General features: G+C 41.2%; 1 protein-coding gene across 2 annotated transcripts; it reads right to left on the bottom strand.

Annotated features, from left to right (window-relative positions):
* Positions 1–26,084: 26,084 nt before the first annotated feature.
* Gemin8 (gem nuclear organelle associated protein 8) lies at positions 26,085–41,548 on the bottom strand. Of its 2 annotated transcripts, none has more exons than XM_048336492.1 (5): positions 41,397–41,548; positions 40,433–40,482; positions 34,568–34,604; positions 33,246–33,696; positions 26,085–26,896 (listed from the first exon to the last, which is right to left on the bottom strand). In XM_048336492.1, exons 2-5 carry the CDS (start codon positions 40,462–40,464, stop codon positions 26,643–26,645), a joined length of 774 nt encoding a protein of 257 aa, XP_048192449.1. In that variant the 5' UTR covers positions 40,465–40,482; positions 41,397–41,548; the 3' UTR covers positions 26,085–26,642. The 2 variants fall into 2 exon arrangements, with proteins under 2 accessions (XP_048192449.1, XP_048192450.1); XM_048336493.1 differs by lacking the exon at positions 41,397–41,548 and adding an exon at positions 41,196–41,381.
* Positions 41,549–62,744: the final 21,196 nt, after the last annotated feature.

Here is a 62,744-nt window from a genome sequence, read left to right as displayed (position 1 = left end):
TTGTGTTCTCTCTCTTCCTCTTTCATCTCTCCCCCTCCCTCCTCTCCCATCTTCCTCTCTCACTCTCAGCAAGGTGCTGTCCTTCTTGGAGCTACTCTAATTATGATTGAGAACGACTTTGTGGAATTAGCTGGGGATGCTTGAAGAACTGGATTCAAACTTACCTACCAATCCAAGTGCTGGTGGCTCATGACTATAATCCTAGCTTCTCAGGAGCCTGAGATCTGAGGATTATGGTTCAAAGCCAACCCAGGTAGGAAAGTCCATGAGACTCTCATCCCCAATAAATTACAAAAAACAAAAAAAAGCCATAAGTGGATCTGTAGTTCAAGTGGCTGAGCAAAAGCAGCTCAGGGACAGTGCCCAGGCCAGGAGTTTAAGCCCCAACACTGGCAAAGAAACAATGAAACAAAGACCCCAAAACCCTTGCAGGGAACCTGGATTTTAAGCCATTTTCCGGAGCCACTGTTACTCAGTGGGTTTAAGTTTAAACCCACAGCAGCAGCAGCACTCGAGATTTCTACCTGCTTGGTAGAAATGTACTGTGTCAGCCTTATCCAGGACATCCTGACTTAAAAACACGAGGCTTGACCAGGCTCCCAGGAATTCTGAGGCATGATAACACTGAGCTGGATGTATTAAGGTAGTGTGGTAGATTACTAAAATGGTTGTAGCAAATTACCTCAAGATTAGTAGTTTAAAATAACAGAAATGTCTTCTCTACAGTTTGAGAGGTCATTCTGAAATGAGTGTCATCAAGATAAACTCAAGGTGTCAGCAGAACTGTTTTATTTCCCTTGAAGTTCCAGAAAAGAATCTTTTTCTTTTGGTTTCTCATACCTGTTTCTCATTCCTTGTCTTGGGGCCCTTGTTACCATGCTTGATCAACCTAGATAATCAATGATACCATTCCCATCTCTCAGTTACCCTTGCAAAGTCTCTTTGGCCAAAAAAGTAACATGTTCACATGCTTTGAGATTAGGGAAAACTCACTGGAGAAGGTGGGGGACATTATTCCACTTTCTATGGGAAATATCTGAAAGGCTGTAATATGTAATTGGTTTTCCTGAGAGCCAATGGACAATGTTCACAGAAGGCCTTGCTAGTTCTCATGTTGTTAACCCTTGCGGCTCCAAAGGTTAATGAGAAGAATCCTGAGGGTTCTGTTGAATGAGCAATGTGTTCTTGGCACCTCTAGATTGTTCCAGTGATTTCTCAGATAATACCTAGAATGATAAGTCAGCTAACTAGGGCCCCAGGAAGACAAGTAGTTTGTTCAAAGGTGGCATCGTTACAATGTAAGGAAAAACAGTGGGAGGTAGCTACTCTGACTTTACAAGGCAAGCACTTTACCTCTAGGCCATATTCCCAGCCCCTGCTACTGTGACTCTAAAAACACAAACAGCTTTACTGTGGTCCCTCAATGGTTCATTTCCATTCTGATTGGAGCAGTGCTTCTCAAGTTTCAGTGGCCCCTGGAATCACGAGGAAGTTTAACTAAAACCTTAGGCTTTCAACAGGTCTGAACAGTGCTCAGAAATCTGCCTTCTTACAAGCTGGGGTGAGGAGGGAAAATGGGGGATGTTGCCAGTCTGTGGAGCATGCTTTGACTAGACACCTCACTATCAGGTTCATATGAAAACTATGTTGACGTTTGGATTGTAGTCAATTGGCCTAACTCTGGCCAGTACATGTTTGTTGAAGTGAGTTGAATTGTGACCTCTGAGAATGGGAACTACTGCTGGGTGGGCTCCCACTATGGCCTGGGCTTGTGGTTTGCCACAGTTCTCAGGGCTACTGGCAGAAGATAGGAACAGCCGGCCCGGGGGCCGTAGCTTCTGTTATCATACTACTTGGCTCCTCTTCATTGCCTCTTCTCTTCCTGTGTCTCTGCTTTCTATTTCTGCCTTTTTCCTTTATACGAAAAAACCTCCATACTTCCCACTAAAACAAGGAAAAAAAGAGGATAGTCACAGAACTAAAAAGTTAGCACAAGCAAGGAAGCCCTGAATTATTTGGTACTTCTCAACTTTTCTTGTTTCTGATTCCGTTTCCCCTCTCATTTCATTTCTTTCATGAGGAAGGGATGTGCTGAGGACTGGACCCAGAGCCTTGTCCATGCTAGGCACATGTTCTATTACAGAACTAAACACTAGCTCCATGTTTCTTTCCCTTAAGTAATTGGCTGAATTTTTAGAAATGTGTAGTTACTTAGAATTGTAGATGTAGGGAAGTCCTTGAAATGGATCTTATAGCCTAACTCTACCATGAAAAAAGCAGATTTTCAGAGAAGATAAAGGAGAGAGGATGAGAGAGAGAGAGGGAGAGAGAGAGAACAGAGAGACTGAGAGACAGAGACAGACAGAGACAGACAGAGACAGACAGACAGAAATAGAGAGAGGGCCTAGTTATTAGGAAGAGATGTTTGATCATTGTTACCATTCTTCTCACAATTGTCAAGGTCCATAAACCAGTTTAATGTAGGCCAGCCAATTCAACAGGCTATAAATCCAGGAATTTAATTCAGCTTCAGACATAAATAAAACAATGCATTACTTTGTCTGACAAATTTCTGAGAACTCATCATGGAAAAATTTCCTAAAATTCTACAGCTTTCTTCCCTATAAAACAACTTGCTTATTTCTGACTGGCAACTAAAGCCAAAATCCAATTCTGCAATAGGAAACAGGAGCTAGAGGCTGGTGAAATACTAAATTTGGAAATGAATGTGCATGTCACTAGGCCTCTGCTAGCTCTTCAGTTGCTTCATTATGGCACCTGTGGCTTTGAGGGTCCAGCCAGCTGGTAGAATTCAAAATCGTGTTCTGTGTTGGTGAAATGGCATGTTCCATCTTAGCAAGAAATGATGCTGTAGGAAAAGGCTTGATGAAATGTAACTACTTTATGGAATTTCATGAAATGTATCTTGTATGAAAATCAGCAGATGTTGTAGAGGGAAAGAAGACAAACATCATTGTTCTGAGAAATACTCATTACCTTACTGCCAGAATTTTCCAATGAAACTAGAAATAAGGTTGTTGTTCCCCAGCTAAAGTCATAGAATTAGCTTCCTTTACTTTTTATAGACAGTGGAAACACCACTCTATTTTCCCATAAAAGTCTGGTTGGTTATTTGATGTAACAACAACAAATGAAACACAATAACTAGAATAAAAACAGAACCAAGATATCAAGATAAAAGACATGACACAAGTTTGCTTTGATCTTTTCTGAAAAATATCATCTGCCTAGATTTTTACTTCTTGCATCCTCATCACAATTGAGGCCTTTATTGTAGCAAATTCAAGTGTGGTACCAGTTGAATCTGCTCTGAAGATAATGCCACTCTTTAGGAGAATTGTTGAGCCCAGAGCTTTAAAAGTAATACTTGTCAGAATCATGCTGAAATGGTGGTTGTCATGGAGACAATCAGTGTAGGAATTCTGGGATAGGACAGAGCCAGGTGGCTTCCAGAACGTATGCAGCCCAAAGTCCTTTTTCTTTCTTTCTTTTTTTTTTTTTTTGCCAGTCCTGGGGCTTGAACTCAGGGCCTGAGCACTGTCCCTGAGCTTCTTTTGCTCAAGGCTAGCACTCTGCCACTTGAGCCATGGTGCCACTTCCAGCTTATTCTGTTTTTTTCTGATACTGAGGAATTGAACCTGGGCTTCATGCATGCTAGGCAAGCACTCTGCCACTAAGCCACATTCCCAGCCTTCCAAAATCTTTTAACACCTCCTGGTTCATCAGTTCACCCCAAGAAAATATTTTCCCTCCTAAGACCAATGTGACATCCATGTTATTTCAGTCCTGTATCTTTTGTCTTTGTGGCTCTAAGAAGGACAATGGAACCTCAAGGCCTGTTGGTCTTGAGGTAAGCCATTTTTGATGTTGGTAATAAGCAATCATGAGGTCTATGAGATTTATGAGGTCTATGAATTATAGAGGACACTTTATATTGAAATAGAGAGGGCATTTGTTCTATGCTCATACATCATAGCATCTGCTTGGCAATCATCATTCTATAAGAAGTATGATCTTACAAAAGAACACTTTGGTGTTGTTGATACTAAGATACATCTCAGTCCATCCTCCATCTAAGAGTTAGGAGTCTCTTAGAGCCTGGAACTAGTAACAATAGCAACAAAAGCAGAAGTGTCTGGTTCAGAGAATGTTAGGATACTTCTTGGCCATGTGGTATCCATCAATGAGACATCTGATAGCGCTGCATACTGTTTGTGCCTGCTTCCAAGAGTGAAACTCCACATACATCAGTGGTGTTTCTTTTTTTAATGCTGGTTTCAGGGCTTGAACTCAGAGCCAGGTGCTGCCCCTCAGCTTTGTGTGCTCAAGACTAGAGCCTACCACTTGAACCACAGCTCCACGTCTGGCACTTTTTGGTGCTTAATTGGAGATAAGAATCTCACCGACTTTCCTACACAGGCTAGCTTTGAATCATGATCTGCAGATCTCAGCCTCCTGAGTAGTTAGGATTATAGACAGGAGCCACAGATGTCTGACTGTTATCTGTCCCCCCTGCCCCTCCAAGGAATCTCTCAGGCCCTGCTTTCTAATAAAGCCACCCACACAAGTTGAAGTAGGAGAAGGGGCCAAATTCATCTTTTCACAATCTATGCTACTATGTTCAGGACTTCCAAGATGCCCTGTTGCTACAGTTTGAGCTATTAGAATCTGGGTTTGTAATGAATGGAAAAACAGCAGAGTCATTCCAAAGCAATTTATTGGATAAACCAAAGAAACTGAGAGTGATGGAGCAAGAGAAGGAGAAAGTGCAAGCAAGCAAGCAAGAGACTTTAAGAAGATGGTCAGGAAAGCTGATGTGCTCAACCTTGATGTTTAATTGCTGAGATCAGTCATCTCAACCCCCAGAAGCCTTAGAGTAGTGTTTTCCAGCTGTGGCTGCACATCACAGCCCTCCAGGGAACTTTTAACAGGTGTCGATGTACACGTCCTGCCCTAGATCAATTAAGTCTGAATCTCTGGGGGTGGCTCACAAACATCAGCATTTATTCATGTTCACTGCTATCTGGAAGCATCAGATACTAGAAAACCATTGAATTAGGTTTCTAGACAATTTCATAGGACAGGATTTTTAAATCAGCCCTTTCAAGCGTACCCTAAGTTTATTCAAATATAAAACGTCAACATGATGAGTGTCAGGCCTCCGCAACCTTCACTGCTGATCTTTTGCTTCATGGTTTGTGTTATCAAGTGAATACTAGAGGTAGGTTTCTATGAACACAATTATATAGTATAAATACATAAAATATACAATATGGATATAAATTAAATAATATACATAATAAATAATAAGTCAATACAGAATGATGAATCTGTTAGAAATAAATTGGTTTATAACTATGTTTCTGGAATTTAGATACATAGTGGATTCACTTTCACCAGGTAGGCAATAGCCTCCTTTTTTGACTGGGCCCTAGAAAACTCATCCATTCCTTTATTCAGAGAACACGTGTGGAGCCCATGTTATGGACCAAAGCAGGTCCAATGGAGAGGGAGACGCAAGGAAAGGCCATGGAGCCCAGCAGTCTGCGTGGGAAAAGAGCATCTTTGTATTCCAGGCATCACTGTCAAAATAAACTACAGTGGACATCGCGAAAGGTTTGAGACTGGATTGATGGAGTCCAAGAAAGTTTAGAAGAGCTGATTTTGCCGATGTCCAAGGCATGAGAAATATATTTCCTGGAAGCTCCTAGAAGGGTTAAAAAAGCAAAATGAGGACAAAGAGGCTCAGAGACAGGAAAAGAATTCTTCTGGACCTCCTTCTTGTCCTCATCTAGAATTCATTAGTGAGAAACAAAACAAAGTCGGAGTGAAAATTCTGGACACTTAATGGCATTGGTAGATGAGATATGATTTTTGCCTACAGGAAGTTATAGTCTTAATGTGGGGTCAAAATTATGACCTGCATATCATTCTTTCCTTTAGGATTTCCCAAAAGCATATTGTTGAATCTGCTACAATTGAATGCACAATAAAACCTTCAGAGATGAATTAAAAACTTTGCGTAAGTTTCCTCAGCTATGGGCCTGAGACTTTGATATAGTTCTAACACCTTCTGATCATATGCCACCTTGCCATTTATTAGCATATGCTACTACTACGGCTACTACTAGTAGTAGTAATACTACTACTACTGGCCAGGGACTACTATTTGTAGTAGCAGTATAGTCCTGGCCAGGGCTTGGACTCAGGGCCTGTGTACTGTCCTTGAGTCTTCTGCTTAAGGCTAGGGGTCTACCATTTGAGCCACAGTTCCACTTCCAGATGTTTTGGTTAGAGTTTCAAAGACTTTCTTGCCCACGCTGGCTTTGAACTATAATCCTCATATATCACCCTCCCGAGTATGAGCCACTAGTATCTGGCTTTCTATCTTTATAGAACTTTGTGAGGTAGAGAAGATGAGACACACATTGTCATTCCTACTTTACTTGACTTGAGGAGTTAAATGATTGACACAGAGTTATGAAGCAACAAAGTAATGAATTGTTGTAGAATCTACATCATCCCACTTCTTATCTCTATCGAATTCCTCATGTATTTTTTCCCTTCTGGCCAAACACCAATTTATCACAAATGTTTCCATGTCACACCATTTAAAAGAAAGGAAGGCTTGTCCTGGTATGACTCAATTTAAGGAGAATGTGTTAAAGTTAATTCTTAGTCTCCAGTTCAGTATCTTAGCAACCACATACATATTTAGTCATGACTACTTCATTGCCTACAAAGCATACCCAATGCACACTTGGTTTCCTACATACGCCTCAAGCTGGATCATCATTTAATTGAAGTTTCACTTTAAAGACTCTAATGACTCTTTCATACGCAGAATCTTATTTTCCACCCTCTCTGGCATGCATATGATTTGTGAAATTCTAACACTTTCTCATCTTAAAATCTTTTGAAAGGAGATGATGTTTAGAAGGGCCTTTTTTTCAAAGTTGTTTTTGACTTTAGTAAACATGGGAATTTATATAGGTATGACCTTTGGGGAGAGCAATTTGATAGTATCAAAAACCTAAAACATGTTCTCTATTTGACTTGCTAATTCCACCTGTGTAATCTGTCCTAGGGCAAACAAATCTAAAATACAGTCCCAAATTTATGCAAAAAGTCTTCACTGAAGAATTATTTATAAATAATGAAGCATTATTCATAGCAGTGAGAAAAAGAAGGATCTTAAATAACTAATAATTTAGTGGGTAGGTTGAGTTAAATTTATATAGTCATAAAATGGACTATTGTACTTTCATTAGGATAAATAATTTTTTTGTGTTGGCCCTGGGTCTTGGATTCAGGACCTGGACACTGTGCCTGAGCTTTTGTGCTTAAGGCTAGTGTTCTACCACTTTGAACCACAGCTCCATTTCCAGATTTTTTAGTAGTTAACTGAAAGTCTCACAGACTTTTTTACTCAAGCTGGCTTCAAACCACAATCCTCACCTCTTAGCCTTTTGAGTAGCTAGGATTACAGGTGTGAGTCACTGGTGCCCAGTTTGCACACATCATTTTACGCCTTGCTTTTATTCTTAGTATGTCTAGGTTATTCTAAAGCAGCACATAATGATACACCTTTCGTTTTGTATTAGCATAGTAGTCCTACATGTGCATACTTTCAAATATAGCCAGTCCTATATTAGATGTCTGCACTGTTTTCTGTCTTTGCTCATCATAGACACTTTTTATACCTAAGAAATTTGCACATTTGTGAGGGTTTCTGTAAAATACATTGCGAGAAATAGATCAATTACCATTTTGTTCATTTATAATGTTGCCACAGTGTTTTCAAATAAAGGACACAGGATTGTAAAGATGTCAGTCCTCATAAACTGATATAAGATTTCAACATGATTTCAGTAAAAATATCTGTACAAGCCAGGCACTAGTTGCCCATGGCTGGAATCCTAGCTACTAAGAAGGCTGAGATCTGAGGGTCCTGGTTTGAAACCAGCCTAGGAATGAAAGTCCATGAGACTCCTATCTCCAGTTAAACAGCAGAAAACCAGAAGTGGCATTGTGGCTCAAAGTGGTAGACTGCTAGCGTTTGGCAAAGGAACTCAGAAACAGCCCTTAGGCCCTGAGTTTAAGCCCCATGACCTACCAAAAAAAGCCAGAAGTGGAGCTGTGGCTCAAATGGTAGAGTGCCAGCCATTCTTAAGTGGAAAATGTTCAGGGGCAGTGCCCAGGCCATGGATAACTATTTATATGACTGACTTCTTTCCTTATGACCTTCACATAACCTAACAAAGTACTGTGGAAGACCCTATCAATGCCACTTTGTTGAATGCTTTCTGGCTACGTTTACTCAGTGTATTTATTTTCTTATATAAAACAAAACTAAATACAGAGTATAGAATTTTGTATCAAAAACCTGCTTTTCCAACTAGAATTAAAAAAAAATACCTATGCTTTTGGAAAGTTGACACAGAAGTACTGTATACTGACAAATGCTCATGATGGATTAATACTCTTCATAACTTGAGCAACAGAGGCTTTTTGTGACCCAGAGAGACATGCTATATTCTAAAACAGAAATAACAGATGTGCATGCCTACCATAAAAAGAGACTTGCTCAGGGAGTGCCATTTACCCCAGGGAAGCCGAAGGGAGTCACAGATGAGAGAACAGTAATGCCTTTTATGGTTTCTTTTTAGAAACTTGATTCTTTGTACCCATTTACTTTGCATAATGAGGTTCATGCATAATGATATTCTCTGCTACTTATTTCTATTTGTTAACTATTTATATTTCTACTGTAGTTTTTAAAATGCATGAAATCTCATGAAATGGCCCTCAAAAAAGAAAAAAAAGAAAACTATATGCATGTGGGGAAATAGAAAAAGTCAGAGATAGTTATTTAGTTATTAGATTCAGGTGAACAGGAGTTGTGAGTTGAGAGTCAGTAATGGAAAGGTTCTTCGTGGTTGGGTTCCATTATTTTGCTTGCATGTAGGCCAGATAGGCCTTGAACACACTACATAGCTTGAGTTGGCCTCAAACCTGTGATTCTCCTGCTCCTATCACCCCAGTGCTGGGATTGCAAGCATCTACCATCATGCATGGTTCACCCAAGGGTATTTCATGAAGTCACCAAGGACTCAGACTCCTTCTATCTTATTACATTACCATTGCCAAACATTCATTTATAAATTAAGATGAAAGGCAGGACCCAAGCACCACATCAAAATTCTGGACAGCAGAGGAAAAGATGAAGAACACAAGTGAGTAATGGACATGTTCCAGCTTTCTTAAGCAAATTGTCTGGCAACAAATCATGAGACCCTTCATCTCACATGTCATTGGCCAGATATAATCACATGCCCATAACTAGCAGCAAGGGATAAGGGGAAATGTATTCTTTTGCTGTATCTAGCTAAAAATAAGGGTTTCCACTACAACGGAAAAAGGAATGTTTGATACTAGGGGCAAGAGTACTTGAGCCAGAAGTTGCTCATTGTGTCTTCTTTGTGTGGCTCCCAATGGCTGGCCTTAGGATTGATGCTAGCCCACAACATAGAATTCACTGGGCACTGTTCAAATATAACACATTTGTGCCATGTGCCCATTCTTAAACAGTTTTCTTTATTTCTTTATTGTCAAAGTGAAGTACAGAGGAGTTACAGTTTCATACGTAAGGCAGTGAGTACATTTCTTGTTCAACTTGTTACCTCCTCTCTCATTTTCTCACGGCCTCCCCCTCCCCATTTCCCTCTCTCCCCAATGAGTTGTACAGTTGGTTTACACCACATAGTTTTGTAAGTATTGCTGTTGCATTGGTTTGTCTTTTTATCTTTTGTCCCTCAGTTTTGGTATTCCCTTTCCCTTCCTTAGTTTCAATACATGTATATATAATATCCAGGGTAGTAAAATCAGTTATGTGATATCAGGGGTAAAACCTTGGGAAGAGAATATGAAAAAAAGGCACAGTTGCACATGGCATGTTGAAAATAACAACAACAGTGATATACCACTTGTTTCCATTTCACATAACATCATCTTATGTGTTTATATGAGCATAGCTATTGAGCTATTGTGATCTTCTGCTAGGACTATCCTAGACGTGTACTAATTATTCCCAATGATGGAAACCATAGAGTCCATGTTTCTTTGGGTCTGGCTCACTTCACTTAGTATGATTTTTTAAAAGTCCTTCCATTTTCTTGCAAATGGGACTGTGTCATTCTTTCTGATAGAGGCATAGAATCCCATTGTGTATATGTACCACATTTTCTTGATCCATTCCTCTTCTGAGGGGCATCTGGGTTGGTTCCATATTTTAGCGATGAACAATTGTGCTGCAGTGAGCATAGTTGTGCTGGTGGCTTTAGTGTGGTTTGCTTGTAATCTTTTGAGTAGATGCCCCAAAGTGGGGCTGCTGGGTTTTAGGGGAGCTCTATGTTTAGTCTTCTGAGGAAGCCCTTTAAACAGTTTTCTTTAAGAGATTGTCCTTTTTGCATTTTTGTTACATATTATTTCCTGGATATTTTATGCTATCATGTTTCTTTTCTGAAACCAGGATAGAAATTTGTAGGGGTGTTGGCCATCCACATCAGTGGGTGTCACTCATTCCACGTAGCTCTCCATTGCCCACCCTCATAATTTCTGTGAGACTGTCCCTTGTCCTCATTGACAAGGACATACTGATTTCGACTTCCTCTTGACATTCCAGATTGCTCTTGGAGACAGAGGAATGCCCCAATGTGTCTTCTTGGGTCCTCTGTAAGACCGTTTTGCCCAAATCATACCCATGAAGAGGTCTCAAGACAAAGACCCTGCTGCCCCTGTGCATGGCTGCCTAGGATCCCTCTTCCACAGATCACGGGCCATAGTTTAGAAGGCTGTTGGCTTTAGTACTATTTGCTTATTTGTGTGATTTGAATCTCTTTATATGATAAGAAGGTTGGAAGTGAGTAGGCTAATTTAGGTCTGGCAAGCTTTCATGACCATTTTCTTGTTTTTCTTTTCTCATCCATAAAATGCTTCTGCAATTCCAAGCAGCACATTCTTTCCTTATCATATAAGCAGGAAGGTGTACTCCTTTGCTTTCTTTCAAGGAAGAAAAAAGTCTTCCTAGAATTTTGGTCTTAAGTCACTATGCAGAATTGATTCACTGATTGACCACGTTGGTTTAGAACCATCTTAGTGGCTTGGTACAATGTCACTCAATATCTCAACATTTCTATGAGGTAGGTTTCATTATTTTCTTCATCTTGCAGATGAAGAACCTGAGTCATAGAGAGGTGAGATTATCTTACATTCTAGGGTCACTCTCAAGTGAGCAGCTGAAGCAGGAATGAATCTCAAGCTTTCTGAATTTAAAGCCTATTCTACTCATCCACCCTTTTGAGTCATATTGGAGCTTGAACTCATGGCCTTGTCCTTTCAGGTACTCTACACTTGAGCCATATAACCAACCCAGTATCTATTAGCTCGTAGAATTTGCTGAATTTGAATAGACTCACAGCTCTAAGTTGAAATTATTAATGGCTATTTGTAGGTGGCAAAGAATAAAGAACACAATTTTGGGGGTCTAGGTATGTGTAAGATTATCTTAGTCTGGGGCTGGGGATATAGCCTAGTGGCAAGAGTGCCTGCCTCGGATACATGAGGCCCTAGGTTCGATTCCCCAGCACCACATATACAGAAAACGGCCAGAAGCGGCGCTGTGGCTCAAGTGGCAGAGTGCTAGCCTTGAAGAAGCCAGGGACAGTGCTCAGGCCCTGAGTCCAAGCCCCAGGACTGGCCAAAAAAAAAAAAAAAAGATTATCTTAGTCTGTTACTTGTTGTGTGATGTCAGATTATATAACTTCTTAGAATTTGCACTTAAAAGGCATAATACCACATACCTTATCGGATTACTTTCATCAGGATTAAGTTTGATAAAGCTTGGCAAGAGCTTTGCACAATTCTAGATCTGGTAGCTGCCATTAGTCAGCTAACTTTGGACGGCAGTCAAATACGAACACTCTCCAGCTGATAAGGTAAACCATAAAATGTTGTTATAAGCATTAGAAAAATACAGCAGAAGCTGGCTTCTGATGAGTTAAGGTCTGCCAAAAAGGATGCTCCCCTAGTCTACACTGGAGCCATGTGTGGTTGAACGTAGTCAATTTTGGAAGTCAGCTTGCTAAAATAATGAAGAGAGAAAATTATTTTGATATGTAGAAAAGTCTTGCTATCTTCCACCTGGGAGTTAGCATGAGACAGAATAGTCTCTGTTCTTAGTAGCTCACAGTAGCCTTTTGCCTCATGAGTATATAGCACCTGACACTGAGAATGTGTCCAAATTTGTCACACACTGAGAAGATAAAGGGCTTCTTCTAGGAACTGAAAAGGAACTTGCCAAATAACTCAATAGATTTAAACACTTACCTTTGCCATTGTAAGTCCACAGAGATGGTGTTTCTGCTCCTTCAAAGTTTTCTGAGTTTCTGAATTTTGTGAAATGGAAGAGGATTGTGTTATAATTTGGAGCTTGAATATCTCCCAAAGGAAAGCCCATGACACTACTGGGAAGTGGTGGAACATTTAAGAGGTGGGACCTAGGGGGAGTGGTTAGACATCTGCACTATTCCTGACTGCCGTGAGGTAAACAGCTTCTTCTGCCATGTTCTCCCCACCACATCACACTACCTTATCAAATGATCAAAGAAATCAGGGGCCCTCAGATCACATGGTCTGAAGCTTCTAAAACTATAGGCCCAAATAAACCTTTCATCCTCCTTTAAATGGACTAACTCAGTTATTTGTTACAGGAATGGAAAGCTGACAAACAAGTGGGTTATAGAAACTCCTGAATTAATGTAAATTGTCATATTCTCAGTAAGAGCAGGTTGGGAGTTCAAGCTTCCCCCCAAAAGCAGTGCTCTTAATACATTGGGAAGCCAATGCTTGTATTTGACAGAGTCTTAGAGGAGGATCGAAATGACCAAAGATACTTTGCAAAGAAATTAGTGTAAAATTTCCTTCTTACCACAGATAATCTTTCTTTGTATCTCTTAGCAGTTTAATTACAGCTTTACTGACATATAATTCATGTACTACACAATTCATCAAACTATGCATTCAATACATTTTATTAAAGTCACAGAATTGTACAACCATCATTGTAATTTGAGGTTTGTTGGGAATTGAAACCAAGGTTTGATGAATATAAGTATGTACCCTACCATTGAGCTACACTACCAACGCCATCACCACAGTTGGTTCTAAAATATTTTCATAAAACCCAAAAGAAATTTCACAGTATTCATTAGCATTGACTCCCCTCCCTCACAAGTTCCTCCAGGCCCTGCCAACCATCTTTCTTTCTTTATGGATTTTCTTGTTCAGGAGACATTTCATATACTAGATAGAACAATACAATATTCAGATGCTGTGCTGAGCCATTATGTCAGTTAAACAGACTAGAGAGACCCATAATTGTCATTAAATGGGTATACTCATATAAACAGACTATTATGCAATCATATAGAAACAGATGGATCTGACCATAAAATTGTCTAGTAAAATAACTGAGCGATTTGTAAATTAACACTTCTTTGGTTAAAACCGTATTTTTGGCTTGTAGTATTATTAGTGTTTTTTTTTTTAAACACTAGCCTTCTTTATATTTCGTTTATACTTTGGTCTTCCTGAAAACTCCCTGCCATTCTATCTGGGCTCATTACAAAGAGAAGGGTTGAGATGTAGAATATAGACCGATAAATAAGTCCTCTTTAGTTTTTAAATTTCAAAACCTGCTTTGTACTCTTGCTTTTTCTAGCATTGTGAGGTGGGCCTCTTTGAAGCACAGTGTGCACTGGTACAGGGCTGCATGCACTAGGAGGGAGGGGTGTCCTGTAAATCTTTGCATAACAATACCACAACAACACCTAGCAGTAGCCTTGCCATTACCTGACAGCATTGAAGGCTAGAGAATCAGGGGAAGAGATGAGTTCAAATCCGGCTTCTCCACCCCCTCAACCCCCTGTGCATCTAGATTTCAAGAAGCTGATCATATTCTTTTGTCTCAGCTGCTTAAGCTGGGTACCCTTGGCTCATGCCTGTCAATCTAGCTACTCAGGAGGCTGAGCTCTGAGCATCTTGGTTCAAAGCCAGCCCAGGCAAGAAAGTAAATGAGACTCTCATCTCCAATTAACCAGCAAAAAGCCACAAGTGGAGCTGTGGCTTAAACAGTAGATGAGTAGCCTTGAGTAAAAACCTAAGGGAGAGCTAGGTGCTGGTGGCTCATGCTTGTAATCCTAGCTAATTAGGAGGCTGAGATTTGAAGATTGCAGTTTAAAGCCAGCGTAAGGAAGAAAGTCTGTGAGACTCCTATCTCCAATGAATCACTAGAAAATCGGAAGTGGAGCTGGGGCTCAAAGTGGTAGAGTGCTAGCCTTGAGTACAAAAGCTCAGGGACATCACCCAAGCCCTGAATTCAAGCCCAAGCACCAGTACTGGCACACATGCACACACACACATGCATACACTTGCACACACCCCATACATGCACACACATGCACACACACACATTCATACGCTTGCACACACCCCACACGACAACTTCCTTCTTCAAGCATGTAGTACAATTGCATACCTCTTTTCTCCAATGCAGGCTGTGAATCTGTACTGACTGATAGGGTTCTGCAGGATGTTGAGTGTGTCATCCATGTAGCTGATGAGTATGTGACATGTGGCTAGTATGACCCACCCCCAAACCACATTAAACATCACACATGGTTAGTGACTACTGTACTGCTGTGGACAGCACTCTTCCTCTGGAAATCAGCCCTGACCTAGGACTTGGAATTTATTTGGAAGGGTAAGGGGTGGCAAAATGGGGCAGAAACAAACAAACAGGCAGCTAGGAAAGGGAAGAACGTTGCTAAGGGGGTCACACTGAGGCCAACTTGAAGTTGAGATCATCTACCCCAGAGGTGACAGAATTGGCCTATGTGTCCACCCATTTCCACTAGTGATTGAGTGGGAACTGCCTCTTGGGTGTGTGACTGTTGGCGCGTCATGTATCCGGAGCATGGCTGACACTGTGGCCTGAGAGCTGCCTTCTCTTGTGCTCAACTCCCAAGGCTGTTCTCTAAGCATGATCATAAGATGTATACTTACAGATATTTTTGCATCTATAAATGCACATGTGGAGATATATGTATTTATTTCCATTTAGACAAATGGCCTTATTCCATACATTTCCTTCTGCACTTGGCTTCTTGTACTTAATGGCATATCCTGGAAATATTCCATTGGAGTCATTTCTTTAATTTCCTCTTCTTGGCTCTGTTTAGCACAAAAAAGTTCAGTCTGGAAGAGAAAAAAGAGCTGCAGTGGTTTGCCTGAAAGAATGCAAAGAGGCTCGTGTTGAGCTCATGGTTTTAAAAGGCAAGCTGTTGAGACAGCAGAGTGGATCAAGGCATTTCAGGATGGTGTGCTTTTCCTATTAACAACTGGGATTTGCTTGGTGCAAAACTCAGGCATTTGGGGCTGGCTAGACAACACAGTCTGCAATCAGTGCAGACTTCCACTAGTTTACCTGGGTTGGCTTTGAACTGTGATCCTCAGATGTCAGCCTCCTGAGCAGCTAGGATTACAGGCGTGAGCCACCAGTGCCCAGTGACTTGTGTCATTTTTGATGGCTCTGGATGTTTCATGGTTCTGATCTTTTGTCTTTTTTGTGGAGATGTTAGTGACTTTTCAGCTCCAACTCAATGGGCTTGATGTACACTCAAGGTCTATGCACACAAGTATACGAGACACAGTATTGTTGTAAGGCACAGATAGTAGTACAAACTAAGTGAATAATTTTCACACATTCCCTTCACTTCTCCCTTGCTTAAACATGTAAACCAACAATTTTTTTCTTTGGTTCTAGTAATACAGTTTGAATTCAGAGTCTGCACATGGGTTTTTTTGCTCAGGGCTGATGCTCTACACTAGAGTCATACCTCTACTTTGGGCTTTTTGGTGGTTAATTGTTGATAAGAGTCTCACATTCCTCCTTGGGCTGGCTTTGAATTGTGATTCTCAGATCTCAGCCTTCGGAGTAGCTAACATTATAAGCACAAGCCACCAGTGCCTGGCCTGTGTTTTGATACTAATCATATAGCTTTTCTAAGTAACATTTGAATTCAGGAAGGAGCAAATTATTTATGTGGATCCTTACCTAGAGGGTAAGCCATTTCCAGATAGAGAAATGTTGAGTACAAACCTCAGGGCTGAGAGTATGTATGTCAGGCTGTTCTGGATCAGTATTTTCCTTGCTAAGGGGTAGCAGAATCCCATGAGTGCCTCATTTACAACGCAGAGTCCAATTTTTGTTTAAAATGTAGAGTCTGATTCTTGAGCAAAATCTGCATGTCTAATGAGCTCCCAGTTGGTGCTGATGCTACCAGTTCTGGGAGCACATTTTGAGTAGCAAACTTCCTAGAAAAGAGTTAGGAGCCTTGTAGGCAGACAAGAAGAAAGTAGGCAAGCAGAATGCACCAGTATTAGATAACGAAGGGCCAGATCTTGCCACATGTTATAGGCCAGTAGGAACTTGAACTGCTATTGCAAATGACATGGGAACAAAAAGTGATTTGATCTGGCCTCTGTTCTAGAAGCATCTTTGTGGGGGCTTGGTGGAAAATAAATGGTAGTAGGGCAAGGTTCGGTAGGGAACTATAGAACAAATCTAAGTATGAGAAAGGTGCTGTTACTTTTCACAGGGGGGCTGACAAAGGGACAGGAAGTAGGTAGAGCTGATATGATTCCCAATGGGTTGACTATAGAGATGAAAGAAGTCCTACAGTATCTGGAAGAAAGAAATGCCATTTCTGCCCCATCTTTTCTCACTCCAATATACAAGTATTACTTCCCTGGGCTAGGCCCCATTGCTTCTCATAGTTGTAATTACCTTCAGACAGAAACTTCCCACATCTCTCATAAAGATCCATATCTGTCATGAAGTTCTAGCAGCTGCTCAGAGTCTGTTTTTTTAGAGAAGACCTGCAAAGGTTTGAGTCCCTTCTGAAATTCATGTTTGGAAATTAACCCTTAACATGAAATATTAAGAGCTGGTAAGGGCTCTTCCCTCATGAACGGATTCACCTATTTGTGCTAATGCACTGTAAAAGCCAATTGGGCTAGATCTCATACATGTTCCGTGTTTTTCACCATGTTATGTCCTATACCATTTCAGGACACTGTCAACTGTTGATATCCAGCAAGAAGTTCATATCTAGATGCTATTCCATGACTTGGGCCATGACCCAAACAAAACCTAGTGTCTTTATAATTTCCTGTTTGTGGGATCATTTTTATTATCAACAGAAAATGGACTAGACTTCAGAAAATGGCTGCTACCTGCACACGCATGTGTGTGTGTGTCGGGGGTGTGCAGGAGGTACCAGGACTTGAATTCAGGGCCTGGGTGCTGTCTTAGCTTTTATGCTCAAGGCTGGCATTCTGCCTCTGGAGCCACAGCTCCCCTTCCAGGTGTTTTGGTAGTTTATTGGAGATAAGAGTCTCATGAGCTTTTCCTGCCCGGGCTGGCTTTGAACCATGATACTCAGATATAGCCTTCTGAGAAGCTAGGATTACAGGCATGAGCCATTGGTGCCCAGGGCTTCATGATCTTCTCCTTATCATGATAACAGGGTATGGAGGGTGAGGAGCTGTGAGATATTTACAAATCCTGACAGAGCCATCCTGATGCCACCATGTTGTTTCCTAATCAGGTTAATCCACTTTAAGAAACCCATACATCTAGAAATCTTCCTTTCTGATTCCTTTATCACTGGATCAAAGTCTCACATCCATGCTACTCCATGTGGGGTCCATGGATCTGCATGGTAGCAACTCCCAAGAGCTTGGCAGAAATACACAATCACTAACCCCACCCAGACTCACTGAACCACAGGCAAGGCCTGTGAATTTGTGTTTGAATGAGTTTACCAGGAGACTCTAGCTTATGTTAATGGCTATCACCACTCATAGTGAACATCAGTAGGTTGTCACACCCTATCCAGATCTGTCAATGTAGCCTAGTAGGCTTCCTTCTCAGTGTACTAATGACACCTGGGGAAGCTTTAAAATTAACAACAGTGATGACTAGGCCCCTCCCCCCCCAGCCAGGAATTCTGATTTAATTGGGCTGGGGTGGGATCCAAGTGATTCTAATGTGAAGTCAGATCTGAAAATCTCATTGAGTCTGGCAGATGGAGCTACATTCTGTTTCCCATACAGAACAGTGTTTCCTGCCTCACACGGCTCTCTCTTCCTGGAGTACTCGTCTGTGCCACCTCCTGGTTGCCAATTCTGTCCATTTGAGAAAGCAGAGGCTGAACAAGATTCTTCCACATTGGCCAAGATCCATGCCTGCGTTTATTCCTGAGTGTCCTAGCCGTATTTTTTTTCACTGCCCCAATTGTCCACTACCTTCTTCTCCTCTCTTACTACATAATGGGTTTTTTTTGGGGTAGGATCCATGTTTCATGTTTCATCTGTTTCTTATTTCCTAATGACCCAGAAAATTCGTTATGAAAAAAAATCGTTTCATGCAGCACTAGAGACAATTCATTTTGTATGTGAAGCGGTGGTAGTGGGTGCTAGTTTACTTGTGACCAAATAGCACCCATAGGTTGGATGCTGCTAAAGTAAAGCCTCATTCCAGTCAATGAAAGGGTGTTTCTCAAATGGTGTTCATGAAGTAATGTTCTGGCATATTTGAAAACTATTCTTGGGGAAAAATTAAAATTGGGAAATATGAAACACCACACTTTTTGGTGCCAGTCCTGGGGCTTGAGCTCAGAGCCTGGGGGCTGTCCCTGAGCTTTTGTGTTCAAGGCTAGTGCTTTACCACTTGAGCCACAACTCTACTTCTGGCTTTTTTACTGGTTAATTGGAGATGATAGTGTCATGGACTTTCCTGCCTGAGCTAGATTTCTACCACAATTCTCAGATCTCAGCCTCCTGAGTAGCTAGGATTGCAGGCCCGAGTCACCAGCTCCTGGATTACCACATGATTTTTATATATCACTCTTTCAGCTATTCTCCCATCTCTCAACCTCAGCTTCCAAATCCAATATACTTTTTTCCCATTATTTTCTCACAGAGCAGAAATTATCATAAAAGTACTCATTTTTTAAATTTTGTTGACAAGGTGATGTACAGAGATAAAAGTACTCATTTGAGAATAAAAAAGTCAGTTCCTCATGGCATATTTAGAGTGTTCAAATACCATCTATATTGAGTTCTTTATTTTTGTCACCCTGAAAGGAAATTCTGGATCTATTAACAGCCATCCGCCATTTTCACGTAAACTTCAGGTCCTGGAAAATAGTCATTCATTTTCTGTCTTCATGGACTGTACTGATTCTGGGCCTATCCTATCAATGAAATTATGCAGTATGAGTCCTTTTATGTCTGGCTTCTTTTGCTGACATAGCTTCGAGCTTTCTCAATTTCTGTTACCGATACTTTTCTACTTGCCCCATCCCCCATATTTGGTTTGCCAAAAATTCAGCCCTTAGTTCTCTTTCCTTTTAATCTTTGTAGCCTCCCTAAAAGGCTTATTCTAGGCTAGTTACCAGCGCCTCACACCTATAATCCTAGCTACTCAAGAGGTTGAGAGCTGAGGTTTGCCATTAGAACCCAGACCAGGAAGGAGATTCTGAGAGACTTATAAATTACAACCACAAATAGACCAGTTGCTCCATTTCTGCCTCTGCCCTAAACAGCTCTCCCGTGTAGTAAATGTCTACCAAACAATTCTGAACACAGACAAACCTCTTTTGTCTGTTTTCCTCCTGAGACCCTATCCAATCAATGCAAGTCTTCCCAGTCTCCCAAGCCAGAGGCTGGGCCTTTCCCTCCCTCTCAAGGTGGCAATTATAGCACAAAGACAAGAGCGCAGAGACTCAAAACCCGGCTCATTCTTCACTTCTGCCAGACTAGCTTGCTGGCTTTGGGCAATGTTTCCTATGTTCATTTATGCATCTGAAGAATGAGAAATTGCCCTTTCAGCAATTGTGCTGGGATCAAATGAGGGAGTGAAGGTGACATGCACAGCACACAGCTTCCTAAGCCATCGCATATTGCCCATCTCCACAGCAGCCACAGGAACTGACAAATAGCGCACATTCAGTGGCTTAAAGTAACACAAATAGATCCTCTTACACTTCTGGAGAGCTGAACGGAGTCTTGCTGGGTTACAATGGAAGCATTGGCAAGGCTGCTTTTCTTCTGAAGCTCTAGGGGAGAATCCATTTTCCTGACTTTTCCAATGTCTAGACTGTGCTGCTATGCCTTGAGGCACAGCTCTTCCCCTCACCATTTCCTTTGCCCACTTCCCCCCACCTGCCACCGTCTTGTAGGGATCCTAGTGATAATATGGCTCCCACCCGGGGAATCCACAATCAGTTTCCCCATGCGACGATCCTTAATTTCAGCACATCTGCAAAGTTCCTTTTGGCCACATAAAGGAACATCATTACAGTTTCCCAGGATAAAGTAAAGACCTTGTGTGTGGGGATCATACCATTTCTAAGGTCTATATCAACAACCTGGCCTTTGCCTGTTAACTTCCCATTCTATTGAAGGCCAATCCAAAGCTCAACGGATTGTCAAAGTGATGTACAGAGAGGTTACAGTTTCATACATTAGGCATTGGATACATTTCTTTTTTTTTTCAAATTTTTATTATCAAACTGATGTACAGAGAGGTTACAGTTTCATACGTTAGGCATTGGATACATTACTTGTACTGTTTGTTACCTCGTCCCTCAGGATACATTTCTTGTACTGTTTGTTACCTCCTCCATCATTCCCCCCTCCCCCTCCCCCTCTCCCCCCCATGAGTTGTTCAGTTGGTTTACACCAAACAGTTTTAAAAGCATTGCTTTTGTAGTCGTTTGTCTTTTTATCCTGTGTCTCTCGATTTTGGTATTCCCTTTCAGTTTCCTAGTTTTAATACCAGTATACACAGTTTCCAATATACTCAGATAAGATACAGAGATAGTGCAAGCACAACCACAGGAAGGGGATACAAGAGGATCAACAACAATAGAAGCTACAGTTTCACATAGTATGTTGAAAATAATTACAACAGTGATATAACAGTCATTTTCATAACATGCAGTTCATTTCACTTAGCATCATCTTGTGTGTTCATAAGGGTATAGCTACTGGGCTCTTGTGATCCTCTGCTGTGACTAGCCTAAACCTGTGCTAATTATTCCCTATGAGGGAGACCATAGAGTCCATGTTTCTTTGGGTCTGGCTCACTTCACTTAGTATAATTTTTCCACGTCCTTCCATTTCCTTACAAATGGGGCAATGTCATTCTTTCTGATAGAGGCATAAAATTCCATTGTGTATATGTGCCACATTTTCCTGATCCATTTGTCTATTGAGGGGCATCTGGGTTGGTTCCATATTTTGGCTATGACAAATTGTGCTGTGGTGAACACTGTTGTGCTGCTGGCTTTAGTGTGTTCTTGTTTGTGGTCTGTTGGGTAGATGCCCATAGAGGGAAAATAATCAAGATCACAATACAGAGAGAGAAATGAACCTAAATAGAAAACCAGAATATTAGATCAAGAATTGGGAAGACACAGCTTTTAACAAGATAGCTATAATGAAAGGAACAAATGATCATCTCTCAATCCCAACTCTCAACATTAATGGACTTAATTCTCCAATCAAACGACATAGGCTCATAAGTTGGATCAAAAATGAAGATCCATCTTTCTGCTGCCTCCACGAGACACATCTATCCAGCAAAAGTAGACATCTTCTAAAAGTGAAAGGCTAGAATCAAATCTACCAAGCAAATGGCCCCCATAAGCAGGCTGGAGTTGCAATCCTAGTATCAGATAAAATTGACTTCAAATTAAAAATGGTAAGAAGAGACAAAAAAGGTTACTACATACTAATAAAGGGATCTCTCCTACAGGAGGATATAACCATCCTAAATATCTACACACCAAATGCAGGAGCACCCAACTTCATCAAACAAACACTACTGACTCTAAAAACACTCATAGACCTAAACACATTGATAGTTGGGGACTTTAACACTCCACTGTCACGTCTTGACAGATCAACATGCCAAAACTTGAACAAAGAAACCACAGAACGAAACAACTGCATAGACCAACTAGACTAAACCGACATCTACAGAATATTCCATCCAGCAACACCAGAATACACATTCTTTTCAGCAGCACATGGAACATTCTCCAAAATAGATCACATCTTAGGCCACAAAGAAAATCTGTACAAATTCAGAAGTATCAAAATAATTCCCTGCATTCTCTCTTAATATTTGTTCTGTATATCCTTGTCTTCATTTCACCTGAAAATTTTTTTGTTGGTTGTGGGGCTTGAACTCAGGGCCCGAGTGTTGTCCCTGAGCTCTTTTTGCTCAAGGCTGGTGCTCTATCACTTTGAGTCACAGTGCCACTCCTTGTCTTCATTTCAATACTCAGGCTAATCCTCCCTGGTCGCAGCTCCCGACACCCCGATTTTTTATTATTATCTCCAGTTCTTCTTTGCTGACAGTTAAGTTCAAAACTCCTTACTGGAACCTTACCTAAGTTGCTTCTCACACCTTGGATCATACTTCATTTGGAATGAAATGATCAAAGTCCTGATTTTGTGCAGGACCATTTGATTCTGTGTCAGGCCTTGAACCTCTGGTAATTCTGAGTTGGCTTCAAAGGACTAGAGGGATGCCAAAATGTTCACTGTTCCATTGCAAAACTAAGCCCACTTAAGCAATTTTACAGCTTGCCCCTGCTTTAGACTATGATGACATGTATGAAGTATATACAATCTTTTAAAAAAAACTGCATGAAGAGCAATGCATGCATGTTTTCTGGGAAAATCCAGAACTTCCCCAGTCAACTCTTTCTTGGCAAGTCCTTTTAGGTAATCATAAAATATGAGTGTTCAAAATATCTAGCAAGCTGGGAGAAGGTGGTTCAATGGAAGATCAATTTGCCTAGTCCCTCAGTTGCTAGCACTGCCAAAAAACAAACAAACAACAACAAAACGAAAACACCCTTGTCCCAAGTATTACTGGGCACTTGTGGCTGATATCTGTAATCCAAACTATTCAGAAGGCTGGGATCTGAGGATCACTGTTTAAAGCCAGCCCAGGGAGGGAAGTTCATGAGACTCCTATTGCCAATTAAACACCAAAAAGCTGAAAGTGGAGCTATGACTCAAGTGGTAGAGCACCTGCCTTGAAAAAAAGCTCAGGGACATTGTCCAGTCTTCCAGTTCAAATACCAACAAACACACACAAACACCCCCCCCCCCAAGTATACATTGATGAGGAAACCAAATATTATAGTTTCTGACATCACATTTTGTAGGAGTAAAAAATCGTGTCATCAGAGGAGGATAACAAAGGAGAGTCTGTACATTATGTAAAACAGAATTTAAGACATTTAAGTTAGAAAAGAGAAATCTTTAAGCCAACATATTTTAAGTTTGAATGCCTGCCACAGGGATGAGAGCTTGTTCCTACACATCTATAACGTGCTCTTCATCCAAGAAAGAGTAGAAAGGGTCCTCAGTTTGGGTGTGATATTGAATTGGCTGGCCAGTTCATTTCCTTGCAATACTGTGATTCTAAAGGTCAGGAGAGATGGTTAGTGGCACATCCAGAATTCTAGAAGAGTTTTGAGAAAAGAGCTAAAAGTACAATCTGTATTCCATGCTCCAGTAGCAAAATTCTGTAGCTTACATGTAAAAAGGAACCAAGGGATGTGATTATTTGCAAAAGCAGCAGCATTGGTCGAGTGTCGAGGGCTCACACCTCTTATCCTAGCTACTCAGGAGACTCAGAACAGGGGATCACAGTTCAAAGCCAGCATGGACAGTGTTTGCCCCCCCCCCACTATTAGATATTAAATCCAGGGTCTCATGCAGGCCAGTGCTTGACCAATTGAGCCTTGGCCCCGCTCAGTGCTTTTTATTACTTATTAGGTGTCAATACTAGGTTTTTGAACACAGGGCGTAGCATTGTTAGCTTTATCCATGCAAGGCTGGCATTCTACCACTTGATCCACACTTCTATTTCTAGCTTTTTAATGGTTAACTGAAGATAAGCATCTCTTAACTTCATTTGCCCAGGCTGGCTTTGAACCATGCTAAGAGGGCTCTCTACTACTTGAGCCACAATCCCAACCCCTTTTACTCCCATTGTTTTTCAAATAGGGCCTTGTGTTTATGCCCAGGCTGGCCTGGACTTCCCACATACTTGGGATGGCAGGTATGCTACTGTGCCCAATTCTGTTGGTTGAGATGGGAGCCCTTGAAGTTTTTGCCCCCAGTAGCCTCAAACTCAAGTCTTCCCAGTCTCTTCGGAGTAATTAGGATAAGACTGTAAGGCCATAGACTGGGACCCATTGAGAATGTGGTCCAGATTTTACATTTTTCAGGCAGCTAGTAAAAAGTCTTCTGTTGAGTAGGCTGGCTCACATCATCAAAACAGCAACAGTAGCTCTGTATGGATTCTTTGGGGGCACTTGGAGCTTTGTAGGAATTCCCCTACTAGGCTGATTCTGTGTCCTATCAGCTGCATCCCTCCTTTACCACCTAGCCCGCGTTCTATCTATGCCATTTCCCCAAGAATTCGCTCGGTCTCCTTCTAGTGTGCTGTCTGCAGAAAGTTCATTTCACAATCGGGAAGTGCTCTCTGTGAGCTAACTGGTACCAATTTGTCTAGCATTCTCCATACTCAGCACATAAGGAAACAGCTCCAGTCTCTCCTCACTACTGGGACATGCCCTAACACAGAAAGGGATTTGACAGCCTTGAGCCTTCCCTGATCACCACCTTCCTCCTTCTCATTAGATTTTGCTTTCCCACCACTGGAGACATTTGCCAATGTTTCAGGTATGCTTGCTTGTCCCAGTGGTGATGGGGTATTAGTGGGACTGAGTGGGCTGAACACCCCACAGCACACACGGCGGTTACCCTACCCACAACAAGGAACCACCTGGCCCCAAACCTCAGCAGTGCTGAGGCCAAGAAGCCCTGGCCTACTGTGTCCCATGCTTCCCCAAGATGCCTCCAGCAGTGCCCAGATGCACCTGCTCTGTCCACAGGCTTTGGTTTGTGTTTGAGTCACATTTATTTTATTTCTCTGCTTAGGCATAAGCATTTCTAACAGAAAGGAGAAATAGCTTGATTTGAAATTTTAGTCGTGTGCCACCTCAGGGGAAAATGACTTCTCATTTCTGTCTGCATACCTAAGCATAAATTGCAACTCCAGTAATAAAATGAGAGCTTGGCAAAATAAGCACCTGAGGCTGATGAAAGTAATGCATTTGTCTCGGGGTAGGGGCTGAATGTGAAGCTAAATGTTCTTAGGGAGAGACATGTCAATACTAAATCTTTTCACCCACCTTTGATGGATGTGCTAATCTCAGGTCAGCACAGGCTCACCCTGGCAGTGCACTGTAATCACTTACTTAATAGGCAGCTGGTTTTGACAAATGGGCTATTCCATCCATTTTCAGATTTCTCAGAGATGTATTTCCTTATTGAAAGAATATTTGCGACCTATGGTAAGAGCTCAGTCATGAATTTGTACAACAAAGGAGACGGCAGAAGGGACTAGGTTTTGGGCAATTGTTCTTTGCAGTCGATTCTGTAAAATATTCAAGCTCTGTAGAGAAAAATGAAATAATCTCAGACAACAATTTTTCACTCCATTAGAGCAGAGGTTGGTAAACTACTACCTTAAGACCACATCTTGTTTGTATAAAGTTTTATTGGAACTCAGCCACATTATTTTTTTTGTTTACTTATTATCCATGGCCATCTAGGAGGCAGGGTTGAAGAGTCACAACAAACTGCAAGTGGTCTGAAAAGCGGAAAGGATTTTCCCCTCTGGCTCTTTATAGCACATGTAGCATTGGCAACAAATGGTGTTTATCTCATGGCTTCCACTGGGAGCTACAACAGTAAAAATCAGAGTATATCTGATTTATTGAAGGCTTTTGTGATGTTCAGGTAGATTAAAGGAAGGACATATAAAAAAGGAAAACAAGCAATCTCTGCAAGAAATTTAATAAACGAATACCCTGTTGATAACATCCAAAACTGTGGTATAGCCAGGTATCCGTAGCTTATGCTTATAATCATAATTACTCAGGATGCTGAGCTCTGAGGATCTTGGTTCAAAGATACGTGGGCAGACAAATCCTTGGAACTCTTATCTGTAATTAAAGAGTGAGAAGCTGGAAGCAGAGGCATGGCCCAAGGGGCAGAACACCAGTTCTGAGCAAAAAAATGCCAGGGTGTGATGCCCTAAGGTCAAGCCTAGGAACTGGCAAAAAGCCCCCCAAAACAATACCAAAAACCTGCTGGAATGTATACAAAATGATCAAAACAATGCCCATGCAGGCACAGTATCGATTGCTAAGTGGCTAACGTTCCATCAACCCACAGAGGACCCTTTAGGACTCTGGCGAACACGTTATACCTTAGTGCCAAGGCCTCTTTCCCTGAGAAATGCATGCGAGAGATGAAGAGGGTGGATCCAAAGGGAAGGGAATGAGGCTGGGGACCCTGCTCAGAAACTATCCCCCAAAGTCCCCATGCCCTAGGGCTTAGAATTTGAGGGGAATGACAGGCCAGTACTTAGGCTGATGTTTGTCACAGTGCTTGTCAAAGCTCAGCTGCACTGCGGTTTCCATGGCCTGGATCTTGGGGGCGTTTTTCCCATACAAGATCTTCATCTCAGCCTTGCGCCGCTCACCAGGTTTCTCGGTTGGAGGGTTCACTGTGGGGCGCATGTAGTACAGGCCGTGGTCAGCATTCACATACTCCTGCAGGCGCTCAGCATCCAGCTCCCGCTGCCGCCCTGGGAACAGACACCGACATGAACACCTATGAATGTGCAAACACATCTAGGGCAGGAGAAGGTGTGGTGGGTGTTGCCAACAGCCCCTTACTTCCCTCAGCTTTCCCTTCCCAAGTGGGAAATCAACCAGCTGTGCCGGTTGAGATGCTCCCGGGGCCTGACCTGCAGATTTTAGTATTTGCTTAGTGGTGATGATCGAAATGGCCAAGGTCATACAGAAACCCGTCACCCCAAGCCACCAAATCTCTGAAATGTGTCCTGAAAATACAGGAGGAAAAATGAAACCATCCCTGCCTGGCTTTTTCTCATCATTTGCCCAGCCACGAATGGCAGAAGGCACTTGCTTGCTTTCAAATATCCATCTGGGCCACCAGCATGGAAATAAGAGGCTTTCTGGAATGCTAGCCCAGTGTTGCAAGAAAGCAGTATTCACTACTACAAGTAGAGGAGGAATTCCACATCGGCAACTGGGGCTTGGTTTCTTCACGGGGGGAAGTCAAGCCACCCATCAGCCCAGGTGAAACAGCAAGTACAAATCCTACTTATTGAAGTGGACTCCTGTAATGGAAGAAACAGTTATTAAATTTTTTCCTACTTTTTATTTTTATTTATTTATTTATTTTAATTTTTTTTTGGCCAGTTCTGGACCTTGGACTCAGGGCCTGAGCACTGTCCCTGGCTTCCTTTTGCTCAAGGCTAGCACTCTACCTCTTGAGCCACAGCGCCACTTCTGGCCATTTTCTATATATGTGGTGCTGGGGAATTGAACCCAGGGTTTCATGTATATGAGACAAGCGCTCTTGCCACTAGGCCATATTCCCAGCCCCCTACTTTTTATTTTAACGCAGTGAGTCCCAATATCAAAATTTTCATTCTTAAAGAGCAACATAAAAATGTTAACATTACAAGGCTGCATTCAGGTAACATTGAACCAACTCACAGATTTATTTAGTAAGTGACTCTGTCAGGAGAGAAATTTATAGCAAAAAGAACATTATCTCCAGTGACTATTGCCACCAAGAGAAATGCCACTAGATAAGGAGCGAGATGGTTGTAGGGAATAAAACAATGATATAAATCATCCTTTCCTTGTTGGTCCTCTCTCCAGAAGTCTCTGGAAGGGAACACAGCAGTGAGCTAATCAAGTGTGAAGGGAAAGGTGTTTTTATGGCTCTGCACAGTCGCTCTCATAAATCCTGCTCTTTATAACTACCAGTTTGGAGTTGCAGGAAGGCGTTTTACAAACTTGGAAACATTAAGACTGGATATGGCCACTGCTGTCTTATATCATCGGTACTGAACTTTTACATATGGGAATAATATATAGATCAGCCGAATGACTGCCATACAAAGTAAAGGTCCTCTAGCTATTAACCCACAGAAAAGAATGTTCGATTCCTCATGAGATGCCGAACTAAAGCAAAATACTGGTTTAATATGAAAATAAATGAGACCAACAAGCATTGCTTCTAAATGTTGGATGTTGATCTCCTGTTAAGTTTGAAACAGCAATATTTAAGTTGTTAAGTTCCCCCACCCCCCGTTTGCAGTCAGTTCTGGTGGAATGGTATAGCAGGGATGAATGGGGTCTAAATTAGCCAGAGCAAAGAGTCACTCAGATATTTCGAGGGAGGGAAGGCGGGAGGGAGAGGGAGAAAGAGACAGAGACACAGGAATGGGGGGGGGGGAGGAGCCACCCAAACCTGAAAGCAGGTAGAGAAAGCACCCTCTGGTTGCGCCTGCCCCTTATTTTCTCAAACCCCATGTGTACCTGGGGTGGAAGCCTGGCTTGGGAAGCTCCTTCTTTGGCACATCTCCTTTTTCCTGCCTGTTTCTAGAATGATTCAATTCCTGTTCTTCTGGCGGGACTTTGGAGGAAAGCAGGCTTGCTAGATGTTTACAGAAGCAAGAGGAAAGGCAACCTAGGGCACACACTATTGGGCAGTTATAGCACTTCACAAGATTCCTAGCTGGGCAGTGCAATGGGCTAGTGGCTGAGCCTGGATTGTCCATGAAAGGTAGAATTAGAGAATTACTTCTTACTCAAGAACTCCTCTGAAGGTGTGTCATTCCGTATCAGCACATAGATGCCTTGTGCCGTCCACGAGTAGCCTTGTCTATGTGATGAATGCTTTGGCTCTCTGTTAGTATCTTTGGGAGGGAGGAATTCCACATTCAGGGATGCTGGGTGCTTTAGAGCCTCCTGTCCAGAAAGCAGGGCTGGAGAATGAGGTTCGCACGCCACTGTCCTATCACTCTGGAATCTGTCTCAGGACTGTAGTTGGCTTCACTGTCAGGTTTGGTCACACAACAGTTATTCAATGTCATGTCTAAATTTAAGCATTTATAGGTTTAACAAATCCTGAGATCTTAGCTATCTTAATAGCTAATAGTTCCTTGCTGTTTGAATATGTGGGTTTAGTCTTTTTATTTTTTGTGAGTTTCCTTTTCTTTACAATTTCTGAATTTTATAGTTATGCTTCTTTTTGTTATTCTTTTGCCAAAATCTATCGTATAGATATCAAGTTGGCAAACCAATTTTGTATTGACATCCGTGGCGGTCAAGGAAGCCTGTGCAATGTTGTACCGCACGGCCAGCACTTGCTCACAGGACCGTAGCTCATAAAACTTATAGTGGAGGCGGGGCACCGGTGGCTCAAGGAGCAGGGTGCTACACTTGAGAAAAAGGCTCAAGGACAGTGCCCGGGCCCTCAGTTCATGCCCCAGGATCTGATTAATAAGGACACAGCCTTCTGCCTGTATTTTCTAATAGTACTTCCTTCCCAGTCAGGCTTCCTCAGCAATAGCTAAGGTTCAGCTCTCATCTCCTTTGTGTCACTCAGAGGATTCCAAGGGTCCACGGTTTCCAGCATTGGGATGGTTGTTGTGCAACACTGACTAGGAGGGTGCAAAGCCTGTCAGTGCAGAGGAGCCGGGGGTGGGGTGGGGGAGTGAGAGAAAGCATACCTCACCTTTATCGGCTGCTGTGTCCCTAGCCCCAGGCCACCATGCCTGACTGACACAAAGCAAGTGCACAGGAAGTGGCTGTCCAATGACTGCTTGGACAAAGGCCATACGTTACTTTTTGTAAACAACTCTTTTCCTCGCAGATGCTATTAAAGAAAAATGAGGACAACGGAGGGATAGAGAAACAGATGGTCAAATGTCACATGCTAGCATGGGCAAGGATCCCTTCCTTGTGGTTCCCCAGGGCCTCTCCAACATAAGGGCTTTTTTTGTGTGTGTGTGTGGACTGACGGGATAAAAGAGCAGAGGAGCAGCATAGAAATTAGGATAGAACCCTGTTTGCTTTCATTTAAGTTACTTCACCTCTACTTGATTAAAAATAGAAGACCTTGTTCTAAGGTTTTACTACAAATTTGAGAGCGTTTTAAACCAAATAACCTCAGATTGACTGTGTGTCACAGATACTATATGAGAAGTACATACTGTTGGGAGAATCTAGTAAACCTCAGAATGGAATATACCAGTTAAAAGACCTTCATTTAATCTGTCTTCTATTTATTACTTCTGTCCTTCCTCCCATAGGAAGAAAGAGACCTTTCTCTCCCTGACAGATTTTCTTTCTGTTAATAGGAGGGTTCAGCCAGCCAGGTGGAGAACATCTAACTAAAGCTGTGGAATACTAATATTGCACTTGAGACAAAACAGTTGCCTTGCAAGGACAGTTACATTGTTTCTACTGAAAGGAGCTGTAAGACTCAACTGTTTGTGTGCCTGCATACACACCAGTACTGGGACTTAACTCGGCCTGGGCGCTATCCCTTAGCTTACTCACTCAAGGCTGGTTGATAGTCTATCATTTGAACCACAGCTCCACTTCCAGCTTTTTGGTGGTTAACTGGAGATAAGAGTCTCATAGATTTTTCTACCTGGGATGGCTTCCAACTGTGATCCTCAGATCTCAGTTTCCTGAGTAGCTAGGATTCCAGTTGTGAGTTACCAGCGTCCAGGTGAGTGTCCATACAGAAGGCATTCAAAGGACACTGAGACACAGGGGAAAAGTCATATACAGATGGAGGCAGAGTTCAGATTGATGCTGTCAGTCAAGACATGCAATGAAACATCAGAAGCAGGCCTCTAGAGACTGTGGAGGAAGATGGCCCTGCTGATACCTTGAGTTCAGTCCTGTAGAAGTAGGATAGAAGTTCTATTATTTTTCAAATTAAATTTGCAGTACTTTGCCACAGGAATCCTAGGAAATGAATACAAAGATTAATATGCACCTAAGATTAAAACAAGGAAAGCAGTAAAAACTTTACTGGCTTCCACTGAAGTTTAGGCTACATATTCTGTTTTTGATTTTATGCATTTTTTGCTTGTCTTGGAGCTTGAACTCAGGGCCTGAGTGCTGTCTCTGAGCTTCATTTGCTGAAGTCAAGCACTCTACCCCTTGAGCCACAGTTCTACTTCTGGCTTTTTTGTGGGTAATTTATTGAAGATAAGAGTCTCACAAACTTTTCTGCCTGGGCTGGCTTTGAACGATGATCCTCATATCTCAAACCTCCTCGGTAGCTAGGAATAAAGGGGTGAGCCAATGGTGCTCTGGTTTATACACACATTTTGTCAATTATGTTGCAATAAGGCCAGGGACTATGAAAAGTCACAGACAGGGGCCAAACATTTTCATATCACTTATCAGATAAAGGATTGTTCTCCAAATCATTGCACATCATCTCTCCTTGATCTCTGCTAGGCCTGCTCTAGGTGGAAGGGATTCTGTGGTAAATAAAGTATAGTCATTATGGGTATATATAGTCTTGACCTTTTATAAATCAACATGATATTACCAAAGTAGACTTATAATTCATAAATAAAAATAAATCATAGGAAGTTACTAAGACTTAAAAAAATCTTACATAGCAAAAAAACATTCATTTAGTATTCCACAGATAATTAGTCCAAAGGCAAAACACTGAGGAACAGAGTGATAGATAATGAGTGTTAAGAATGTCATTCCCTGCCACTTTCTAGGATCAAACATGCCTTTCTGATGAGATTAGTTATTATGTTGCCAAAATTACTGATCACAGGATAACCCAGGGAAAACACAGACTTGATTACTTGAGATTGCCTCAGATCTGGCTTGTCAGCAATATATCAGAACACAGGTGTTTGCAGCAGAACTGGAGCCATTTTCGATGGGTCTCTTCATCCTGTGCCCTTTGTTCCAAGACAACTCTGAAGTTCACAGACATTTTCACTATTAAAGAAAAATGCGTTGATACAATTCCCTTCCACGTCTACTGTCGCAGTGACTGGTTTTATGCTCTTTTTAACATGTGAACTAGATAAAACAAATGTCCAGATTGAGACTATGCTCAATAAGTGTAATTCCATACTTCAACTCCACTGTCTAAAAACAGCTCAGGAGTCTAGTACCAGTGACTCACACCTGTAATCTTAGCTACTCAGGAGGCTAAGGTCTGAGGCTAAGGTCAGCTTAAAGCCAGCATGGGCAGGAAAGACTAAAAGACTCATCTCCAATTCACCACCCAAAAGCTGGAAATGGATCTGTGGCTTAACCGGTGGAGCACTAGCCTTGGGCAGAAGAAGCTAAGGGATAGTACTCAGGCCCTGATTTCAAGCCCCAGCACTGGCACCAAAAGAAAAAAAAGAATCTTGTTTTGTAATTGAAGATAAAAAGGTCTTTATTGAAATTCTTTAACCAACAGTGCAGAACCAAATAGAAAAGCTGTAAGTGCCCGGAATTTCATTATTCTGCTTAGGTTCACACTGATCCCTACGCTGAAGGGAGCAATTTAAGATGTGGGAGCTCTCTGCACTGCCTTCTTAAAACATGGCAAGAGAAACCCAGAAATCGCAGGGAGAGGTCCTGGCAGAGGAAGAAGCACAGGAAGTGGATAGAGTCAGGCAGACATGACTTGAATCCTAACAGCAAATGACTACTGTGTCATTAACCAACTCAGGTGGCTTTCCTCATTTGTAAAAGGGATTCAATATCTTGAAAGCCATAGTATAGAGACTGCATACCCATACATACACATATAATATACAGATACATAGTATAGATTAGAGACATACATACTGCATCTGGTGAAGGAAATAACTTTGGTAAATAGTATAAGAATTAGGATAAGTTTTTTTTCAGAGCTAAAATAATCCTTCATAAAACAACTCTAGGAACTAATATAGTTGAGGTGTAACACATAATGAGAGCTTTTCAAAACTCAGGACTGGATATAGAATGTAGTTACCTGTGTCCAAAGAAAGAGTTACACAAATTATTTTGTGTATTTAGATTGAGAAAAAAGGCAAAGAGAAATCGAGGCAAGGAAAGGAAGCCCAAGGACAGGCCTGAACTTACGCCGCTCTTCCCTGTGCCTTTCAGTCTCTGCAAAATACTGGCGGAGTTCATCAGTGATTTCCATATTGCTCAGGTCACACACTATCCCACCTTCAGACTCTGTCTCCATCTGCTCTTCTTCTTCAAACCAACTTTGGTCTTCACTTGTAGAAGCCTGGGTCTGATTTCCATCATATGCAGGTTGCACAGACCTTCCCAAATGTGAATAACTGCAGTATGAGTCCTGACAGGCCATGTAGTAATCATATAAGACCTGAGGAGAGTTAACCCAAAAGCTGTGGGGAAGCGCTGTGGGAGGGAAGTACCACAGGGACCGGAAATAGGATTCCATAGCCTTCCTATAGGCCTTCCGGTGGCTTCGCATCCAAGACATTGCTTGATGGTAATGTTCCCAGTATCTTGCATATGCTGGATGTGAATACCAAGATATGGGGACTCTGGATGTTGATGCCTACAAAACAAGGGAAAGGTATGCTAGAAACCAGATTATCCTCAGAAGAAATTGACTAGGTTACAAAGTATTTACTGAGTATCTACTAAATAACTACTCTACACAGGGAGAATGTTCCTGCATCAAACAGGTTTGCTAGATCTGTACCTACAACAGAACCCATCATCTCTGTGTATTTGTATAAATTTTAGGGACCTACAGAATTATTTTTAGGTTATGGATCCTTACAGTGCAATGACAGTATTGAATAATGAACATTTCTAGGAAAGATGGAAGGCAAGATATAAGACCCATCATTTATCATCTTGGCCATATTTCCTAGTTCCAAGTTAGAAATGGCTTTCCAAATATAACCAATGACCATGATAATCTTTGCTTCTTCTATTACCTGTTAGGCTCAGTCCAGTGTGTAATACGTGAGTCAAGAGTTGTCTAGAAATATACTAGATGGTTCTTCTACTTTTCTGATATGCAGTTTGAGAATCCCTTAGCAGAAGCATTTCAGATTTTGGTGTTTTGTGGACTGTAAAATCTGTGCATAGATTTTACAGACTGAACATTGATAATCTGAAAATCCACAATCTGAAAACTTTGAAGCATCATGTTGGTGCTCAAAGGTTTATTTCAGAGCTTTTAGGATTTTTGATACTCTATACCTATTTCTTTGATCTCTATCACACAACAAGAATATCAAGTTATTTTTTTCTTTGTGGTACTACAAATTGAGACTCACACCTAGGGCCTTGGCAAGTGCTCTAGCACTGAGCTATACTCTCATCAAGAATTCAAAGACTAATTTTCATAGACTTAAAAAAACTAGTAAGAATTTAAAGACTATTTGTTAACTCATGAGAAAATAAGGTCATCTTACCATTGCTTCCATCAGACTGGGACAGTCCAAGTGGGCACTGAAATCAGAAAAAAACAGCCAGTGTGAACATCAATCTGATAAGTACAGCTGTGGACCGTTCATGGCTGTGTTGTGGTTTGCAAAGCAGCTAGCTCCTGAAAGGCTGCTTGCCACCAGCATGTTCTCAAACTTCACACAAATTGCTATCCATTTGTGGAAAGAAAAGGAGATCTCCTTAGGCATGATTAAGTGGCCAAATGGCTTGCATGGTTTTGCATTCAATTAGCTGTCACATTTATGAAAATAATGATAGGAATACTTAGTAGTCTGTATGCATATACAAATTAAGTGTATACAGAACATGAACTAAAATTTGATAGTGATTATTTACCACTCCTTAGCAGGATGATGTGTACTTACGATAGCCCTGGGTTCTTCTGAGCCTTCAGAAGAATCTGTCTTTCCAACAGAACGGAAATCTCTGCAAGATCTTGCCCTAGCTTTCTGACTGCAGAAGCATCTTCAAACAAGACATCTGTCCAGCCTCACGTGGGCTTGGTTGAGACTGTAAGCCTCCCAATTGGGTCTTGTTTCGGTTTTGGCCTGCAAGTGATGCCAGTGTTTCTTTTAAAACAACCATGAATCACTGGAGTCTCCAGGGTACCTTGGAGACTGCTTTTGCCAAATGCCATCACTTTGCCATGACCACTCTTCTCTCTTCCTCACTATTTGTCATGATTTGCTCATTTACTGAGTAAAAGATCTAAAGGTAAAGTTCAATCTGGTGCTGTACATTTTTAAATCACCTATTTAAAATAGAATTGACCTCCCCATGCAGGGGTTCAGTTATTAAATACCTGGCTACACTAGAATGTACTAAATGCATGTGCATTTAAGCTTCTGTAAGATAAAAACCATTAACAACAAAACCTTAGGTTTTAAAACTCTGGAAATGAGAGACTGAAGGAGTCTTCATTTTTGCATTTCACTTTAACTAGAGGGTTGAATTAAAACAAAACAAAACTCCTCCAAATCTTACTAAATAAATTAGAGTAACTTTGTAATCTCTATAAAATGCTTTGATATGGTTATGCTAAAAACTGAGATCTTAAATTCACTAGTTGTATCTTTTGAGATTTAGCCTAAAGAGAACCATTCATAACTTGTCATATATAACAAGCTTCCAAACAGGCTATTTCTAGGAGCGCTGACATACCCAATGTATCCCATTCACCATCCAAAACTCAGGAATGCACACAGGCATTGACTATAAACTAGAAAGTAGTTAGCAAATGTAGTAGAAGTATAAACTGAGTTCATATTACTTTCTGTCTATAATTTACAAGTTTTAGGTATGAGCAATTACCTGAAAACCCAACTAATGTCTATGTGCTTTATAGGCTATGAAAGAAATATAAAATAGTCAATTATTGGGTGTCTTACCATTCAGAGAAACAAAACGAACATAAACGGATTATGATAGAAATCTCTTCAGGGTTGAGTACTAAATCGTAAGTGAAAGCCTGTAAGTGGCTGATTCAATAGGGGCAGGTTTTGTCTTTCTAATAGTGAAATCTAAGTAGCTTTTTGAGGAGCTTGAAGCACATAATTACATTAAAGTGAACTCAAGATGTGTATTTATCAAATCTGTTTCATAGGTTAGCAAGTAGCACAAAAATTAAATTAGAAAAGTCTAGAAGACATCTGTGTGCTTTCAGAAAATTAAGAGTTTTGAATCCCAGGAGGATTATGGCACAAACCCGTGAAGCCCAGCGTTAGGGAAGCAGAGGTAGGAGGATCATGAGTTTGAGGGCAGCCTGGGTTACAAAGAAAGGGTGCCTCATAAAATGAAACGTTTAATTTAGACTTCTTTCAATGCTTCATACGACATTTAAAACCAGGCCAATTGTCATGAATTGAGAATTTTGATAGGCTCACATTGAACAAATTCTGTTCTTTTTTTCTTTTGGTGCCAGTTTTGGGACTTGAGCTCAGTGCCTGGATGCTGCCCCCTTTATGCTCAAGGCTAGAGTTCTACCACTTAAACCACAGCTCCATTCTGGCTTTTTGCTGGATGAGTCTCTTTAGCTTCAAACCTCAACCCTGAGATCTTAGCCTCCTGAGTAGCTAAGATTACAGGCATGAGCCACAGGAGCCCAGAGGTGCCATGATTTCTGACTGGGACCCTGCTCCCTGCCATTGCTAGACAGGACATAAGAACACAAAGCAGTGGGCTGGGGATATAGCCTAGTGGCAAGAGTGCCTGCCTCGGATACACGAGGCCCTAGGTTCGATTCCCCAGCACCACATATACAGAAAACGGCCAGAAGCGGCGCTGTGGCTCAAGTGGCGGAGTGCTAGCCTTGAGCGGGAAGAAGCCAGGGACAGTGCTCAGGCCCAGAGTCCAAGGCCCAGGACTGGCCAAAAAAAAAAAAAAAAAAAAAAAGAACACAAAGCAGGATGGAGGTCTGAGGACCTATGACTCAGAAGGAATAGATTCTTTCCTGCTAAGTGACCAGTTCATCAGTTCATATCAGTTAGCATCACAGGTAAGAAAATCCCTGCTGAAAATAGGTCCTTTCTAAAAGCTGGCTATTTTTTTTTCCCATGTAAAGACCTTTAGACCTAGTAAAAAATGCCTGGGATTCTGTAAACGTTAAAAGCCCAAAAAACTCAGCACCAAGAAAGAGGTAACAGGGGGCATGGGGCCAAGGGGAAAGGGGAGAGTAAAGGTGGGAGGAGGGAAGGATGTACTCAAGAGTTTATTTTATATACCACAAAATAAAAAAAAGGGAAGGAATGGGTGGAAAGGGGGTGATATCCATCAAGATGCATTGTATTCATGCACGACTTTGTTAAATGGAACCTCTGTACAACTAAAGAGAAAATATTTTTATAAAAGAGAAACAAGCTAAAACAAACAAACAATTCTAGGCACTTCAACAACATTGGGTATGGCAGGTTTCAAAGCCTTTTCCACAGGGCTTTCATTTGAATCGCTTCTTCTCCACCTCCCTAGGAACTTTTCCTTTTATGGCGCAAGGCTTCACAGACTGAACAACTTGGCTCCTAATGGGATGGCAGAACTGAGAGAAAAGGGATTGGCAATGTCAGGGAAAACCGGATCCAAGCTCTACAAGCTGGGCAGCCTTCCCCAGGGAGCACAATGGCATCATGGTCACTACCCAGCTGAGCCCGGGGAGTAACAGAGACGATTCATTGTCCTTGCTAAAGGAGGAAGGAAAAAAACACGGTTGAGGTCATTCACTAAACACTGCTAAGGCCTACAGACGGGACAGAGCCCCAGTCTTGAATGATGTATTTTCCCATCTAGCCACACTAAAACATGCATTTATTTGGCAGAGAATCTGCTTATTCTGGGAGGTGTATTTTTAAATGTATGAATACAGATGTAATTTTCAGTGAATAATATGTGACTACTTCTATTACATTACTAAAAAAATTCTACACATAAGTAATATGGCTTTACTGAAAAAGCAGTGTCACCACACTTATTTTTATTACATACATACACACACACATTTACATTTGACCTTCTCATGGCCTTGTGTTCTCACCGTTTGCCTGTTCACAGCTGGTGCTTTACTTCTTGGGCCATGCCACCAGCTTGGATTTTTCTTAATTAACTAATTAGAGACAGAGTGAGACTTTTCTGTCCAGGCTGGCTTTGAACCATGACCCTCTAGGTCTTAGACTTCTGTGTAACTAGAATTACAGGCACGAGCCACAGGCATCCAAATGTCTGGGCACTGTCCCTGAGTTTCTTTTGCTATGGGCTAGCGTTCTACCACTTAAGCCACAGCTCCACTCCAGGCTTTTCTTGGAGGTAGTTTATTGGAAATAAGAGTCTTCTGGGCTTTCCTGCCTAGGAGGGCTTCAAACTGTGATTCTTAGATCTTAAGCTACCTGAGCAGCTAGGATTATAGGTGTAAGCCACCAGCATCTGGCTCCTATTGATAGTCTTATAAAAATAGGACCTACAAACATGTCTTGACGAGCAGGTTAGTAAAATAAAAATACAAATCCTGGCCCCCCCTTTTCTGCCAGTCCTGGGACTTGAACTCTGGGCCCGAGCACTGTCCCTGTCTTCTTTTTGCTCAAGGTTAGCACTCTACCACTTGGCCACAGCTCCACTTCTGGCATTTTTTGTTTATATAGTGCTGAGGAATTGAACCCAGGGCTTCGTACACGCTAGACAAGCACTCTACCACTAAGCCACATTAATTATTTTTTTCCTTTCTAGCTTATATGTCTTGTCTATAGAAATCTGAAAACTAAATATATGAAAACTTATCTTCTTGAAAGTCAATCATCAACTCAGTTACTATGGCTAAACTTTTGAAAGACAAACCTTTTCTATAAAGGTTCCAATGGATTTGGCTCTCTGAGCCAGCTATACTATTCTGAGGGCCTTAATCAGGTCTTCAAATTCACTGCTTCAAAGTCAAATGGTGTCTGCAACAAAATAAACCAAGACATGGTGAGAAATCTGACTTTACATGAATTGGGTCATATGTGATTCTAGGCAATGTCTGTACATGCAATGCTAAATCTCAGTAAATACGCCCTTTGAAAATATAAACAGTGGCAAGACATTTAGTTATGGAAAACTAATAAAATGGAGACACTGGAGAGCACAGCTTCTTGCCTACATTCTCAGGCAAGCTGTGCTGCCACCCTTAGCTGCCTGTTGGGCTGGCAAACATACCCAGCTTGGTGTTTTCTTGGGCTCCCTCCTGTGGTTCTGTATGATCCCTGCTTAGTGATTTGGGCATAAAGATTGCCTAAGTATGAAAAGCCTTCCCCTACCCACAGGTGTCCATCTTTCTATAGATACAGGCCTACTATAAGTACAAATGCTACTATGTTTAGAAGACCTGACCCTTCCCATCTGTAACAGCCAGCTTTAAAGCTAAAGGGTGACTTCCTTTTCCTTCTTTCAAGAGCAAGCCCCAGTTTGTTCTCTTCTGCAGTAAGTACTGTCACAAACAAAGCATTAGCATGGGGAAGGAGACTGAAAAGATGTATTTAACAATTCTCTTTTTCCATCCATACCAAAGACATCCCATCCACAGAAGGGCATTGTTTAATCTGTCAGTAAGGGTGATTAATTTGCAAGTTCACAGAGTCTCTATATAACTAGCCTTAGAGTCAGAAGTGAACCAGGAAGCAGTGACCTCTGACATGATTATATTGGCTAAAGGGAAACAGAAAACTGGGATAAATGATAATGACACAATGGAAATACAGTTCAATACAACAACAAAAAATCCAGATTAAGTTGGTTTTACTTCACGCTTATCAGTCATGTAGCAAAACCTGGAGTGACCATAATGGAATAAGAGCAGAATTAACAGGTATTACAAAGTAAGGACATACCAGGAAAAACTGTGGCTAATTTAAGTGGTTAAGATTACTTTCATATTTTCAGAGTCTTAATGGTTTTTCCTCGCACGTTAATCTCTGTTTTCTGATACAGGACTCATACTCTAACCCAGCTGGGCACTTAATTACAACTTGTTCCTTGTAATTTTCTCATTATCCTTCAAGTATAAAAATAATAGCTATTAACTCCTGCCCCTGGATGCTACTGAGGTTGTTATAACCTCATAACATTCTTTCCTTCAAATCACTGAGGAACTATTAACTCAAGTAACTGACTATAAGGCCCCAAATCTTTTCACGAAGCAACTTTTAAAATAAATCAGTATGCTTTCAAGGTATTTTTAATTCATCTAGCCTTTAATCAACTATAGCTATATTCTTTAGCAACTGTTCTATGGATGGATTTCCTAATGGAGAGAAGTAGTTCGGTACCTAGTTTGTAAACTCAATTATTGTCCAATTTCCTCCCAGTCTCCTTACCTTCTTTTGACACACTGGATCTTAAGAAACATCAAATGATCCTTTACCACCTGTAAAACAATTTCGGAATGAAAATTTCTCCCTTAAATTTTATAGTGTGTACTTGTTCCCAGCACAACAGTGAACATACATGCGGGGATGATCCACTACTTTTACTGTGAACGTGCCTTCAGTTAGCCTTATCTAAAGATAGCAAGAATATGTCTTTAAAACATATAGTTTCTGAGTCAGGTACATTGGAAAATGCCTGTAATCCCAGTGCTATGGAGGGCTAGAATCCACCCTAGGCAACAAGGGAGATCAAGGCTAGCTTTAGTTACATAGGGAGACCCTGAGTCAAATAACCAAGGGTTAGGGATGTAGCTCAGCAGTAGAAAACTTGCATAATATGCACAGGCCCTGGTTTCGCTCCCCAGTACCAAGAAAAGAAAAATATGTTTGTATGGATATATGTATACGCCACCCCAAAAAGGCTGTCGCTCTGAGAAATACTAGTAAAACTTGTATTTTTAAAGATCATGAACAGTCCCATAATTCACAGCAGTTACATAAAATATCCCTACAAGCCTTCCTTGTGTTCTTCATTTTTAGTTTAAAAATTCCAAGCAATGTTTAGGATGAGAAACAGCTGGCTCAAGAGCCTAGCTGGTGAAACAACTTTTCTAGCCATTTCTGCAGCGATCCCACGTTGTAAAGGGGATTCCCGCTTAAAACAACTCGGATCTCCCACAAAGGTCAAAGTGCAAGGGGAAAGAAAGAAAACCTCCGTGAGTTTCCAGTAGACAGGCCTTAGGCATTCGTCCAAGAACGCATCCCATTCGGACACTGGGCTGGATTGTCACAGAACGCGAATCTTTACCACGGCAACGTGACAGCCTGGACACCGATCTCCCGGCCCCGAGCAAGCCCCCCGCGCTGCCAGCTTCCTCCTTCCGCAGACAAACGCAGCCCTCCCCCAAGTCACCTCAAGGCTATGCAGCTTGCAGATACCAGGCGGTGGCTGGGCCAGGAGCCTACTTGCCAGTTTGGGGAGACACAAGAGCTACAGAGAGACGTTAAGACCACGTTGCTGAGCAACTACAAAGCATCCTGCCCGTTCGGAGCCACGCGGGGGACCCTGCCGTGCCGGAAGTCCCGCCCACGCCTCCTCCGTCACGTCCGCACCCAGGGCTACAGCTTACTGGAGGGCGGGCTTAGTCTGGGAACCTGGCTGGGTGGGAATGGAGCTCGAGAAAGGAGTTCGTAGTGTCATGCGGGAGACAGCTGAGTGCTGGCCCTGGGGCGAGAGCGCGACCGGAGATGTTGGGAAAGACAAACCAGGCAGGCTTAGACTGATGGTGAATAGGTTTCAAATAGAGCAGTTCCTGGAATAAGTAAAAAAATATGTGTTAACTTAGTTTGGCTGTTGTGACCCAGTCTTTATGAAGACTGCCTGGACACTCTTGGCACTCCAGCCTTTAACAAATGTCTTTCTGTCTCACCACAGTGTGGGTGTCAGGAAGCCAGACGTGGCAGGTAGCTCTAGGAGACCCAAGACTCACTCTCCAGCCCCCTCCCTGCCTTTGACTCACTTGGTCCGAGTTGGCATGCCTCTACACCTTTCTTCTAGCGTGTGCTCTTTCCTCTAGTGCTGTGTCCTCATCTGAGGGTCTCCAGCTTTCTTTACATTTGAGGCAGGATCATTCTGTGGTCTGAGGGTTGTTCGGTGTATAAGATGATCAGCATCAGCCCTGGCCACTGCCCTCTGAATGCCTGTAGCTTCTGCTAATTGTGACATCAGTAAATGCCCCCAGACGTTTGCCAAATGGCCCTGGGAGCAAATTAAGCACCGAGGGAGAAACATTGACTTCAAAGTTGCCAATAACATTTCTGCTGTTATCATCACACTAATAAACATCATTATCATTCCCCCCAAGGATATAAAGGAGGCTTGGAATTTTTCTTACAGGTGGCCACTGGCCTACCTAAAAGCAGAGAGCTGGATCCTTGTGGCTCATCCCACCCAGCATCCTAGCTTTTCAGGAGGCTGAGATCCAAGGATCACGGTTCCAAGCCAGCCCAAACAGGAAAGTCCGTGACACCCTTATCTCCACTCAACCATCAAAAAGGCCGGATGTGGAGGTGTGACTCAAGTAGTGAGTGCTTGATACCCTTGAGTGAAAACGCTAAGGGTTAGCACCTTGGCCCTTAAGCTCTGGAGCCAGCACACACACACACACACACACACACACACGCAGAAGGCAAATAAATGGCTTGGAGGTTCCTCCTCACAACAGGCATTGGGAATTCCTCATCTGATTGAGATAGCCCTGTTCCTTTCATCTTCCCAGTTGAATTTTAGTCATTATGTAATTTAACTCAATTGAATAAAAATCTTGGTGGTGGGGAACTATGATCACCTATAAGGTAAAAATCCTATTTGAAAGACACGAATGACTCCAGGAAGAAATAGATTATGAAATGGATGACAGAAGACTGGCTTCTTATGTTGTACCACCACCTGGTGGTCATATATGAACTCCATCTTTCGTAATCCTTTAGTATGCATTTAGTACCGCAGGGCGTATTAGTTCCTTGTGTTTTAGCGCCTCCTGGTGGGCATATATGTCACATCCCCCCCCCCCCCCCCCCCCGCCTCCCCACGCCGCTTCCCTAGGTTGTATTATTTCTTGTGTTGAATCACTACCTGGTGGACTACCTGGCTTGTTTCGAAGGTCTGGGGGCTTGAATTCTGGGCCTGGGTGCTATCCCTGAGCTTATTTTTTGTTCAAGGCTAGAAGTCTACGATTCGAGTCACAGCGCCACTCCCAGCTTTTTCTGAGTGTTTATTGTAGATAAGAGCCTCATGGATTTTCCTGCCTGGGCTGGCTTGGAACCGCAGATCTCAGTCTCCTGAGTAGTTAGAATGACAGGTGTGAGCCACCAGTGCCCAGATTCACAGTGAACATTTCTAAACGAATTATTAGACTCTAGAGGAGATCGAATAGTTATTAACAGTGCATGTTCTCTCTCATATGTGGGAGCTAAATCTAAAATATACCAGGACAAGATAACTTGTACATGAGGGAGGAGGTAACAAACAGTACAAGAAATGTATCCACTGCCTAAAGTATGAAACTGTAACCTCTCTTACATCACTTTGACAATACATAAGAAAAAAAAGATAACTTGTACAGACTCTAGATATTCACATACAAACAGTAAGACTGAAGGAGGATACTCATAGTGCAATACCCAGTGAACATTTGAAATATTGTATCAAAATGAATCTCAGGAAATGGGAACATGGTTTTTGTTGTTGCTGTTGGTGGAGATGGTGTTGTTTGCTTTTTTGTTTCTTATTTGTTCTTCTACCTGTCTTTTGAAGGGGCGCAAGGAGGGCACAGAAATGGAGGTAGGAAGGGTGGAAAAAAATGCAGCGATAGTACTCAGTAGACACTGTGTTGCAAAGTACACAATTTGTGGGCAGGGACAGGAGAGGGAAACTGGAGAAAAGCAAAGGAAGGGATGGCATTGTTCAGAAAGAAATTACCTGACTCATGAAACAGTAACTCCTCGTTATAACACCTTAATAACACCAAAAAGAATGTGATCCTCATCTGTCTGACATTCCAGAGAGAAGTGTAGATTGTTACTTTTGTTGTAGGTGATTCCTTACAATCCAGTATGGCCTTCCATGACACTAGAAGAAGTGGGATTCTTACCCGTGAGCCACCTGGCAGATGGTTGTTAGGACCCTTTTTCATCTGGTTGTCTGGCATCTTTCCTTTAATCCTAGAGAAAAGTTGTTGCATTGTATCACCACCTGGTGGACATTTATTTGCGCGATTCTTTCATACCTTGTCTGGCATTTCATTTCACAGTATAGGAGAGTGAATTATTTCTTTTGTTGTAGTGCCTTTGTAGATATGTATACATGCAATCCTCCTTTCGTTTCTGACATTTTCTTTCATTTTAAAGGACAGGAGTTTGAATTTCTTGGGTTGTAGTGCCTCCCAGCCTTATTCTTATGTCTTGTATTTTATTTGATGCTATAAAGGAGAGCTCATTGTTACACCTCCTAGTGTCCCATGGTTAAATTTCAAAGTATAAATAACTGCTGAAATGGATTGTAGAAATACTTTAAAAGGTCCTCTCAGCTGATGAAGACTTTAAAGTATGGTTTCTCACTTGACATCATTGATGTTTAGACCAGATAATTCTCTGTCACCATTGCCACTGGTTGTTCTATAAAATACTGGGCTGTGTTTATTTCTTCACCATATTTCTTCTTGTCATACTGTTCTTCTTTTGGCAAGTCCTGGGGCTTGAACTCAGGGCCCGACCACTGTGCCTGGCTTCTTTTTGCTCATGGCTAGCACTCTACCACTTGAGCCACAGCACCACTTCTGGCTTTTTCTATATATGTGGTGCTGAGAAATTGAACCCAGGGCTTCACGTACACAAGGCAAGCACTTTACCACTAGGCCATAATCCCAGCCCTGTTATTTTTCTTTCATTATAATGTTCTCCCTGATGTCACTGCAGACATTTCCCTGTGCAACATTTGTTGCTATTGCTCACTTGCTCTTTGTCTTCAATTAGAACCCCAACTCAAGGCATCAGGCAAAGGAAACAGTAACAATCACTCTCAGCATCATCTCAGAATTGGGGAACCATATTTTTTTTCTGCCAAGAGCCCCTTGAGTATTTGTAACATCCTTTTCATGCCATACAGAAATATTACCTACAGTTAGATGAACCATGGATAAATGGTGAGAAACATATGCATTTCTTCTGTCATCTGCCAAATGTCTTTGCAGGACGTACACAGTGTATGGCTAGACATTCCCCAGTTTTGCTAAAAAATTACTATTTGTAGAGTATGTCTTCCTAGTTTTATTTCAACACATCTATGCCACTACATATCAATCTCTTTGTGCCCTACGTGTGTATTAAACCAAATGTTCTTACTGATGGTATTTTGGTGTCACAGCCAGCTGTATGATAGAGTTTAAGTTGCAGTGTGTTTATCAAAGAATGACCTTGAGATCAACACCTCTGAATGACCAAGAAAGGTATACATACTTGTTAGTTTCTCAACTATGGCATATTGACATACTGGGATGGGTGAATACTTTGTGATGAGTATTGCTGACAGGTATATAATAGAGTGTTTAGTAGCATCCTTGGTCTCTATCCTCTGCATGCTAGTAGCATATCACCTCCGTACACTGGGTTTTAGGGTAAAAAATCTCCCCAGTTGAAAATCATTGAGGTAGAGAGAATGGTTGAGATGCTATGTGAGCCTAATATCAGCTTAGGAAGAACCATGAGGATCTAGGAGCTAGGATGACTCTTCCGAGTTGTGGAAAGTGTGGTCAAGATGGCAGAGCCTTTCTCCTCAGATGATGGTCAGGCATTGGATGCAGGCCTCTGGTGGAGGATGGGATGCTGAATGAAGTAAGTCTTTGCTACTGGAGTAACAAGTCCCTTCTTGAAGGGAGATCAAGGGCATTCCAGTTTTCTGTAAGGTCTGACACTCTACAATTGTTCATTTACTCACCATTGTCCACTCAATGCTAAAATCCCCAAGAACTGTGGCTATCCCTTACTCGCTTGTATCATCAAAAGCTAGCATACCACATGGGAGTAAAAATACTGGTTAAATGAACTAGCATAATATTTGTGCCATTTGAATATTTGAATATTTACAAACTTAAAGCCTATAAGCCACAAGTTCATTATGAATTTTATTGAGATGTAGGAAACTCCAAAGAAACCAATCCATACTTATCTCATTGAATTGTTATTTTAATGTTATTTTAAATTCTGTTTTTTGAAGAGCAACAAGTTATTTAGCTGCTAATACTAAATACTATCTAGCTATTTTTAGCAATATTGTAAATGATCTCTAGATGAGATTCTTTAGCAGCAATTTGAAAAGGGGCCCGGAAGGTGGATGTGGGTTAGAATAAACTAATTGTTGAAATATGCCCCAGAATTCAAATATTGACAAATTTTACTTTAGATAGATAGGACTACAAAACACTATTTTCCCTATGTGTAGCTTCACAAAATAGTACTGATTTTTTTCCACCAGAGGGCTCAGTTGCACATCGGCAGTGAAGGAGAACTATATGGCCCTTGTAAAATTGATTTCCCAGACATATATTGTAGTGACACATGTCACTGAATCTAACTCTACATCTCAAGTTCAAAAGTGTATTGTACATAGATGATAGTCTGTTACTGCATTTCCAACTCTACTCTTTCACATTATGTTGCTAAATCTTAAATTGGGTTAACAATTGGAGTAAAATTCTCTAACTAATACTGTATGTCCTACTGACTATTGTTATTTGATCTCAATGATGTGTAATGCTTTTCTGGAACATATTTTTTCATCTGGTATGTGCTCTCACAAGGTATTTATAACTTATGACCCAGAAATAATGCACACCTACATGTACATGTGTACATGTACTATGTAGTATCACCCTGAAGGATGGAGAGAAAAATCAAAGTAAATAGTGCCCCACATATTGCTCTTGGTATGTATATTGTACACAATGAGCTCGCATGGTAAAATGGTTGAGCCCTTGTTCCAAGTCTGCCTTTGTCCCTTACTGCTTATGTTACTATGTCTCAGAGCCTCTTGCTCTTCATCTATTAATAGAGAAGCAACAATGCCTGCTGGGCCCCCTTTCCAGATGGCTGGTATGTATTTTCGGTAGCACTACTGTGGGTATCTATGCATCAGATGTGTGGTTCTTCATTTGTGTCACAGTAAAGGAAGCAAAGGCAGCTACTGGAAATTATTCACTACGTATTGTTCAAATCCTCTAGATTTCCCTCTGAAAAGGTTGATTGAATGAGCCTTTGAGTTCTTTTTTTTTTTTTTTTTGGTTGTGGAGCTTGAACTCAGGTGTGGGTGCCATCCCTGAGCTTTTTTTGCTCAAGGCTAGCATTCTACTATTCTGAGCCACAGCTTCCTTTCTGGTTTTCTCGTGTTTAATTGGAGATGAGTCTCTCATGGACTTTCCTGCCTGGGCTGGCTTCAAACTGTGATCCTCAGATCTCAGCCTCCTGAGTAGCTAGGATTAAAGGCTTGAGCCTCTAGTCCCTGGCTAAGTCTTCCAGTTCTTAAGCAATTCAGAAAACCGAGAGAAAGCCAAGAGTTACATCCAAGTGAAAAATTACATTTCTGCTCATCTAATCTAGGGAGGTGTGTCATGAATAATAATTATGACTTTACCTTCACCACAACCCTGGGAAGATGAACAGCACTCAAATATATTTCTTACTTTACTTCAGATAGATTTCAACTTCCAGTTTAAGAAATTCATTCTTTGATACTAATTTAAAAATATGAAGGGACTGGGAAAGTGTTTATTATTGTTCATGGGCAATTAGTGAAATTGAAGCAATTCAGGAACATGGACTAGTAGGCAGCTATCAAAATGAAAGTAATGAATATTACATAGATGTATGAAAAGTAAGCAATGAATGATGAGTAAAATGAAAGCAGAATAAATTATGTTGCAGTAATAATTATGTAGAAATTGACAGCATATGTGGCTGGGGAAAATGGCAAGAAAGAAAAATGGGATGGTAATGACCTCTAACATGTTCACGTCTGGGAGTTAGGAAGATAGTTTCTCTCTCTTCTTCCCCTTGTCCCCTCTCTCCCTCCTTCTCCTTCATAAGTCATGTCATTACTATTATAGAAAAAGATACTTCCAAATAGATTTTCATGCTTTGTTTGAAATATAGCAATGTCTAATTGTTCAATATGTTAAGGAAGATCTAGCACTTTACTACTACTACTACTACTACTACTACTAGTATGAAAGGGTTACAATGCCACAAGTAAGGTTATGAGTTAAATGCTTCTTGGTTAATGTCACCTCTAGAAGTAGCATATTTAAATTACCTAAGAATTCTTTCCCTTATTTTTGATGCTTACTGCTGTAAATATGCATGCTAATCACAAAATCATTTTTACTGGAAATCTGTCTCAAGTGTATTCTGTACTTTCCTGCCTTTTGCAACAATTTTTCTGAGTACATTTTCTTTTCTTTATATCTCAGGGTCATAATGATGAACGTCAATCTCTTTTGCACACTGCAGTACAATGATGCCTTCGTGTGAAGTTCATGTTTAGGGTTATTTGACTCTACATGGCATGAAGAAATCTTCTGAGTTTTGATTGTTTGGTTCTTTCTTGTTTCAGGGTAAACATTATTTGGAAAGCAGGTGCAATGACACATGTCTGTAATCCTAGGTACTCAGGAGGCCAAGATTTGAGGATCAGTGTTTGAAGGCAGCCTGGGCAGGAAAGTCTTTGAGACTCCAATTAATCACCCAAAATGCCAGAAAATGGAGCCGTGACTCAAGCAGTAAAGCACTATCCTTGAGAAAAACCACTTGGGGATAGTGCCCAGGCCCTGAGTTCAAGCCACAGGACTGCCAAACACACAAGGAATGGGTCTTTTTCTCTCTTGATCTCTATCAGGTATCATTTTCATGGCTGCCAGTGTCTCAGGCTTTGGCAGCCTTCCTTTCTTAACCTCCTAACAAATTTGCTGCTTCTAACATGCCTTGTCGGAAAAAATGACAAACTGGATTTGACTAGAATTAGGCACCACCTGTTCCCAAGAGTAAGTGTGTGGTAGGGGAAGACATGGGGAATTTGTTTGGCTTATTTCTTAGCTCTTGGCTACTGCCTATATAGGGTGAGGTCTTTGGGACATGATTTACACATAAGATACATGTTGCTGCAGGGAAAATAGAGAATACTAAGTCCCTGAAACAGAGCATAGGAGTAGTAAATGCAGTCAATACCATCAAATCAATGGCAAATGTAAGCAGAGTCAAGCAATCGATAGCCAGAAAAAAAAAAACCAAAAACTGCTCACACTTGCATTGGCTATGTCATTTCATTTTCCCATTTATGGACTCCATCTGGGTCTGAATTTACCTTCAGTTGAGAACAGAGCAATGGAAAAGGAAAAGCAGAAATTATACAGAGAATCATCTTTACAACTGAATAATCTTTTCATTTAGCGGAGTATTAAGTAGCATATATTTCAATTGTATATGGCAAATCTCTGTGTGTATGTGTGTGTGTGTGTGTGTGTGAGAGAGAGAGAGAGAGAGAGAGACAGATAGAGACAGAGACGGGGGGGGGGTTGGGGCTTGAACTTGGGTACTAGGCATTGTTCCTGATCTTCTGTGTTCTAGGCTAGCATTCTTCCACTTGAGCCACAGTTCCTTTTCCTATATGGTATGTCTTGAACACACAAAGAAGGTTGCTAGATTCTGTTGAGATTGAAAAGAATGCATTCATATTCCTTACTCTCACTTTTTGCAAACAATTCTGAATCACTTTGGAGCCAATAAAAATACTTCCAAGAGTAGAATAGAATTCAACAAATTGTGGGGGAAAACTCTTCAAAAGAGCACCTACATATGCATTAGGTCAGAATTGTATTTATGTACTTGCAGAATTCACCTATTACACTTAAAATACCTGTAAGTAGTTGTACAAAGGAGATACCATCCAAAAAATCCGTTTATGAATGCAATGCGTCTTGGTTGCTGTCATCCCTTCCATCATTCCCTCAACCTTACCCTTCACCTCTATTCTTGTTTTTATAGGATATGCATTAAATTTTATGACTGAATTCTCCCTCTTTCTACTCTCCATTGGTCTACCCTCTCCCCTGGACTCTATCCCCCACTTTTCAAGTACTCATTTCCTGGTAATTATTTTATAATTTACAAAATTGTGAAATAATCTATATCCTTTATGGGTTTTTTTTCTCACACCTTATGGGAATAATGATGGGAATAAAATAGCTCAAAAGTTAGCAATGAGAAAGTACTTTCCTTTCTGGCTATAGGATAAGATGAACATCCACATGTAGGGGCACTGGCTAGAATGCATTTATTAGTTATACATTTGGCTTTTAATTAAACTAAATGTGCAATCAATTTAATCTACATAATTGATAAGATCCATAGATAGAAGCTGCCAGCTTAATCCTTTATAACAGTGCTTCTTAGCTTTGGCTTCATATGGAAGCATTTGGCAAGCTGGAAAAAACCCCAAGCCCAAACTGAATCCTTGACAAATTCAATTAGAATCCCCTGGGAATGAGACCCAGATACTAGCATTTTTAAAGCTCACTAGGTGGTTCTAATACATAGCGAAATTTTGCATGCAATGTTTTATACAATATCCTTGCTTCCTCCTAGCTGAGCTTAAGTCCCTTGGGGACTTTTCTTTAACAATATTTAGCAGTCCTTTTCTCTAGCAGTCTTTAGGGATAATTTCTGTTTTTTTTTTTTTAACTTTAAACAAAAGCTTATCATTCCAAAAGAGTAATCTCACTGCTTCCTTTTATTCTGCTACATCGTTTATTTGATTTTTTTCTGCTATATTGATCAAAAAAGCATAGTACCATATGAAGTCAGGTTATCTTAGGATTGCATACTTGGATGGACTATTGACAAGTTGTCATGGAGTGGCCAGTTCTTTAATCTTTAGGCTTATTTCCCCTCCTTCATAGAAGTGTTTCTCACTTGGAAGGAATTTTACTCATCAGGAGACATTCGGCAATATTAGATACATTTTTTTCTTTTCTTTTTTTCAAGTCTGAGACCACCAGCACTTGAACTCTCTCCATGACACTTTTGCTCATTGGCTAGGGCTCTACCACATGTGTCATGTCTCCAACCCCATTGGACATGTGTTTGATTGTCATTATTGAGGAGGTGCTTTTAATATTTGGTAGGAAAGGCCAGGGAAAGGCCCCACAGCAAAGACTTACCTGACTGACCTTCAATGTCACTGGTGAAAGAACATGGATTTACTTTCTAGGTGTGTAAATTTGAGCCGTTACTCTTAGCATCCACTCCTCTTTTACTCTGATTGCTATTTTTATTTTATTATTAGCTTATATTATTTATGTAGGAGGTAGGATTTCATTCCTACATTTCTACACATGTTTACAATGTATTCTAATCAATCTCACCTCTCCAATGGTAAGGTTGAAATGGGACAATGCATGTGGAACATCAATACAGTGCTAATTAGCATCAATATTTATCTCCTATTCTGGTGAATGGCTTTTTGTCTATGTCCTTGAGATTTGTTTGATCCTTTTCATGGCAATCTCCGAGCTAGTATTTCATGACTGACAGGTAGGAAGGGGCTTGGGAGGTGGTAGGGTCTTTGGACATGTGTCTGATTTGGTTGCCAAATGACAATTCATTGGAGACAGGGTCACAGAACACTGTGAATTTCTTTCTTTTTTGCCATGAAGTTCCTTATGGATTTTTGTTTTTCATTGTTATTGTAGCATTGATATACAGAAGGGTTACAGTTACAAGAATTAGATAATGAGCACAATTCTTTTTGAACCACATCTCCCCTTCCATTGCTCTCTCCTGGGTTTTCCCTCCTGTCCCCACTCATAAGATAACCAGATCATCTCTCACATAGTGTCTAGTATCACAGTTGTAGTTGTTCATTCTTGTTCCACCTTTTATGTTCCATCCCTTACCATCCAAAATACAAATAAACAAGACAAAAGGAAAAGAAAAAAAACCCAGCAACAATGGCAACTAAAGAAAGTCTATGATGTGGAATCAACCTAGGTATTCCTCAGTAGATGAATGAATCAAGAAAATGTCACACACACACACACACACACACACACACACGAACTCTACTCACCAATCAGAAATAATAATCTTGTACATTGATTAAGATGCATTTTACTGGTAAACTGATAGGTTGAATTGAAACCCATTTGTACAATTCACTAATGCTAAGAAAAAAAGAAAAGAATGAAAAGAAAGTGAAATAAAACATTTTCACAGATGATAGAATTAAAGTATTTGAATCATAAAATTAAACAAAAAATCTTTGAACACTAACCTATGAAGCTAGGTACACATGTGCATACTTACCATGTACATTCAAACATTTGTTGGGCACAGACTTGCCTATGAAGCAAGATGAGGGTCTGTGAACTTGAGCATAATATGGGTTGGGTATTAGGAAGAAAAAGGCTAACCTTAAGGCAGAATTTTATGAGTAGAAAAGGTCATTACCTAGGAATTCTCAACTTGAAGATTTTCTCTTGTTTTCAATTGAAAACATTTCTAGGCTCCAGCTTTATTTCAGTTTTCCTTGATCAAGAGGTAGAGAGATAAAACCCCATCACTTCAGAGGTAGGAAGAGCCCTCAAGGTGGTGTTGGACACTAGGAAAAGAGTGTGAGGAGCTCTGGAACCTGTCTAGTGCTTGAAAGGAATACTATGTTATTTAGGGGCCTGAGAAGCAGGAGATAGAGTAGGTTTGTTTCACTTGGTTGTTTGGTCCTGATTCCAGAAAGGCAACAGGTATGTGTAAGCATGTATTTGTCAAGCTCTCTTCCCTTGGAAATCCCTTGTGCTTCTTGAGATAAAACTATCTTGACCACAATCCTGGAGACTGGGACTTGGTTGGTAAAGGTCCTGGGAATTTGTAGTTTTACAAAGCTGGAGTAGATGTCTGGCCCTCACTGCGCCCAAGAACTGCCTGGCACACATTCATGAGGTTCATTGTCTCACCCTGCCAGCACCTCTAACCTTCTTGGTTATCAGTTGGCCTTGCCACCCATTTGCCAGCTTTCCCTGGGAGAGTTCAGTGTGCAGGTAGACAGAGCACTGCATACTCAGTGGCATTCAATCCTACCCTCAAAGCCAAAAGGGAAGAAGAAATGCTGGCAGTTTGGATAACTACAACAGGGAACACAAGAGCATTAAGAAAACAGAAGAAAGGCTTGAGAGAAAACAGGTAGAGGAGAAGATAGTGGTGCCATTATCATGCTAGGCCAACAAGAGCTCTTTGTCTTAGATACAGTTGTGCTCTATCATTTAAAAGGGAGGGGAGAAGATCAGGGTTAAACAAGCACTTTTCAAAGACTTGCTGCTTCCCTGAAGGTCATCCAGTGGCCAGTGCTTTGATTATAAAATGAAGCCTTTGTTGCAAGATGATAAGTCATCTCAACAGGCATCCAGGATGGGGAGAAACATAGCAGTGCAGTTTGGTGATTTTTTCACCTGAAACATGTCCACCTGCACAGAACAAGAGGAAGCCTTCCACAGAAAACAGATTGCTTTGTTCAGACTCCCTGCTTGCAACGATGCTGTGTATTTCTACTCATTTATAAATGGCACAGCAGATGGCAGTCCAACATAAAAAGAATGAGATGAACATATCATAATCTCCAATGGTGACATACAGGCAAGAGATAACAGAGTCTTGGAATTGCTTGGGTTTCTGCAGGAACAACAATAGAAGTTTCTGGAATGATAGACCTGTTGTATATTTGTACTGTCACAATGGGCGCCAGCGACCTGAGCTCTTAATTCCTTGAAATGTGGCCAGTGAGACTGAAACAATAAAAATGTAACTTTATAGCCAGGTGCCAGTGGTTTATGCCTGTTATCCTAGCTACTCAGGAGTCTGAGATCTAGGATTGGGGTTGGAAGCCAGCTGGGTCTGTAAAGTCCGCCTGAGGCTCTTACCTCCAATAAACCACTCCAAAACTGGAAGTGGTGCTGTGGCTCAAGTGGTAGAACGCTAGCCTTGAGCACAAAGAGGCTCAGGGACAATGCCCAGGCCCCGAGTTCAAACCCTACCACTAATAAAATGAATGTAACTTTAACTTAAATGAACTTCAACTTGAGAAAGCACATGAGGTGAGTGGCTTCTGTACTGAATAGTGTAGCTCTGATGGTGGATCTCTCTCTTATAGGGTTCGTTTCTAGACTTTTCCAAGTTTAGATTCCTTCATCTATTATTTCTTATGTGTTGGTACCAGAATTTCTATTAGGGACAGAACTGTCTTGTTTGGGAAAATACCTCAGTGATTAAGGTGGGCAAAAAATGATAGGCCTCAGAAAAGTGTTTGTAAAGGAAATACAAAAAAATAGAAAAGGCTCAGTCATTTTCTTTGAGAACGTGGAAAAATAGTTTGTTACTGACCTTTAGTGAAAGAAAGTGACGGAAGAAGGGAGAAGAAGAGCCAGTATGAAAGGTTGCATGCCCCGTGCAATGTCAGCACCCTGACAGGAACAGGGTGAGCTCATTATGACTTCCGTGTTACTTGCGCTACTGTGTTGGAAACAAATTCTAAACTTTTGGTGGTATTTACAAAAACACAAATGCTATGTGTGTGTTTATGTGCACACATGTGTGTGAATTTGTTCAAAGAATGGACCCAATGTTTAGCATAGAATTGAACGGATATAGAAAAATATGAAATTATGAGTTAAACTAATTCAGCGATAGCAGGCACTCAGAGGTAGAAGAAACCATGAGAGATTAAGCTGCAAAAGAAGTTTCAGGTGGTATTGACTTTTCATAAGATGAGGATTCATGCCCAGCTTACACAGATCTCAAAGAGACAGGTTGTCACCGCTGATACTTGTAATATATGTAAACTGGAACTAGGGGCTCGGTGGAGTGTTGCTGTGAAGATAAGAGAATTCTTGCACACTGCTTACACAAAGTAAGATCAGAGTAAGTGACGCACAAGCTTTCAGTTCATATTTTAAAAATGAATACAATACTCTTCCAGTTTTTGCAGGATTAAGTGACGTTATAAGCAAATATCCTGGCTCACAGTGTTTCCTAAATGTCATGCCTATTCTTTCTGTGCCAGGAAGTCTTCTAGACCCTATTTGATAACTGTATCATTTGACACTGCAGATTCAGACAGGTCCCAGAAACTTGAAAGCATATGGGGCTTTTCCTTCTGTCTCTTCTCTCGATTATATATGAACATTGGTTTTCGGAACAGTTCACTGGAATGAACTGTTTTGTAGTAGGATAGAATTTATTTTAGGCTTCTGTCTCATGTTTATTGTCTAGGCATGCCATTCATCTTGGGCCACACCATCTCTCCGAGTTTTCATCTCTTGCTTATAATTTATACTAGTTTATGGCCTTACAATCGTGAGCCCAACTTTCATCTGTTTTTATTAACCAATTTGTGGGTCTTGTTCATCCAAACAGTTGTCTTTGACTTTTCCACAGTGATCTTTATTTCCAAATAGTTCTATTACTCATGCTCTTCAAGTGCCACAAATTGTCTATTGAGTATATTCTGCCTTTGCATGAAATAAGTTGCTTGTACTACTTTTCTGCTTTTATCTTATTTATCCCAGTAAACTTCTTATTGCTGGGTGAGGATCTGTAGAACATTCTTGCACACAAGAATCAATTATTCCTGAGAGGAGGATGAGAAAATTTCTAGAATTATAGGGCTTTGGTTACACTTCCTGAAAACTTCAGAGTTACAGTCTATTCTAGTGGCCACCAAGCAGGTGTTTGATTTTTCTTACGGATGATGTAATAACTTAAAATTTGAGCCTTCCAACTCAAAGTGTTTTATTCATCCCTGAATACAACCAAACACACTTATCGTCTCACTTTCAATTAATCTGTTTAACTTCTAGATCATGGTGGCAGTAGTGGAGTTTGGTCCAAGCTACTAATTAATCATCAGCATAGGTGGGTAACTGAAAGTGTGTTGAGATAAACGTGTCTTTTGTCCTTCACAATATATTATTTTTTTATTAAAAGAGCTTAGTGTAAGTAACATGGCATAATTTATCAAATTTATTACTTGTATTTTCAGCCAGTGCTTCTGTTCAAGTGATGGAGAATTGCAGCTGGATGCTTGCAGACTGCAGTACTGAGTAATGGATGGAGGCTGGGGAATCTCATATTCTCTAGTATGCTTAGCTTTTTAATGTGGGGGGCTCAGGTGTCCTAAGGAGACACAATTGCAGCTCTACTTCGGAGACTCCAATAGTGGAATAATAATTCAGGAAAGCTGTGTCCCCATCTTGATGACTAGAGAGAGGTCTCATTTTGTAGTCTTTTCATTTCAGCTGTTGACTCTCCACAGTGAATAATAAACACAAGCATAAACCGTAAAAAAGATGTTTTCTTTTCCAGGGGATGGAATTGCCTACAAAAGCCTGGAATTAAAAAAAGGCCTGAAAATAAATCTTGTCAGGCCTGATAACTAATGTTTGAAATCTTAATCTACTGTAACTGGTGAGCATTGCCAAAGAGCGCTTTTGGAATAGCATGCCAGCTTGTTTCTGAGTAGGCAGGGCATTTATCAGTTAGTATTATATATGTAGATTTTCCCCTTAGACTTGCCACACCCTGTCAAACTCTCTTCGTTTACTGTGTTTGTGAATCACAGAGAGTATTTGAGAGATAAAGGAATGGTGAGCTGGGATGTGTGCTAAGGTATTGCCATTAATGTCATTTTGTTTCTGCTGGTCCTCAGGTTTGAACTCAGGGTCTGGGCACTGTCCTTGAACTTTTGTGCTCAAGGCTAGTGCTCTACTGCTTTGAACCACAGCTTCACTTAATGGCTTTTTGGTAGTTTAGAGATAAGAGGTTATGAGTGTTCCCGCCTGGGTTGGCTTCCAACTGCAATCCTCAGATCTCAGCTTTCTGAGCAGCGAGAGCCACCCGTGCCCAGCAATTAGTATCATTTTGTTTCTTCCTCCATGTTTACTAGAGTAAATACCAGTAGGTAAAGGGAACACCTGCTGAGGAATGGGAATTTCTCTGTAAGTAAGGTGCATAAGAGCTTTTAATTATTTGGGCTAAGGTTCCTTTTAGAACCCAAGTCACCATTTATGAAGGTTAGTTTATCAGTGAAAGTACAGCTAGATGACAAAAAAAAAAAACAAAAACCATGCAAATTGTTCTTCTGAGTGGAATAGTTTGTGAAGTTCTGAATTTTTACTTAGTATTTCCTCATCATCTCTATGGTTCTACAAGCTGACTGTCATCATAATTGTTAGGTTTTTAAAGTAGGTAGCCGGTAAAGGAGAACGCCACGCAGTACTGCTGGCCTGTGGCCAAGATGATCCATGGCCGGAGAGAAGGGAGAGAGAGAGAGAGACCCCCACCCAGCCCTGCCTTATATCTAGGGCAGGGGCAAGGGGTGTGGCCAGGTGGATTAGGAGGTGACCTCAGGGAAAGGGGAGGTAACTGCCTCCAGGTCTGCAGGTTACCCAGGTAACTGGGTGGAGACTTAATGAGGTGGGGGCATCTGCATGGAGCCCTCAGGGAGAGGACCTAACATTCTAGCCTTTTATTAGTAATGAAAAAGGACGAAGACTCTCTATGGCTGCTTCCTCCTGGCAAGGGGCGTCGGCATTAGGAGTAAAAGGCAGAAATGTGGCCCCTCCTGGAGAAGGCGAGCAGCAGGGTCCCTTGGTGGTAGATGGCAGTCCTTGAAGGAAGCCTGGAAGAAGTCTCATGAGGCAGGGGATGGACAAAAAAATATTAAGGCAAAAGGAAGGGTTTAGGGCACAAAATTAAAAATTGGATGACTTGGACAGTTCTTATACTCAGGCATGGACATTAGATGGACAAGCTACTATCTCTTGATCCCCCAGCTCTGATTAATTTTGAAAGGGCGAGACAAAGTGACTCCATTTAGGATGTGACATAATTTTCCTCTTACTCCTCTCCCTGATCCTTGTTCCCAGAACTGGCTGAGTCCCAGTGGTCTAGGTGCTTGTTGCTGGGATGGCTTGCCCCCGTTGGCATTCACTGGGTTTGAACTCAGGGCCTGGGCACTGTCCCTGAGCACTTCTGCTCGAGGCTAGTACTCTACCACTTGAGCTCCACTTCCAGCATTTGGCTGGTTAGAGATCGGTCTCTTCAGCCATGCTTCCAGTCTGGCTCTTCGCTGATTAATTGGGAGATGGAGTTTGAGAGAGATTTTCAGCCCTGGCTGGCTTCGAACTGCAATCCAAGGAGTCTTTGCCACAAAAGCCCTTTTTGATTTCCAATCAAAACAACAAGGAGACCAAGGGGACTAGAGCTTACCTGTACCTTGTCAAGAACTGACCAAATACTTGCCAGAATTCTGCAATGACAAAACTCAGTAGATGTGATGAGTTTTAGCACAGATATATAGCTAAATGGACATATTAACAAATGACATTTACACAGACATACACTGTGCACATAGGTTTTACAGCATGCAAAAATGAATTTCAGCAGTAGACTCTTTCGGAATTCCAATAGTAAATGACATTTTTGTCCAATATTTAGAACCATGTGGTCGGTTAGAAAAACAATTTTGCTAGCAAACAACAATTTTCAGATTATAAAGTGGAGAAACCATATTTTGATAAACTCTAGTGGGATGCCATGTTGAAGGGGGTGGCAGGAGGACACAAACACACTAATAGAGAACATGTGGCATGGCATAATGGCACCTGAGCTGATGCCTGTTAAACCCAACATCCACCACGTGGTCAATGCTGGAGAAAAGAACTTTTAGATCTTTGCTGACAAAGCACATTGGTGGTCAAGCCTCAGTTTCGAAGGTCTGTGAAAAGAGGCAGCTTTGTGAGCAAGGCACACAACGATGGTACGACTTGGGAATTTTATAAAGTAAGCAAGTAAGCAGGAAGATGAGAGAGGGAGAAAAAGGAAGAGAAAGAGGAAAAGAGAGAGAGAGAGAGAGCCTGAATATAAGTGACTTCTAACCATTTACCATTGCAGTGGCAAAAGTGTATGTGAGCGAGTATTTTGAGCAGGCCTCATTGCACTGTCAAGAGGCGTGCTAGCAGTGTCCCGGCTTGGGTGTGACTGTGATGCAAAACCCAAAAAGCACGGGAGGGAGGCGCCTGGTGAGTGGATGAGCTTACCGGGCAGAAGCGGCAGAAGCGGCAGAGGGAGCGGCAGAGAACCCGAGCAGCAGCAGTTTCACTCACCAGGGTAGACAAGTGGTGTGGAGGTGGAGGTGGGTGTGGAGGCCAGCAATGGTATTAGTGAAAAGTGCCGCATGGCGACTCGCAGCAGTTCGGTTCACAGAAAAGGGCCGTCAGGACTGGGGATACTCCCAGAAAAAGGAGAAAAATAGATGGGAATTCCGCCTGTCCTGACTCTTAAGCCCTTCCCGAGTCATGGCACCACATATGTTAGGTTTTTAAAGTAGGTAGCCGGTAAAGGAGAACGCCACCTGGTATTCAGGCAAGAGAGAAAGTTTATTACCGAACTGCTGGCCTGTGGCCAAGATGATCCATGGCCGGAGAGAAGGGAGAGAGAGAGAGCGCGACCCCCACCCAGCCCTGCTTTATTTAGGGCAGGGGCACGGGGTGTGGCCAGGTGGATTAGGAGGTGACCTCAGGGCAAGGGGAGGTAACTGCCTCCAGGTCTGCAGGTTACCCAGGTAACTGGGTGGAGACTTAATGAGGTGGGGGCATCTGCATGGAGCCCTCAGGGAGAGGACCTAACAATAATCTACTAAGAAAATTAAAGCTACGTATTTTACTAGGTCCCATGATTCTGACACAAATATTTTGAGTAGGTTATTCGAAAAGTTTACAATATTTACAATAACTAAGCTATTTACAATAACTAAGAAGGACTCAATAGATGAATGGATAATATATACTACACATAATGGAGTAATATTCAGTATATTATTCTTTGTTTCCTTTGGTACCCATGTTTTCTATAGTGTTTTTATTTTTAATGAATTAATTGTCAAAGTGATGTACACAGAGGATGCAATTTCATTAATAAGGCAGTAAGTAAATTTTTTAAATCAAACTTGTTATCTACTCCCTCATTTTTCTCCCACCTTCCTCCCTCCCCAATTCCCTCACCCCCACTGAGTTGTACAGTTGGTTTACAGCATATTGTCTTGTAAGTATTGCTGTTGCATTGGTTTCCCTTTTATGCTTTTACCCCTTCCCTTCCCTAGTTCCAATAAATATATATACAAATTCAGTATATTATTCTTAAAGAAGAATGAAATTGTGCCATTTGCAAGAATACAGATAGAACAGGAGATTTTCATGTTAAATGAAATAAGCCAGAGTCAGAAGGACAAAGGTAATATTTTCTCTTATATGTGGAATCTGCATTAAAAAAAGACATAAAAACAGCTGGGGATCTGGCCTAGTAGTAAAGTGCTCGTCTCACATACATGAAGCCCTGGCTTTGATTCCTTAGCACCACATATATAGAAAAAGCTGGAAGTGGCGCTGTGGCTCAAGTGGCGAGTGCTAGCCTTGAGCAAAAAGAAGCCAGGGTCAGTGCTCAGGTCCTAAGTTCAGGCCCCAGGGCTGGCAAAACAAAAAACAAAAAACAAAAAAAGACATAAAAACAGGTTCAACTGGGATGTTAGGGGGGACCAATTGGATAAGGGGATGAAAAGATAGTGATCAGGGAGAATAGGAGGCCCATGCACAATATGCACATATGGAAATACCACGGTTAAATTCACTATTCTGTAATTAGTAATAAAATTACAAAGGACAGTTATGCTTAAATCTGATCAATTATATTATGAAGAAGACCCTCACCATGTAGAAAAATATTCAAGCTCAATTGTTATGTGGACCAAATTGTAGTCATGCAGAGGCGACCTGGTTTTAGGCCAGAGGAGTTTAGACTGGATTAAGCCTCCCACATCCATAAATTGTACATGACTGACATAACATTAACCAAGCAAGTATTCAAAGCAAAGGGTAGTGATAAAGAGAAGGCAGAAATTGGATTTGACTCTTAAAAGAAGAACATTCTACTGGGGAAAACCCAAGTTTATATGGTTTTTCCCTGAAGACATTCTCCAGTCAAGGCTAAAACTGAAGCAGAAAGCTGATATCATATTGGCTAGAGGTGTAAGACGATCTAGTTAGGAGATATAAGAGTGGTTGGAATTTGGGAAAATTCTAGAAAGGATGAAATCACAAATGTATGTGCACATGCATAATATTTCATTGAATCTCATATATATATGTATTATATATACCTACGAATACACATGTAATCCTCTCTTAGGTCCCACTATGACCCCTGAATTAAACTTTCACTAGGGAAGATCTAAGGATACTAGTGAAAGGCAACAGAGAAATGCTGAAAAATGTAAGCAAGGATTTAAGCCCCTGGCTGTAATGGGAATAGAGTTTGGAATTTGAATACTACAAAGTTATGTGGGAATGGCAAGTACTTTGTGACTTGTTTACAATGTTAAGATTAAGAACCGAACAGAGCCACCCTCACAATGCAAAACTAAGCCTCCACAGGTTCAGGTATGAGCCAGCAATTTAACTACCCGATGAAGTAAAAATCAACAATATTTCATAGACAATAACAGAATCCAGAATACCTAAAATAAACTATTCACAATGTTCACAATATACCTAAAATATACCAGCTACAATATACGACAAAAATTATGAGATATGTGAAAAAGCAGAAACATATTACCTAACGCCAGGAAAGATCAGTGACTAAAAGCAGACTTAAGTTCACAGTCAGAAACACTGAAGGAACTAACATTAATTTTTCCCAAGAACTTAGACAAAATATCTTATCAATAAACAGATGAAGAACGAAAGGAGAGAAATAAGTTTAAAAATGAACCAGCCAGTTGTTGGTGGCCCACACCTGTAATCCTAGTTGTTTAGGAGGCTGCGATCTGGGCATTACAGTTTGAAGTTAGCCCAGACAGAAAAGACAGTTAGACTCAACTCCAACTTACCACAAAAAAGTTGGAAGTAGAGCTATGGCTCAAGTCATAGAGCACTAGCCTTGAGCAAAAAAGCTAAGGGATAGTGCCCGGGTCCTTACTTGATGCCTCAGGATTGACAAAATATGACAAAATAAAATGAACAACAACCCCCCCCCTCAATTCTAAAGCTGTAAAACATAATAGCAGAAGTGAAAAATTCATTGGATGGGCTTAACAGCAATGTAGAATGGGCAGAAAAAAAGAATCAATTAAGTTTAAAGATAAATCAATACAATAGAAACTATAGAAATTGGAAGTTTGGAAAGGAGGTTAAAAAAGTAGCTTTCATTGGCAGATGGGATAGTATCAAGTGATCCTTTGTATGTGTGGTTGGTATCTAAGAAAAACTGGAGAGAAAGCGGTAGAAGAGAACTATCTCAAAGAAATAAAGGCTTCAAAGCTGCCAGTGCCAAAGAACATTAGTTTACAGATTTAAAAATTAAGGGGCCACCAAAAAGGAAAAATGCAATAAAAACCACATGTAGCTACATCATGATCAAACTATTGAGATCCAAAGATAAGGAGAGGTAGGAAGAGAGGGACAATTCAAAAGACAATGGCTGACTTTTCATTTGAAATAATAGAGCCAACAGAATAACATTTTTAAAGTGCTGAAAGAAAAATCCCAGAATCCTTCCTCTAGTAATAGCAAAACAGAAAACCTTAAAAGTCAACACAGAAATCTATATCCAGAGA

Source organism: Perognathus longimembris, chromosome 28 (genome assembly GCF_023159225.1).
Source record: "Perognathus longimembris pacificus isolate PPM17 chromosome 28, ASM2315922v1, whole genome shotgun sequence".
Lineage (NCBI taxonomy): Eukaryota > Metazoa > Chordata > Mammalia > Rodentia > Heteromyidae > Perognathus > Perognathus longimembris.
The sequence above is the reverse complement of the archived record's forward strand: the minus strand, read 5'-3'. Positions and strand labels throughout refer to the sequence as shown.

Bases quoted from the DNA above. Each gene is read 5' to 3' on its own strand.
- Gemin8 (XM_048336492.1), bottom strand. From the start codon at position 40,464: ATGTTTCTTAAGATCCAGTGTGTCAAAAGAAG. The intron at 34,605-40,432 runs GTAAGGAGACTG...TTCTGATTTCAG, and splicing joins ATCCAGTGTGTCAAAAGAAG to TGCCCACTTGGACTGTCCCA. The intron at 33,697-34,567 runs GTAAGATGACCT...CTTGTTTTGTAG, and splicing joins CCAGTCTGATGGAAGCAATG to GCATCAACATCCAGAGTCCC.